Here is a 72,089-nt window from a genome sequence, read left to right on the forward strand (position 1 = left end):
AAGAATAGTTATTATATTAAAATACATTGAGCTAAAGCTCAATTTAGATACATGATTTATATAAGTAAGTTGAAACCAGTGGATATGGTTGGAATGGAGTATGTATCAACAACCATCTAAAAAATTATGACCTTGAAGCTTTTGAACAAAATGCTATAATATCTACAATATTCCACTTGTACATTCTCCAATATTGACCTAACAAAAACCAAAATTTACAAAGCATAAAAAATTTACATTAAAACATGAGGAATTATTCCTTCACTTTGATTTTCGAGTCTCATGATTAACCATTAAGGAAGGGGGACATACCCCTTTTTCGCCTACTACCAAATTTCACCTTGATTTAGTCGTGCACCAAATTAGCCATGTGATTAGCCTTGGAGTTGTTTGATTTGAGAACATGGAGACATTTCTTCTTGGGGATAGAATAATAGAACTGATAAATCTGCTTGAATATATGAATTAAATTTCTATGTGAGGGGAGAGATCCTGAATATAATTGGTGAATTATATTCAAGGAATCACAAAAAACAAACACCCCCTGAATTTCCAAATTCACAAATTGCCTCAAACCCTTATATAAGTCATGGGATTCAACAACATTATTGGAAGTTTGATCTCAACCCCAAGCATACCTATGTTATTATTGGTTCTCAGGGAAAAAAATTACCCCCTCCCCTCCCTTCTATGCCACCTTTGGGTTTCATTTTTTTGCTACATCGAAGTTTATGAAGAAATGTTTATGCTCCAAGAGCCACTGATTAAATTCCTCCTTAGAAAATCTCACCTTCCAGCTCTCATTGAGATGCTTTTTCTCCTCGATGGCCCACTTTAGATTAAAAACACTTTAATCCAATTTGATTCCTCCCCATCGAACTTTTGATCCTCTTCTTTTAATTTTTATCCCATAAAGATTTTCCAAGAAGCCCTATTATTGATCTCGTCGTTCTGATGACAATCACCATTTCATCTTGAAAAATAGATTGATTTGTAGCCAACCAAATTTTCCAACATACATATTTAGGCAGTTATTCCTAGATTCTCTTCATTATTTTTTTTCCCTACAAAAGAGCCATTATAGCATTTTCCCCATTTTCCCAACAATTCTTGCAATGAAGAAGGTCATATTACCCTTGATTTTAGTCGAGATAAGATCGCTCCCCAGACTTCATCTGTAAAAGGGCGTTCCAAGAAGATATGATGATCCGAACTTAAACAAGAACACAACAGAATATAGATATAACCATAAACACAAAGTTGCAGCAGAAATAACACTTCCTTTAATTAATATCAAAGAATTGAAATATGTTTACATACAAAATGGAAATAAATTAGCTCATACGATGGTAGCTTACCTCTAAGAAGAGATGTGGTGGCTACATGCCTCTGAACTGTGTTACAATGAGACATAAAGGCTTATTTCTTATTGAGAAATAATGCAAAACCCTAAACATCCAAAAACCTAACCATGGGAGATGAAACACCAAAACTATGGGTCTTGTTTGGGTAAATTGGTACATCAACTTCTTGGGGTTGTAACTTTGGCATACGATCTCCGTTTGATGAACACAATACCTCGATAGAAAGATTTATCCAAGGAATACAACTTTTAGCCACAAACATGGGCATTGGTCTTTGACCAATGCTTTCATGTTTTCCAAAAAAATGTAGTTTAGGCCCTCAAAATGACTTTGGAAGTTCAGGACCTGAAAAACTACCCAAAATATTAAATTATGCTACAATTAAGGAAACTGAAATTTGAAAGAAATAGTGGTGGGGGTCCAAGTGGAATAGGTGAGTGGCCACCAATATCCACCTAGATCAGATGATCTATATTTTCAGCAACATGTTTGCACAAGGTGCACCAAGAAGATCCAACAATTCCCCTTTTCAATAAATTCTTAGCTCTCAAGATATTCCTATGAGTTAACATCCAACAATAAAAAAATAAATTATTGTGAGACAGTACAAGCTCCAAACAAAGGCCAAAATCTAAGAATAGGGAGGTCTAATATTAGCGAAGAACAAAGGTTGGTAACCAATTTTAATAGAATACAAATCACCTTCCCAATGCCGAGAGTCTTGATTTAACAAGGAGGAAGGAGAACATCCAGCAAGAGGTGATTCAAGAGATTTGTAAATATGAACAAGGTGACCCAAAATGTTACCCAGGCCTAGCTCAACAAATGTTCGTTAGATGAATAGGAGGAGACATCCCACATAGATATTTTATTTTGGGAAATCAACCAATTACGTAGGGGATGGAATAGGAGATTTGAGCCCAAAGGAGAATTTCCCATAATTCCCTTAGTCCAAAAATTTATTGATTTCCTATTTCTTAGAATCAAAGTTAACTTATACCTAATTAAAGGAATAAAGACCAACATTAAAATCCATATCTCGGAGTTGCCTCTATTGTGAGGGATATGATGAATACAAGATTCTCTCTCCCCATTAATATTTTTTTTACGAAGCACATGTTTCCTCCAATCATTATCCCTTGTGATTCACTGCAAAACAAGGTTTCCCCCAAAGACTGTATTCATTAGAAGGGGGTCTCTTATTCCTAACCCCCCATGGCTTTTGGAACTCTGACCACCTTCCAATTCATATGATGAAACTTCTTAGAGTTTTTCTTGTCTCCTTGCCAGAGAAAGTACCTAAGTTTTTGAGCTAGTTGTTGCCTAACTGAAATGGGAGCCAACATAGCTAAGAATTGGAATATAAGAATGTCCATAGATGTCAAATTTATTATCGATAATAAATCTGATATTTTTGGATCTTCCTTTATCAACAAATAACTCCAACCATAGAAGCTTGAAAACTGCAATATAGGAATGACTAAAAGGACATATTGAACTTGTAACCTCCCCATCCCACATTTACCCGCTTTTACAAGCTCTCCAAGTAAACATGAGCCGAGAGTTACTATGACGTGACCCAACATCCAAGTTCCAATTATTGAAGTGGGGTCTACTAATTGGAAACTTACTTAAACCTCTCAAGGACATCATATCACCTATATGTCAAACTAGAACCCCTAGTGCTAAGACGCTAAGATGGAACTTCTTTTTAACCGAGCTCACAGTTCAAACACACATATAAGCCGTTGTGAGTGTGGCTGGAAGTCTCTAATCACACACACATGCCTCCCTCCATGTGGTTGCAACCGAAATTTCCTAGTTTCATGCATGTGACCGTGAAATCAATGTCACATTTTTAGGGCTAGCTTATAAGCCACTGCCCAAAATAGCCTAGAACTTTCCATAATCAAGTCTAAGGTGATGAAAAGTCTATATGATAAGTGATAAGGCTAGATCTTGCTCAAAAGTTTCCAAACACATGAGAACATTTTGTCAAACACATGGTAAACATAGTAACTATAGGTCATGAATGCATATTTGTTTAATGTCTCCTTAACTTCATCAAGAAATCATCAAGAAGGCTCAATGCCCTCTCAAACTAGCTGAAACAACATTAGTTACCCATGCATTCATATAACCATTCAATAGCTTATCAAATCATGAACAAGATCCATAACAAGGGCACATCATTTAACCATGCCTATAGCCACAATGAATTCATGATAAATCAGTCATAAAATCAACACAATAACCAGTACATGTGCTCATTGATCACAATAAGGAAGTAACTCATATTAACATATGCAAATGCCAACCAATTTAGGGACTTCCACGTACCACCTAACCATAGATTGGGCTAAACCAAATCTCTCTTTTACCCCATAACCCTCGTGCCATATTCCAAGCATAAATGTGGGATCTCATTGGATAAATCAAAAGAGAACCAACCAGGGCTTCTAGAGGCCAAACCACCTCAACCCTCAACTGCAATGACTCTTCACCTAAACTGGTCCAGAAATGACTAACAAAAACAAGCTTGGAAACCTCCAACTTTCTTCACCATATCTAGAGGAATTTTCCTGTCTTCACCCATTCGTCAAGAGTTCCAGTAAAAATCCCATCTCCACTCTTGGCCCTTGGGAATTCTCCCAAGACCAACTCACAAGGATCCAAAGTCTACCATCCATCCAAAGTTTAAACCAAAACAAGAAACCCACAACACCATGACTATCCAGGAAATGACAACGTAAGGCTGAAAGCAACTGTCAATCCAGGAAAATCCCATGCCAATGACAACAAAGCAACCAAATAACCAAATGCATGTACCATGCATCCAAATCTCAGGAATGAAATCACACATGCAACCTATTACCCACAATGTCCTCTTGTTGTGGCTAGTTTTCCAACCTTTTCCTTTTTCTCCCTTGCTTTCCTTTGCTTGCTTGTGTCCAAGTACCTCCTCTCTCTTCTTGTAGAGCTCTATTTTTGAAAGTGATCAAAGCTAGAAATAAAAAAAGTTGAACCAAAAGATGTGAACTGTTTCTCTAATGCCTTTTTATTATTGATGTCTAGTCTCTTCCTTTCCTTTTTCCTTTTTTCTTCATTTTTCCTCATTTTCTCTCTAATTTCCCTTGCATGCATATTTGTATCTCTTCATCCCCATTTTTTGCTATTTTCCTTTATTTCTCATATTAAATTGCCATTTATTTCCTTTTTTTCCTTTGCCAATTTCCATAGCCATTAATTAACCACAAGTGATGCCCACTATAATGTTTTTCCCTCCATTCAACTTGGAATACGTGTCCCATGACCTTGGTCTTAATATATTTAGATAGAAAATCAACCCGGGGCTGTTACAAAACTAGAATTAATCTTTTAAATAGATTTAGCTAGTGAGCTCCCCATTGTTCAAATTTGGATTTAAACTTTTCAATACCATGACCCCAAGAAGGATGAGGGAATGCTTTGAGACATATGGGCAAGCCCAAATATCTAAAATTAGTCCACTCATCCCTTCCTTTTAACCAAAAAATTCTTAAGATCCTTCTATGCAATTTTGCTGACATTCAAAGAATACACATGAATTTTACCCTCATTTATTAATCCTCCCAAGACCGAAACAAAATCATCCAAAATAGATTTGAACCACAACAACATAATGCAAGAGGCATCTCCAAGAAGGATCATGTCATCAACAAACTAGATGTGATTTATTCTCTTTATACCTTTTGAGAATATGATTCTAGGGAGGCAGTGACATTTTCATTCAAATTCCAAATTTCTACTTAATGATTCAAGCATGAGAATCTAAAGAATGTGGGAGAGGGGGCACCCTTTCCTAAGGACATTTGAATATTTAAAGAAATTAATCACTTATCCATAAATAAGAGGCAATCCAAGGCCCAAAAATATAATTGTTGATCCAAGATATAAAAACAAAAAAGAGCCCCATTTTTCTTAAAAAAAAGAGGCATGAGTCTCTGAGCAATCATATTTCTAATAATCTTATATGAAAAATTACAAAGAGAAATAGGTTTGAAGTGAGAGAAAGAAGAGGCCCTTACATCTTTAGGAACAAGAGAAAGAAATGACAAATTGAGAGCACCCCACATTTGGTCAGATTTTTGGATGAAGTCCACCATTATGATCATATCATATTTATTTGTGTTCCAAAATTTATGATAAAAGTGTCATGTGAATCCATAAGGACCAGGAGCTTTATCAAGATCGAAGGACCAAACCAAATTCTAAATTTCTTCTTCCATGATAGGGAGAAAACTCTTAGCGTTGTCCGATTTTGAAACTAGCTAAAATGACACATACGATCAAAGGCATTGGCGATATCTAATTTTATGACCATCCCTTTGTCTCCTATGGACTTGCTGAAGTGTATGGATTCCTGTACTAAAATAAACTTGCCCATTAAATACCTTTTACTAATGAACCCTCCTTGATTTTTAGAGCAAATTGGAAAGAAGAGGCATGAGTCTCTAAGCAATAATCTTTCTAATAATATTAAATGAGAAATTACAAACAAAAATAGGTCTGAAATAAGAGAAAGAAGACGTCCTTACATCCCTTAGGAACAAGAGAAAGGAAGGATGAATTGAGAGCACCCCCCATTTGGTTAGAGTTTTGGATGAAATCCACCATTATGATTATATCATATTTAATTGTGTTCCAAAATTTATGATAAAAGTCATGTGAATCCATAAGGACTGGGAGCTTTATCAACATTGAAGGACCAAACCAGCGTCTAAATTTCTTCTTCCGTGATAGGGAGAAAAATCTTAGTGTTGTCTGAGCTGGGAAATAAGACCTAAAAATGTTCCACTAAACCTAGAGGAGCATCTCCGTCTTCTTTATATAATGACTCAAATTGATTAAAAGCAAAATCCTTTATTCTCTGAGTGCAAGCTCCTATGATACATAATATTTATAAAAAACTCTTCTAGATCAATCACATCAATAGTTTTCGGGTCAACTTTTTGAACCAACCAATGTGGTTCATCTTCATGAAACAAAAAAAACACATTTGAATAATACAAATACTCAAAATAAACATAATAAATAAATAAAATATTAAAATAAATGTTAATATGCATATATTTATTAATTAATAAAAGAACCAGAAAAATATAGAAGTGAGTGCTTAGATTCAAAATAAAAAATATAAATTCAAAAAATATTAAATTATAGTTTAGTTAATAAATTAAATATTGTTAAAGTCAAATATAAAATCTTTTTATTAAGTTAGAGTTTAGTTAATAAATTAATTAATATTAAAGTTAAATATTAAATAAAGAATCTAGAATGTAAATGGAATTATATATATATATAATCATTATTATATTAAATTTTTAAATATATTAGTTATTTGTTCAAATTATATAATTTTCCATCCATAATAAACTATTTGTATTTTACATATTTTGATATGATGGAAAAATGCAAGTAAATTATATAAATGAATTATATATATTTTAATATGGTTATTACTCATTGTATATATTTATATTTATATTGAAAGAAAGAATAATTTCATAGAAATGTTTTAACTCTTAATAATTTTATAAGAAAATTTAAATTAAAGAGAGAATCAATAATTAAAGTTAATTAATAAATGAAATTAAAAAGATCTAGAAACCAACTAAAATTACAAAAGGGAAAAGTTGAGAAAATATCAGAAAATGAGGGAAGGGGGGCCGGAGGAAGCAAAACATAACCAATTTAGGAAGAAAGGGTCATAATCTAATTGTTGTTGATTTTCTAGAATGCTCGCCCACTTCTCAATTTCGATGGCTTCCCTGAACTTCCAATGATGGAAGTGATTAATCTTGGCAATGACTAGAGGCTCCTCAATACAGATGTGGTGTTTATTTTTCTCAGCATGCTCAACCAATGACCGGAGGCTCCTCAATACAAATGTGGTGTTTATTTTTCTCAGCATGCTCAACTAAGGCTGAAGAGCAGGGCTGACTATGTTTGATGTCAACTATGTGTTCATGAATTCTTTGATTGATGGAGCAACCCATATTTCCAATGTAGGGAGCCCCACATGAACATGGGATTATGTAAACACCTTTATTGAATTTAGGGTCCATAAGGTCTTTCGCAGATCTAAGGGAGCTCTGAACGATGTTAAGTGGTTTAAAGATGGCTTGGACTTTATTCTTTTTAAGAATGTGGGCAATCTTGTCCATGGGTTCGAGGATGAAGGGAAGATGAACCTTGGAAATAGACTCATCGGGTTTCTTTCTTAACCTTGGTCCTTGAGTTTCCTTTTGGAAAGCTTTGAGACCTTGGCACTTGTTATACCCATTATTTTGAAAAAAAATTAGGAGATGGATTTTCTCTTCTTCCAGATGACTCTCAGAAGAAATTCTAAGAGCGCAAGTAGATAATGTGTTAAGGACACCAAATTTTTGCACCGAATAATGATGGAAACTATCATGAAGATATTGTTTTTTGTGAGTCTTTTTATGAAATACCTGGAGAGGAATTGAGCCATTCCCTTTCTTCAAGATAAGAACATCAAGGAAAGGAAGGCTACCATTGGCCTATGTCTTCATTGTGAACTTGTCACGATCATAAGGCTAGATGATGAAGGTATCATCTACAAAAATCTTCCACAACTTAGGGAAAAATTAAGCAGAAGCCAACACCTTGGTTTCAAAGTCTTCCATGAACATGTTAGCAACAACTAGGGAGAGTGGAGAAGCCATGGCTAATCCACATGTTTGTTAATATAATTCACCCTAGAAGTTGAAAAAAGTAGAGGTTAGGCAGATACCAACCAACTTGGCAGTATCGGGATTGGTAATGCGATTGATAACCTCAATAGCCTCATTAATAGGGAATTTAGTATAAAGGGAGACAATGTCAAAGCTAATAAGAATACCCCCAGAATCAAGCTTAATATCCTTTAACTCATTAACAAAGGAGGTAAGGTCCTCAGCGGAGGAATTTGTAAGGCCAACAATGGGCTTGATCTTCTATGCTAAGAACTTAACAAGAAGATAAGTGAGCCCACCTATTGTGTTGACTATGGGCTGTAGCTCCCCTCCCCATCCTTGTGAATATTTGGGAGCCCATAGATCCCGGGTGTGAGCGGGTTGCTCTCAATGAGTTTCTTCCTCACGAGGATAGGGATATTATTAGATTAATCGCGCAAGCAACATATTTAGAGACTTTTTTAATAGAGTTCCTACTTAACTTTTTGTATCTACCACTATTAAAAATGTTATGAAACTAGCTCACAAAAAGATGGAAAAGATGGATCAATGACTTAGAAATCAGCCTCTTCGAGGGGGCAACCTCCTTTACATTACACAAATGAAAAATTCTTGGATGATACAAATGACAAAACCTCCTTTCTATATATAGGAGTCTAAGGGGTCACAATATAATCAAAGCTGACATAACAATAATAGTATAAGGGCACAAAAATAACAATAGGGGGCTTCTATGGGGCACACTAAGAACAATATGGGGACAATAGGGGCACAACAATAACAATAAGGGCTACAATGACAATAGTAATGGGGGAATCACTAGTATTGTAGGGACCTAACATGCCCCTTTCCTTCAAAAAAGTGTTGTCCTCAAAGCTTGAGTAGTTTTGGATGCTTTTGTATAAAATTATCATCCTCCCATGTGGAATCTTCAGTGGTTAAGTTCTTTCATTTGATGAGATACTCTGAAATTGATCGATTTTGTAGCTGTCGAGTTCTTATTTCTGTGACTGCTTCGGGTTCCAATATGATTTTTCATTCCTCATCAAGTTTTGGAAATATTGTTTGAACTGGGAGCTTGTCACCTATAACCTTATTTAAGCATGAAACATGGAAAACTGGGTGCACTCGGGAAGCTGCAGGAAGCTCCAATTTGTATTCCATAGTACCTATTTTTTTCAACACCTTGTACAAACCATAATACTTTGGTGATAATTTATTATCCTTCTTAGCTTGCTTGAGGGAAATTTGTTTATATGGTTGTAGTCGTACGAATACCCAATCACCTACATAAAAACTTCTTTTGCTTTGATGTTGATCTGCCTGTTGTTTCATTCTATTCTGCGCGAAAGTGAGGTTATCCTTTAAGAGTTGGAGAACTTGTTGTTGATGCTCGATGTGATCTTCCACTGCTTGAACCTTAGAATTTTCTCTTAAATATGATGTGATGGATGGTGGATGATATCCATAAGTGCCATAAATGGGGTCATTTTTGCTGCAGTATGGGAGAAAGTGTTATAATACCATTCAGCCAAAGGCAACCATTTGACCCATTGTGTCTGTTTATCAGATACAAAGCAACAAAGATGTCATTCCAAACATTTGTTTACTATCTCAGTTTTCCCATCATATTGAGGATGATAAGATGAGCTATGAGCTAACTGAGTATTAAGACAAGAAAACAATTATGTCCAAAAATTTCCAGTGAAAATGGGATCTCTGTCGCTTACAATAATATTTGGGGTTCCATAAATGTAGTAGACACTGTACTCACTTTAAATGGATGAGATACTTGGTAAGTCTGTCAACTACTGCCATGATAACACTCTTTCCTTTGGACTTGGGTAAACCTATGATAAAATCCATTGAAACCTCCTCCCAACGTTGGCTTGGAGTGGATAAAGGTTGTAATAGACCTGGGGTCTTACTTGTTTCAACTTTATTTTGTTGGCAAACCAAACATTCCGCCACAAACTTTTGAATATCCGATTTAAGGCCATCCCAAAAAAATTCCTTTTTAACCCTATGGTAAGTTTTTAGAAATCCTAAGTGCCCCCTAAGGGAGAGTTGTGCAATTCCATAAGAATCTTTTGTTTTAGTTGGGAATTCTTACATAGGTATAAGCGATCTTTGTACCATAACGAATCATTTTTCCAGCTAAATGTATCAGATGTACCAGTGCCCACACTTCTTCATCATTATTCTATTCATCCCTAACTTCATTTATCCAATCTGGTTGGATAATAGAAATGGTGCAAAGAAATGCTTCCACATCCTCATCCTTTCTTGAGAGTGCATCTGCCACAACATTTTGCTTCCCTTTTTTGTAGATGATTTCAAAGTCATAACCCAACATCTTTGTGACCCATTTTTGTTGCACTTTTGAAGATAATATTTGTTCTAAAAAGTATTTAAGACTATCAGGATCTGTTTTTACCTTGAAGTGTCTTCCCATTAGGTAGGGTCGCCATTTCTTAAGTGCATGTAGTATTGCCAACATTTCCTTCTTATAAATAGCTTTGTGTAAATACTTTCCTTTGATTGGACGACTTTTGAAAGCAATGGGTCTTTCTACTTGCATTAAAACAACACCAATTCCATTTCCTGAGGCATCACATTCCATAATCAAGGTTTTTGTGAAGTCTGGCATAGCTATGACCAGTGCTTGGCACATTGCCTCTTTAAGATGTTCAAAGGCCTTCGTTGCTTCTGGAGTCCATGAAAATGCATCTTTCTTCAATAATGTTGTTAGAGATGCTGCTATTCTCCCATAATTCTTAACAAATTTGCGATAATACCCTGTCAACCCGAGAAATCCTCGCAGATGCTTTATGGATGTGGGGATTTTCCATTCCTTAATGGTTTTAATTTTGCTAGGGTCTACCTTAACACCTTCATGAGATACAATATGACCCAAATATTCCACCTCTTGTACTCCAAAGAAACATTTGGAGCTTTTTGCACATAATTGTTTCTCCTCCAATAGTTTGAGCACCCTGTCAACATGTTGAACATCATCCTTCCAATACTTGTTGTAGATTAGTATATCACCAAAAAATACCAACACAGATTTTCTAAGGAAGGGTTTGAAAATGGAATTCATCAAACCTTGAAATGTAGAAGGTGCATTGGTAAGGCCAAAAGGCATGACCAAAAATTCATAATGACCCTCATGAGTTCTAAATGTTGTTTTCAGAATGTCTCCAGTCTTCATTTTGATTTGATGATATCCTAAACGAATATCCAACTTGGTGAAGTAGATTGATCCATGCAATTCATCAATGACATGAATTGGAAATTTATCTTTAATAGTGAGCTTGTTGAGTGTTATCAGGAAATCTAGTGTCCACTCGGAGCTGCTAGTCCCACTAAGACTGGTAGCTATCTTAGAAACAAAAAAACTAAAACTACTTTCGCTTTCCTTTATGAGAGGTAGATAAGAGGGGAACAAAGGACACCAACCTCAGTCTTGCGCTTGGTTCCTTGCTTGGTTCCTCTCCCTTCTGACAGATCCTTGCCGCTTTTCCTTCGTCTACCCAACTTCAAAGAGCACTTGTGGAATCAAAGCAACATAATACTATCGAAGAACAAAGATCTACAATCATAAACAATACAGGACCAGATATATATTGACCACACAAATGCATATATCATCAAACATACAAGAATGTGGAGGAAAACTTGAATAACTTTATTAATATCAAGAATAGCAAAGAGGATTACAACCAATTGTTCTGACCCAACGTCATCCTCCCAGCATGAAAGCCCTTCTTCACCTCATGAAAATCTTAGATCACCCAACACTATGATATTCCACCAAGAAACCAACAACACTTCCTTACAAGATACAAAATTCCAGCCTCTGGATCTCTGGGATGAGGGATCCATATATAGATGATTGCAGGGGGGTGAGTCAGCTTCTAGGATTTTGATTAGTTTCCTCTCTCTGATAGTTCTTGATTCCACTTGGAGATTGATGATCTCTTACTCACCCCAGGGTGAATTTAGAGAGGCAAGTGTCACAGGAGAAGTTTCTGGAAGATTCCATGACGATCCACCTTGCAAACTGTCTCTACCATTTGTCTACTCTCGCCCATCGCACCCTACAGAAGGGCTTTTCAGTATGCATCGCACCCTTTTCACTGAGCAGGTGAGATGCATCGCACCCTCTACACTGGGCAGTCTGTATGGTCCAGCTTTGACCAGTTCTGAGCAGTTTTCTGTGGAGAACTTCTGGGAGATGATATAATTAGCTGACCTTGTTCCTTTAGGGTGTGAAGCAACACTTTTAGGGACTTAGGAGCCCTTGGTTTATGGACATGTATGATTGGGGTTGTAGTGCCCAAAAATGTCTATAACAGTTTCCCCCTAAAGCATGAGGTCGTTAATCTTTTGATGTCGGGTGAAATGCTTTATCATGAGGATCCGAAGTTTTTTTGAGCTGGAAGGTGACCTGTAATAAGATACAATACAATACATTATCTTCATAATATTTTTCATGATCTAGCTGAGGCGGGCATTCCCATGCTCAGCTTTATAAATTCATTTTCATGTACATAAGACAGACAACCGTCTGTGTGGTAGACTGATGATTATGATAGAGTCATCATCCTTTGATTCAGATGATCATCTGTGCAGCAATGATGTACATTTGATGTCTTTATTTTCCTGAATATATCGCAGCCCGGATGGATGAAACTAGATCCGGGGTCTTCAAACTCATCCAATCTTCACTCAGAGTACAAGTCGATCCATGTGAAAGATGTTCTGGAGTCGAACATGGAAAGACATCGCCTGATTACCAGCCAATGATGTAAGCTGTTAACAAGTGCGAGAGGAATCACCGATAATGATGATGACCCTCAAGGTACTACAGTACAATTCGCGTGGTGTGAAAAGGGACTTGGCATCGAACACCACGCAAAATCTTTCGGTCGAAGGCCATTGATGTAAACCTGTCGCCGGAAGTGAGAAACTTGCCATTGAGGCATGCAAGCTTCAAAGTACTGAAAGGGTTGTTCCTAAGTTGACTTCTTGGATAATGAGCTGATGTCGACAAGAAGCGACCCGTCGTAGGAGGGCCTTAATGAATCCCACATCTACGACACGGAATGGAGTAAATGATTTCGGAGATGAAAACTATCTGATGATACAGGGTTCAGGGTGGCGGTCATGAAAGAATGGAGTGTGAATGTATTGCAGCGGATGAGACACAGGTGAATTCTCTGAGCGACTTCTCTTGAACATACCGGCGACACTGACATGGATTGGTAGCGTTAACCCCAAATATGGATGGTGTGATGGACCAATGGTGATATGACCGGTGAACGGAATAACCCAACCCGACTCGGATGTGGAGTGAAAGTGTCATGTTCAAGAGCGACTTGCTACCAATAAAGTTTCTTCAAGTTTTCTTCCCAATTTTTCCCCAGTCATTTCTGACCAGTACCTCTTTATTTTTATCAAGCTTGAGGAGGATAACATATGGTTGTTCTATAATTTTCCCTTCAGGCAAACCCGTCACTATGTTTTAACGAGCCTAGCGACAGTGAAACTCGTTCTTGTCTATATGGACAAGTTTGTCGCTATTTGGTTTTAACGAGTTTAATGACAAAGATAACTTGGTCCTTTTCAATTTTAGAGAGTCTGAAAGGGACGTAAAGGAAACTCCAATAATCCTTTTTTGTCATATAATCCCTTAAGTCCAAAAAAGTATAAAATAATACGAAAGGGATGAATTTTCGGTAATTTTAACGAGCCAAACAAAACAAGCGCTCGATCTTTTTGTGTAATAATCCCTCACGTCCAAAAAGATTAAAATCTAGAGGAGGGATAGCACTCCCGGTAGCTTTAACGAGCTGGAGAGGCCAATTGCTCGGCAATCTTTTCATATTTTATGAGTCAGATGAAAAGAGCTTAAAGGAGACTCGTTTTTTGAGGAACGAGTGATAATTTCAGGTAGCAGCTAATTCCAGGTAAGGTTTGGAATTTTCCAATCACGGCAGTGTCACAAGGATGGCTAACAGGATCACTCTTCGCAGCTGTTCCTCAAAAAGGGGTAAACAATCAAATGGAGGTGAATGATCGGCTAAAACAGAGTGGAGGTGATGGTAAGAACACGACCAGGGCTCAAAAGCTGATGATAATGCATTCACAATGGTTATTTACCGGGGATTGGTTCATTTTTTAATGAGCTTAAACTCTGGGGGAACGTTTGCTCATTGCTAAGGTTTAATTTTTAACGAGCTTGAACTTCGCATAAAAACTGCTCGTGCCAGTCGTATAATAAGGATGTCTCATCGATAGGTTCAATTTTTAGGGAGCTTGCACCATTCGAAACTTTGCTCCGGATCCTTTCATTATGCAAGTTAGGAACGACCAATCCTATGAGTTTAAAGGGTTGAGAGACTACAAACTAAGAAAATAAATGGTCGCTCTTTACTTTCAGGAAAAAAGGTTTGCATGCCCCCAGGCATAGCGAAGTAGAGTTTCCAGGTTACCATATGAAAGTTCTCGCATTTGCAAGATTGCTCCATCCGCGTTGCAGACAAAACACTTCCTTGGTGATGTCTACCGAAATAGACAAAGGTGAGTGGCACGATCGCCTCCACTCACATAAATTTGACGAGGGAATCTTATTCCAGTCTAATCCCATTTTCCTAAATGGACAGGTGTGTCAAACTAGTCATATATCCTCCGCGGAAACCTACCCTATACCCAAGGTTTTCCTACCGAAATAGACCAGGGTGCATGCCCCCTGGGTTTCAGTCATGTCCTCCCAAATTACTCGCGCTCTTCAGGCGGACGGACTGGAGATTGATGAGACATTCCTTGCGTTAAAAGACCATTTAGGGATGGCATTTGACTATTAGCTATGTGTGAGCTGGGGAACGAAAGTTGGTCTACGAGCTGGACCACTTGGCCTTCATGCGGAAAACACATTACTCTAAAGAGTGAGGAGACAATGGCCCCCATGCTATAAATATAGTCGCGCCCAAGGAGTAGATTATAATTTAGAAGTCCTTGGACTACCATCACGTTCATATAAACGATTTTCCTTCTCAACGTTATGGGCACATTGGGAAGGATCCCTAATGGTCGACTGGTTCCTTTGTCGAAGCCTGTCAGATTTCTCATCTCAGGCAGAAGCGATGGTGAACCAAGTGCTTCCCAAGAAGTTGAGGAAAGGATACTCATAGAAGCCCCTTCATCTATGATGGTACCGACCATGATCATTTTGTAAGCTTGTACAATGATTCGGAATGGTACATTAGCCGGTAAACGAGGTCTGCCTAGTAGATTCCAATCGAAGGAAACGACTAGGTTGCTTGGAGGTGGGACCGAATAGACAGCCGGATATGACTCTAACGAACTTCCTTCCTGTGGTAAAGGAACAGGTAGATTGCCCCCATATTCATCGGAGTCTGTGTTTACGAAAAGAATTTGAACGGTGTCGTTCTCATTCTCTTCGGTGGTTGTATCATCTGAAGATGGACCTTCCGAAGACAAGACCGGGTTGACTGCCGCCTCAACCTTTTGACTTTCATCTGGTATGGATTCAGCGGGTTTATCTTCAATGATAGATGCTTCGACCGACCACAATGGCGTGTCAGTCAGATTTTCAACTAGCGATGGACTCGGCAAGAGTTTCTTGTATCCAGGAGGAAGCCGTAGCGGTGAAGCAGGACGGTTATCCAAGACTCTTTTAGCTTCGTCTAGGAAGGGACAACGGTGGACGACGTGATTGCCTTCACACAGTTTACAAGGAAATTTACATTTCATTTTCTGTCCAAATGCTTCGCTTTCACTAGTTGATGGTGTACTTTCAACATGATCTTCAGAGGTTGATGACACCGGATTGTGCAAACGAGGAGACCAATCCCTTAAGATCTGAGGGATGCAAGGACAATCTCGATGATAGTGGTCTCCTTTACAAATGACACATGGAGATTTAGGCTTGGACGGTGCAGTGTGCGGATTTTCACTAGACGATGCCCGATTACCCCTTTTCGCCTTTGGCTCCTTCTTCTTCTTCTCTTTCTTCTCCTTCCCCTTCTTCTCCTTCTTAGTTACTTGACTTTTGGCTTTACCAGCTTTATCAAGCGAAGAGGAAGGAGGAGAGGGAGAATCGGACGAAGTAGAAGGTTGGGGGGTAACTTTAGTATCATCCAGTTGCTAACTCGATTGTTCAGGAATCACGGTGTTCTGAACGATGGAGGTCGAGAAGAGCCATATTGGCAAGCCAATCGTCAATCCTGGAAGTGACAATGTGGCCATATGAGGTGCACCAACATCTCCCCAAGAGGAGAAAGGACTAGGATTTCCTCCAAGGGGAAATCCTTAGTTGGTGGACTCCATTTTTCTCAACCTAAGACCAATGCGGGAATGGTGATATTATTCCGATTAAAATAAATTTTAGACGCTTTGACACAACTTTTTTTTTCAATTTTTAAGAGTCAAGAAAAAAAAAAGATGACTCTAGTCGCCTTCGATTTTTAATGAGCTTGGAGTGACAAGTGCTCAGATGGACCTTTTCCTTTAAGGAGTCTGAAAAGGAACGAAAGAGACTACTCTGGAAATCTAGACAGAGGGATTACCAAACCAATCGCAAAACTGTAGAATATTTTTTACGGTACGACAGTCAATCTTCCTGAATGCTGTGTTCAGTGCATTGCGATCGATAGGGCGACAGACACGGCTTCCTATGGATAAAGGATATAGCCTATTGTGGTCTCCCAATATATACTCGATGGTACATGGGAGCATAAGTCCGTACTAGCACTTGTCGTCTCAAAGAGGAGGAATCACCCAACCAACAGTGAAAACGACAGTTACCAGGTTTTACGACGCCGGAATACGTCTCTAGCCTAGACTTCTAGATGTTGTGCATTAGGTTCCAAAGCGTTTTTATGTTCATTGAATTTATTTTACAGTTGATCTTTTTTAAGAAATTTTCCTTTCAGGTTCATTGTGTGATGTAGATATACAATTCCTAAAATGCAATCTAAGATGATAAACAATCGTTTAATCTTCTTTTTGCAATGAAAATCCTAGCTACTAAAGAAAGAGAGATGATATTCTTTCAACATAGAGCAGAGAGCACACACTAGATGCACTGTCCTAAATCAAACCAACAAGCAGTCTAAATGCAAATGCACATGCATGTTTTTTTTTTTTCAGCGTTCTTAATATGTGAATGACAAGAAGAATGCTAAGTACAAATTTGAATTACCTTTTCAAAGCGACAGTACTAACAAATTTCTCTTCAAAAACGAAAGGAAGATAATGATGACACTTTGCTATTTTGAATTGAAAACTGCTTTCGACACTTGAAAAACTACTAATTCAAATCAAATACAAGAGTAACTGTATAATCGACCATCAAGAACAATAGAATTCTTTTCTTTGACTGAAAACGACACTTGCGACACTTTCAAATCAAAAGACGACAACTTGATTATGCTACTCTTTTGTAAAAGAGAACTGTAAATGGCACACAATACATAAAAACATTCACAATTCTTTGTACTATGGAGGTGGAATCATGCAAAGGAAGGGAGTTTCCACAGTGGTATACTGATCAAAGACAGCAAAACTCCTGAATAGAGCTGAAGAGAGTGAAGAAAAACCAAAGTCTGAAGGAAAAATTAGCCTTTTCTGACCATCGAACCTGTTACACAAGGAAACTAGTATGCATCCCACCTACTGCACATGGGAGGTGCGATGCATACAGAATTCCTTGAAGAGAGGGTGCGATGGTACCAGTGCGAGACTTTTACTTGGTCTTTGGTCACAATTTGCAGCTCAGTTCAGGGATTTAGGCCGAGCAAGTGATGTTCAGTAAATATAAATCACAGGGGTTGATCTAATGAGGTTACTAGAGCCACCACTAGGGCAATTAGAAGGTTTGTAAATCGATTGTTCAGTTTATAAACAAAACCCAGAGATAGACTGAAGCAACATTGATCTACTTTGCACTTGAATAGCAAATGCAGTTCGAAGGCTAGCTAGCTTAACTTCAGGCTTCGTCTGTAAGTTTATAAAACAAACAAATATAGACAAGCAAACAATATATTCGCTCCCCAGTGGAGTCGCCATTTTGTTATCGAGAAATCTAGTGTCCACTCGGAGCTGCTAGTCCCACTAAGACTGGTAGCTATCTTAGAAACAAACAAACTAAAACTACTTTCGCTTTCCTTTATGAGAGGTAGATAAGAGGGGAACAAAGGACACCAACCTTAGTCTTGCGCTTGGTTCCTTGCTTGGTTCCTCTCCCTTCTGATAGATCCTTGCCACTTTTCCTTCGTATACCCAGCTTCAATGAGCACCTGTGGAATCAAAGCAGCATAATACTATCGAAGAACAGAGATCTACAATCATAAACAATACAAGACCAGATATATATTGACCACACAAATGCATATATCATCAAACATACAAGAATGTGGAGGAAAACTTGAATATCTTTATTAATATCAAGAATAGCAAAGAGGATTACAACCAATTGTTCTGACCCAGCGTCATCCTCCCAGCATGAAATCCCTTCTTCACCTCATGAAAAGCTTAGATCACCCAACACTATGATATTCCACCAAGAAACCAACAACACTTCCTTACAAGATACAAAATTCCAGCCTCTGGATCTCTGGGATGAGGGATCCATACATAAATTATTGCAGGGGGGTGAGTCAGCTTCTGGGATTTTGATTAGTGTCCTCTATCTGATAGTTCTTGATTCCACTTGGAGATTGATGATCTCTTACTCATCCCTGGGCGAATTCAGAGAGGCAAGTGTCACAGGAGAAGTTTCTGGAAGATTCCATGACGATCCACCTTGCAAACTGTCTCTGCCATTTGTCTACTCTCGCCCATCGCACCCTACATAAGGGCTTTTCAGTATGCATCGCACCCTTTTCACTGAGCAGGTGAGATGCATCGCACCCTCTGCACTGGGCAGTCTGTATGGTCTAGCTTTGACCAGTTCTGAGCAGTTTTCTGTGGAGAACTTCTGGGAGATGATATAATCAACTGACCTTGTTCCTTTAGGGTGTGAAGCAAAACTTTTAGGGACTTAGGAGCCCTTGGTTTATGGACATGTATGATTGGGGTTGTAGTGCCCAAAAATGTCTATAACATTGAGCTCCCTATAATCCAAACACGTGCGCCATGATCCATCCTTCTTGTGAACCAATACTACTGGAGCAATGAAAGAACTTTGACTAGGTTGAATTATACCAACCTCTAGCATTTTTGCAACCATATGTTCAATTTCACTCTTTTGGGTATAGGGTTATCTATAAGGCCTGATGTTTGGAGGAAGACTTCCCGGAATCAAATGAATAGCATGATCATGATCAAAAATAGGTGGGAGGCCTTTGGGAGTCTAAAATACCTTGGAACGATTGTCCAATACTTTTTGGATATCTGGAGAAATAGATGATTTCAATGTGGGAACCTCTAGCGAACATAATTGTTCAATTACACCTCATTGTTATTTCTTTAGAAGCTTTGTCATTTCGTTAGAGCTGATTATCTTTCCCGGTTTCCCTGCGATACCCGTTAATTCAACTTCCTTTCCTTCTGAAGAAAATTTCATGAAAAGTTCTTGAAAATTAAAAGCTATTGTACCCAAGGATTGTAGCCATTGGACTCTTAGTACAACATCAACACTGTTAAGAAATGGCAACAAGAAATTCCAGTTTAATTTGTCCTTGAATTAAATTGTGAATTAAAATATAATTCTTTTCTCATAGCAATTTGAAAATAATTAGTTAAGTTTAATTAACTTAATTAATTTAGGAAATTTGAATTGGAAGTCTTTTAGAAGACATGTATATGTTCTCCCTAACTTATAGGAGTTCAGGATGAGTTATGAATGAGTTGTAATTAGTTAACTCAATTTATTGAGTTAAGTCTAGTTAAATTAGTTCCAATCAGTTTCAGGAACTAAGAGTGAGTAAACGGTCAGTTGGGACACTAGTGACCTAATTAATGCTACTCTAGTTAACTGAAGATTCCACCATCAGAAACTCATGCATGTTGATTATGAGAAAGGCCCAGTTGAGACTAGAGTGCAGAGACAGTGTACTCTTTGTTTTATATTTTTCTGAGTTGCACTGATAGTGCATGCATTCAGGAACTGATCCTTAAGGGATTGCGCTATTTTTAGAGGCTTTATTTCCCTTTAAATACAAGCTATCCTTCATAGGAATTACACATTGGAATAGAGACTTGGAGAACTTGTGAAATGGATAAGCTTTGGCCTTAAGCTTGCTTATGGGTTGGAGATTGAATTTTCTGAGTGTTGGGATTGTTCTAGAGAGAACAAGCATTGTAATTTCATCTCGATTTTCCTGATTAATACAAAATAGATAGTGGGGTTTTGAGCTGTGGATTTCCTTGGATATTTATTGTGTTATGTGCCTTTGATTATCTTCCTCTATTGATTATTGTTTGCTCGATGTTTATGGGCTTTTGCTATAAAGAGTAGAAATAGATTCTTGTCTCTTGTTTTAGTAGATTACATGAGCTTGTGAATCTATAGGTTTTTCTACATGGTATCGGAGCAAGATTGTTTCTTGTGTCGAGAGTTTGCATAGAAGTTCTGAGAATTTTTATGCAAAATTTTTAGAAACAAATTGCATATTTGGATTCCTTGGGAAAAGATACCCAAATTCAAAAAACAAATCGGCCGAATCGGAGTTCGGATGAGGGAGATATCGCTGATTTAAAATCAGCTCTCTAGAGGAGATTTCGAAGTTTTGAGTTTCTAGGTTACAGGTGAAAGTCGAATTTGCATACATACTTCAGGATCGATAGATGGCATTCCATGGGTTGAGGCTTGAGTTTTCCTTGGAAGGAAGCTTGAATTTTATAGCCTCGAGGGACAGGATGGAGGATGTGCTAGAAGATAATGGCTTGAAGGAATTCATTGATCAAGAAGTCCCCAAGCTAGCAGCTACGGATGCATAGAACTTGGCTGAATGGAAGAAGTGTGTGGCGAAGGCAAGGCGGATAATCATTGAGGGAGTTCGAGATCACATTGTCTTGAGTCTCCATGGCAAGGAAACTTCGCATGCTATGTGGAAAACATTTACGGACTTGTATCAGAATAGCAGTGATCAAAGGAAGTTGACACTGAAGGATAAACTTCGTAAAATCAAGATGGAGAAATGTGAGATGATTCCAAAGTACTTAACCAAGTTCACTCAATGTCGGTATGAACTTGGAAGTGTTGGAAGCATGGTTCCTGAGGAGGATATGGTGAGCCTTGCTCTTCTTAGACTCTCAAAGAGTTGGCATAGTTATGAGGACTTTTTCAATGGTAAGGAGAAGCTACCAGATTGGGAACGACTATGGTTGGATTTGATGCAGGATGAGATCAGGAGTAACACCAGGGATGGCTCTAAGCGATTAAGGCAAGGAATGGGAAAGGTGAAATTTCTCGTTCCAAATCAGATTATTATCATGGAGGTAAGAAGAAGGACATGACGAAAGTTAAATGATTTCATTTTCACAAGATGGGTCACTTTGCTACAAATTTTCCATTGAAGAAGTCCAAGGAGAAGTCCTCAGGAGGAGTGGTGGGTGAGGCTTTGGCCTCCCAATTCGAATTGGACTTTTCCCTCATAGCATGCATGGTGTCTTCAATGATGGGAAGTGTCTGGTACTTAGACAAAGAGTTATTCAATGAATTGGAGGAGAAAGATCTCAAGATGCATATCGAGATGGGTAATGACGGCAAGTATAGTGTTACTCAAGTGGGCACTATTACTTTTCAGAGGGAACATGTGGCTCCACTCACCTTGAAGAATGTTATGCATGTACCCGAACTGATGAAGAACTTGGTATCAATTGCCATGCTTGAGGATAGATGCTATGATGTGATCTTTTCGAAAGGAAAGGCATTCCTTCGACACATAGCCACGGGTCAAGTAAAGAATATAGGGATTCGAGTTCAAAATCTCTATAAGATAGAGGTAGAGGATTGTGCTGCTTTGAGTTCAAAAGCAAAAAAAATGTTGAGCCGAGACGTCGGTGAGTCGTGGCACAGGCGATTGGGTCACTTGCATCATGGGGCTTTGAATATATTGCATCAAATCTCTATCGGTATTCCTAAAGGTACGCTTGAGCAAGTTGATACATGCAAGGGTTGTACTTTGGGAAAATACTCCAAGTCTTCCTTTAGAGATAGAGACAGTCGAGCATAGTCTATTCTGGAGAGAGTCCATTCAGATGTGTGTGGACCATTCTCGACAATATCCACTGCCAAACACAGGTATTATGTTATATTTGTAGATGATTATTCTCGTAAATGCTGGATATTTTTCATGCAGAGAAAGGATTAAACATTCACAAAGTTTTGTGAATTCAAAGCATTGGTCGAGAAAGAGTCAGGCAAGAAGGTTAAAGCTCTACGAAGTGATAACAGTGGAGAATATGTCTCCAATGAGTTTAAGAACTTCTGTGCAGTAGAAGGGATTAAACGAGAGTTGACGACACCTCATAACCCTCAACAGAATGGGGTTGCTGAGAGGAAGAACAGGAGCATAGTAGGGGCAGCAAGGGTGATGTTGCATGATCAAGGCCTACCACTACACTTGTGGGCTGAGGCATGCAACACAACGGTTTATGTTCAGAACCGTAGCCCACATCAGATACTTGAGAGTAAAACACCAGAGGAAGCTTATTTTGGTAAGAGGCCAGATGTTGGTCACTTCAGGATTTTTGGGTCATCGGTTTATTTCCATGTGACCAAATATGCATGGAAGAAGCTTGAGCCAACAACAGAGTTGGGGATCTTTGTGGGGTACACTGATACTCCCCACAACTATCGGGTGTACATGAAAACTAGTCGGATGACAGTGGTTCGCAGGGATGTCAAGTTTGATGAGGAGAAGGCCATGCGAGTATCCCTTGAGAGGGAGCTTGAGCTACATGCGGAGGAGGAACTTTTAGTTCCTAAGGTTGAGGAGCCTCAGATTGATGTGGAGCAACCACATGCAGAGGTTCTGGGAGTGGAGACATCCACTCAGGCAGAGTCTTCCAGAGAGGGAAGAAAGCGCACTAGAGAGGCTGACAGATTGTTGGATGATGCATGGGAGAATGTGGGAGCACCCTCTTCTCAGCGCAAACAAGGAGGTCACCAGAGAGGTACATTGGATACATGGCACTTATGGGTGCATGTGTTGTGATAGAGCCATATTCCTTTCAGGAAGAAGTGCAACAACCAGTTTGGGTTGATGCGATGGTGGAGGAGTATGACTCCATAGTTCGAAACAGTGTTTGGGATGTGGTCCCGAGACCAGAGGACAAGTCAGTTGTGAGCTCCCGTTGGCTTTACAAGGTAAAGCAAGCTGCAGATGGTAGTGTTAAGAAGCATAAGGCCATATTTATGGTTCGTGGCTTTTCATAGGTAGAGGGGATTGACTATGATGAGACCTTTGCTCCTGTTGCAAGGTACTCATCTATCAGATCTATTTTGGCACTATCTGCACAGATGGGTTGGAGTATCCATCAGATGGATGTGAAGACTGCCTTCCTTAATGGCATGATTGAGGAAGAGGTGTACATAGAACAGGCCGAAGGTTTTGAAACCTTGGACCATGAGTCGCATGTGTGCCGACTCAAGAGAGCATTGTATGGGCTGAAGCAAGCACCCCGTGCTTGGTACACCAGGATAGATAACTACTTCACTGGGTTGGGCTTCTCGAAGAGTGAAGCAGATGCGAACCTGTATCACATAGTGGTGGAAGGTAAGCTTTTGATAATTGTACTTTATGTAGATGATCTCATACTGACAGGTGATGAGAAGCTCATCAAATCTTGCAAGGAGGATCTTGCAAGAGAGTTTGAGATGAAGGACATGGGGCTCGTGCATTACTTTCTTGGCATGGAGTTATGGCAGGGAGATGGGGTTTTGTTTGTTTCTCAAGGCCAATATGCTAATGAGATACTCAGGAGATTTCGCCTGGAGAGCAGTAAACCCATGGAGACTCCTTTAGCTAGTAACCTAGAGGAAGGAGGATGCTACTTTAGGAGAAGTAGTAGAAGCTACTGTTTACAAGCAGCTTGTGGGTTCATTCATGTACTTGGTGAACACATGACCAAATATGTGTTATGCAGTTAACCAAATTAGTCAAGCGATGGTTAGGCCTACCAAGTTGTATTGGAAGGCGACAAAGCATGTATTGAGATACCTTAGAGGCACTACTCAGTTTGGGTTGTGGTACAAATGGACAAAGGGAGTGAATCTTCAAGGCTTCACCGATGCAGATTGGGAGGGGAGTCCATCTGATAGGAAGAGCACATTAGGAGGGATATTTAATATTGGGTCAATTGCAGTTTCTTTGTCTAACATGAAACAAAGATCAGTTGCACTCAGTTCGGCAGAGGCAGAGTACATGGCTGCAAGTCAAGCAACATGTGAGGCTATCTGGATGAGGAAGATCCTGGTTGGTTTGTTTGGTTAGCAGATGGATCCGACAGTGATTTATTGTGATAATGAGAGTTGTATCAAACTCTCTGAAAATCCACTTTTTCATGATCGGTCCAAGCATATAGATATTCGGTAACATCATATCAGAGATTGTGTATTAAGGTAGATCATTTTGTTAGATTACATTTCCATGGAGGAGCAAGATGCTGACATCATGACAAAGGCATTGCCAAGATGTAAATTCGAGTTTCACAGAGATAGGATCAGGGTAGTGGATAATCCCTTTCTTGTTGAGAGGGAGTGTTGAGAAATGACAACAAGAAATTCTAGTTTAATTTGTCCTTGAATTAAATTGTGAATTAAAATATAATTCTTTTCTTATAGTAAATTGAAAATAATTAATTAAGTTTACTTAATTAATTTAGGAAATTTCAATTAGAAGTCTTTTAGAAGACATGTATATGTTCTCCCTAACTTATAGGAGTTCAAGATGAGTTATGAATGAGTTGTAATTAGTTAACTCAGTTTATTGAGTTAAGTCCACTTAAGTTAGTTCTAATCAGTTTCAGGAACTAATAGTGAGTAAACAGTCAATTGGGACACTAGTGACCTAATTAGTGCTACTCTAGTTAATTGAAGATTCCACCATCAGAAACTCATGCATGTTGATTCTAAGAAAGACCCAGTTGAGACTAGAGTGCAAGGACAATGTACTATTTGTTTTAGATTTTTATGAGTTGCACTGATAGTGCATGCATTCAGGAATTGATCCTTGAGGTATTGCGCTATTTTTAGAGGCTTTATTTCCCTTTAAATACAAGCTATCCTTCATAGGAATTACACATTGGAATACAGACTTGGAGAGCTTGTGAATCGGCTAAGATTTGGCCTTGAGCTTGCTTATGGGTTGGAGATTGAATTTGATGAGTGCTAGGATTGTTCTAGAGAGAACACACATTGTAATTTCATCTTAATTTTCCTGATTAATACAAAACAAATAGTGGGTTTTTGAGTTGTGGCTTTCCCCGGATATTTATTGTGTTATGTGCCTTTGATTCTCTTCCTCTATTGATTATTGTTTGCTCGATGTTTATGGGCTTCCGCTGTAAAGAGTAGAAGTAGATTCTTGTCCTTTTTTTTTAGTAGATTACATGAGCTTGTGAATCTATAGGTTTTTCTATAAGCACCACCCAATTGGAATGGAAATCATTGGGCTATTCAATACATATTCTCCCATGGATAACTTGATATTATGGAAATTTCCAGAGCAGTGTATGGTTCCTCCACTTGCAACCATCACTTGACACTCTGGTGCTGGATATAGGAAGCAATTCAATTCCTTGGCTATCTTACAATGAATAAAATTATGGGTACTGCCTGAATCAATCAACACTATTACCTTTTTCTTCTTGACATGTCCTTCTATCTTGATAGTTTGAGGAGTGGTAATTCCGGCCAATGCATTACAAGATATGGTCGGATTCATTTCTTCTTTATCTAGGGTTTGTTCGTGGTGTATATCCTCTTCTTTTGACATTTCTTGTTCCTTTTATTCCTCCTCTTCACAATGTATGTAAAATAATTTCTTCTCAACATGCTTATGACCTTTAGTGTATTTTCTATCATAACTGTAACAAAGCCCTTTCACTCATTTTTCTTCCAATTTTTGTGGTGTCAATATTGTAGGTTGTGGAAGGCTAGGGGCAACAACACTTCCATATTTATAATTGTGAGTGGTAGGCTTCCTTGTTGCCATAATTTTGCTTTCCATTTTTCTTGCTAACTTGAATGCCTTCTCCAATGAATCAGGTTCCCAAAGGTGAACCTCATGTTGGATGTTATCCTTTAAAGCCCCTATGAACACATCAATTCTATGCTCCTTTGGAATATATTTTACCCTTATATTTAATTTTTGGAAGTCCTCAATGTGCTCCATCATTGAACCCTTTTGTTTGAGATTTATCATTTGGCTAAAAAAAGTGTTGCTTTTTGTATTCTCATAATGTGCTATCATTTCATCCGTAAAAATTGCCCAAGTGACAATTTGTTTATGAGAGCAAAGCCATTGATACCATATAAACTGATTTGGTTCCAAATATAAATTTGCAATGCGTACCTTTTGTGTGTTTTGCACATTATGGAGATCAAAATATTGCTCCATTTGTAGTATCCATGTTACGAGATCCTTGCCATCAAACTTCCTCATATTGATCTTTGGAACATGGTGGGTCTTCGATCCAATGTTAGAGTCTATGAAATCATGATTAACATTTATTTTTTTCTCATCATGAGTTTCCTTTACTACCCTTTTGCCATTAGTAAGCATTTATTGTAGAAACTTTGTCAAATCTGTCTTCAAATCTTCCATGTTGCCTTTAAGTTTTTCTTCTAAAATATCCATCTTGGCTTCCACGCCTTTCTTTAAACCATCCATCTTAGCTTCCACGTAATTCATCTTAGCTTCTACGCCTTTCTTTAAACCATCCATCTTGGCTTCCACGCCTTTTTTTAAACCATCCATCTAAGCTTCCACGCCATCCATATTAGCTTCCATGTCTTTCTTTAAACCATCCATCTTAGCTTCTATTACTTTTTGTGAGAGTGAATTTTGTTGCACTTGGTCTCGTAACTTTGATATATCATGTTGCATTTCTTCCTATTCTTCATGAGTCACGCTAGAGCTTTTAGGTTGCTTACTAGGTGTTTCCATTTTCTTTCTTCAGGGCATAGATTAATGATAATTATGCTTCAATATGCCCTTTGAATTCCTTCAAAATAATTTTTTAAACCAAACTTATGAAAAAAAACTACACACCTTTTTTCACTTTGTAGGAGCTCGATATTGTATCTGATGTATCTCTCAAATTTCGGATCTCCAAGGTCTCAAATTATGAACTATGGTATCCCTCTTACTCCTCTTTCCAACTCCGCAAGTTTTATCGAAATTGAATTCTCCAAGAAATCGTTATGCCCAATCTCCTAAAATGAACTAATTATACACCTTTTCAGTAGAGTGAACTTGTATGAAGTGTCACGTGTCACTGTTTCAACCATCAGACCTGAAATTGATACAAAAAAAGCTACAGTCCATCCTCTTTCTGTAACTTCTTACGAAACTTTAATCTGATACTCAGAGAGAAAGTTATGATGATTTTCCCAAGGTCACCTGTTTGGGATGTAATTCGGGAGCCCGCAAAAACCCTAACTTCCTTGGATCATATCTCCAAAAATATAGCGAGACAAGACCTAAAATTAAGACCCGAGGATCATTGAGAGTTCAACTCAAATGGCCTTTTTTAATCTTCTGAAACGTTGCCGGAAATTTTTTATAGCAAAAATTCCACGATGACCTGTTTTGGAGCAGCGAAACCCTAGAATCCAAAGCTCTGATACCAAATGTTATGAAACCAACTCACAAAAATATAGAAAAGATAGATCAATGACTTAGAAATCAACCTCTTCTAGGGGGAACCTACTTTACATTACACAAATGAACAACTCTTGGATCATACAAATGATAAAACCTCCTTTCTAAGGGGTCACAGTATAATCAAAGCTGACATAACAATAATAATATAAGGGCACAAAAATAACAAGAGGGGGCTTCTATGGATCACGATACTAACAATATGGGGACAATAAGGGAACAAAAATAAAAATAAGGGCTACAATGACAATAGTAATGGGGGAATCACAATATTATAGGGACCTAACAAAAAAGGTAATCCAACTTTTTTTTTTCTTTGGTAGTCAACTTTATCAACGATCACTTTGAAGTCACATGCTCACTATCACTAGCAGAAGCAAGGGAGTTTGAATTAGTGTAGGATGAGAGTGCATCACACTATTCCAACGATCGTGATTGTAGGTCAAATCCAAAGGGAGGTGAGCATTCCAAAGGAAAAGTTAAGGTAAGCCATCCTCACCAAAGATGCACCAAAGATAGCCATTCAAGGAAGAAGGTCAAGAAAGTTTGGAAGAAGAAGAACCATTGCATCCATTTCAAAAAGGGTGGACATCAGAGAGCCAAATGTTGGAAGCTCCATCTAGAGCTACGCCCAAAGAAGGATAAGAAAGCACATGTGAAGGAACCAACCGGTGAAGTAGTTCAACAAGGAAGTCAACTACGGGAAGAAAGCCCATTAGTCGGGTTAGGTAAGAAAGGGGCAACTTTTCTAAGTAGTTTGGCATGACCACCATTGTAAATCACATGTTGCGAAAATGCTTGTAAAAGTGATGAATGTATGACATCACTTGTATATGAAACATAGTGGTATTTTGGCCTTTTAGTTGGATAACAAAAAGTATGGTTTCTGTTGTAAAGCTTGACCATGAGTGTGTTATAAACTCTTGGCAAGTATGGTCTTATTTGGAATCTTGCAAGTGGGACATGTATTGGTAGATATAAATTTGCATATGGATACATTTGTTGGCTTTTGATCACTTTAGGATTTGAAGTACACAGGTGAAGGAGAAGAAAGTGTGACCTTTTCAGAGACATTTTTATGCATATTAGATTGTGGTACTTGTTTATACTTTTGGAGGACCAAAAGTCCTTCAGTGGGGAGGAATGATCCAGGTGGATCCTTAATGGACCAAAACTCAAAGTCCTTAGATCACAACAAAACCAAGACCAAATCAAAGAGCTCATTGCAAGATTTCCAACGATGTAGAGGGTGCCTCAATCCGACTCCGTAGGTGGAAGTTATACCCAGTCAAACTTTTGGTCAAAGTTGGCTAAATGACAGAATTTAGCAGGAAACCAGTTAAATTTGGAACTTCGACAACTTTGGTAGTCCGACCAAATTTGTTTGGCTTCGACTAAAATTGGCGGACTGCCAGATAAAATTAATAGTACCGCAAAAGCTAGCGGAACTGCCAAATATGGCGGCACTCAGCCGAATAGGGCAACAAACAAGTGGCCTAATAGTGTGGGGCCACGTGGCACCCACTTGATGGCCAACTTGGCTCCGACCGACCAAACTTTGCAATAGTATTAACTGTTTTTAACAACAAAATTCGTTGGCAGGATGACAGTTTCAATTTAAATTGAGTTGGTGGGATTTGAACCCGCCAACGGTGATAACCACTTGCCCCCAACACATTATAACCACTTACCTCAAAATTTCTCTAATGATGTGTTGCGGTCAACTGTTAGGGGGTCACAAGAACAAGTTGAAATATATATATATATATATATATATATATATATATATATATATATATATATATATAGATAGATATAGATATAGATATAGATATAGATATAGATATAGATATATATATCTATATCTATATCTATATCTATATCTATATATATAGTATTTGTCAACCGTTGGGTGACGGGTATAACAAATAGACTGACAGTCACATTCAAATCAACGATGGGTTACAACGAAACTGTTATATTAAAACTCGACGGATCATTTAAACAAAGTTGTGGTTATGGTTCGGTAGAACCAACAAAGTTCGACGAAGTAATCGAATGGCAACAATTTACAATTACGGTCAACAGTCAATGACCAATGGTTCAATTGTAACTAATTGTTGTTATATATATTAATAAAACAAACAACAACAGGAGTGGTTGATGGGGTTTTGAACTCGAGCCACCACCAACCAACGATTTTGTTTGAGTTGTGCTAGCCAAAAGCTAATGGACTTTGTAAATTCTGTTAGGCCATAGGTACTTAAACCAACATTTTTCCATTTGACGAGGAAGAGGCCGACAGAGCCATGAGTGCCAAAACTCAGAGCCATGGAACCTTGACAACAGGAACTAGAACCTGATGGAACCCTGAGGTGGAACCTTTCCATATGCATGAATTTCAAAACTAATTCTAGGGAATATTTTACAAGAATATTCCATTTTGATGCTGTGAGGAATCTAAAAGATTCCCTTAGGGGCCAGAATTGCAGGTGGAAAAATGTGGCAAACTTTATACTCATTTTACCTAGAATTTCACAAGGATCACAATGGTGGAATTTCACAAGGATCACAATGGTTTTTGCATATAGGCAATGAAATTCATGGGTCATGGCAAAAACCCACCTTCTTCATTAATTGTTTGGCATGAAGTTTGAGACAACAATGTGCCTTTCATAAGTAGGTCATGTTTACAGTTAAAACTCTAAGGAGGACAAGATGTACCTACTGGTGTTGTGATTGTTGTGTTTGAGCAGTCAAATTTCAAGTCACTCTCAGTATGGAGGTATAATTTTTCCATGTACTTGCCTTTCTTTTGATGAGATGAATGAAGCGACCTCCCCACAATTGAAGAAGGGCCCATAGACGTAGTCCACACTAGACAAACTCTGTTATCAAGCTTTTTGTGTGCATTCGTTTTATGATCTCCTTTATGTTGCTTCTTTTTTAAGTGTTTGCATACATGGTTTTTACGTGCTATTTCATGTAATTTTGAAAACATCACTGAAGAAAATATCTTGGATAATGCCATAAATCATATATTATGAATCATTTGGATTCACCATTGACCTCCATCCTCCTACTCCTTGAGGGGATCTTCATTTTTGGGCCAATTCTTGGCAAAGTGTGCATAATCGTGACATTGCTTACACTTGAAAGGGAGATGATCATAATCCACCTACTAAATGAAAGAATAATTATCTAATGTAAGCTAAATTACTTCTGAAAGGATTTTCTCAAGCTCTATTGATACAAAGATACAAACACATGCATATTAGGTAAACTTGACTAGGGAAAGAGTCAAAATTGACTAGGTCAAGACTAGCGGTTTTGGGCCCATGGTTTTTTTCTTGCCCATGTTTTTGTGCTCATGGAATTGTAATGGAGCCTTTAAAAGGCTGGGAGGAATCGAACTCCAACCCATTAACCTTGGATTAGAATATGATTGTAGTTCCTTTGACTAGATTTATAAAATCATGGGCAAAACCACCATGCACGTAAAAATCACAAACTGTGAAAAACCACTTGTCATAAACCATTGAAAACAGATGCAAAAAACTGCCATAGTTGTGCAAAGAATATAACACATACCTAACAATGCATACATTGAATCTCTTGGTTCTGCTCTATCTATGTATCTTCCGAAGGAATTTTTTATGTTTTTCAAAGTATCCTCATCCCAATAGTGAAGAGGTAAGTGAGGAAGTTTTACACATATTGGAACTATAGATGGAACAACATTCTTAAGATTAAAATATAGTGTCCAATGATCCAAGTAAAGACCCTAAGCACCCATGAAGTATGGAAAGTTCTTGATTATGAAATCCCAATATTCTTTAAGTTCAAATAAAAAGGTGAAAATATCTTTGCCACATAAGGCACACTAAATATGGCCTTTAACAAGGGGTCTCCAGTTTCTTTCCACCCATGACCTTAGAGATCTTAGAGAAGGTCAAACCCCCATAAATTGGCCAACCAAACCTATTTTAGCTATATTGATAGACATTTCCTGAGATTTACGTGGATCCACCCACACTTTCGGAATCACATCCAACTTCTTAACAAATTTCTCATGTAGTTTTCAAAGATAATACCAGTTTTTATAAGCTCATTGAAAGCAATGGCTGCTAGAGATGGTGGCGAGGAGTGAGGAGGAGGCAGGGGGAGGGGAGTGTTGATATCCCTAAATCAATGGCAGTTTCCGAAACCAAGAGCAAGTGTAAAGAAAGTCTAGAATTAGAAATAAAAACCCTACTTGTAGTGTACAATTTTTCATCTTGACAAATGATTAATTAATTCTTTATTGTTGTGATTTCTGGTTTTCCATAGTTTTTTTTCTTTTTTCTTGAATGCACCTATTATTGGAGTTCTAGATTATTGTTATGGCAAGTAAACTGAACCCAGAAAAAGACACCAAAAGGTGACTTGTGGTAAGGATCCTTAAAAAAAAAAGAAAATTTCCAAATTCTAGAATGGATAAGAAACCTTAGAGTTTTCTTTCATGTTAACCAAAAAGTTGCACAAACCTATTATATAACCATAAAAAACACTACAAATATACCGATGTATTATGAAGGAAGAAGATAACCTTGTAAAAAGAATAAACAACTGAACATGATAAAATAACCTAAACCACATTAAGAAAGGAGAAGGAAATAAGTATTTATTATTAAAAAATTAAGAATCCGTTAAAATGAAGGGGAGGAAATACCATATACAATGTTTTTTCTACAAGTATATTTGAAAAACCTTATGTACAAATACTTTTATCCAGTTTATTTAATTCCTTCAATTCTAGTAAATGCACTTCTTGTTGAGTATATGGTGGTAAATTTTGGTAGTTGCAAAGCAGATATGAAGGAGATGCAATTGTTGTATGAATCTCTCCCTTATGAAGTATTTTCGATATATTCTATATTTTATTTTTTGCTTATTAATATATATAAGATTGCGAGCTTTTGCTAAAATTCATGTAGACTTAAAAAACAATGTCTACATCTTCATTGGATTGTGTGACTAGAATATTGGGAAATTTCTCAATCCTTCCTTCAAGAGAGGACTCCAAGTTCAGAGAATCAAACGAACTAAATTTACAAAAACTCTAAATATTTCTTCATTATTGATAGCTTTGAGATCACAATTACCTAACTTTAATACCATAATAATGTATTAATCTACATAGCATGAAATGAGATATTTACTAATAATTTAATTTTAGGTTCACTTTGGAGATAGAACAACAACGTTGAAACAAAATCGAAGTGATAAATTATCTTAATTGTCTCTTTCTATTGTCGCCGACTTAACTTTATTTTCGATGAGCTACTAAATTGACATTCTTTTTTTCTTTTAAACTATCTCTTTTTTCCCCAATTTACCTTTCTTTCGTGACCTCTCGATCATTACATATGCTCTTTATTACTCTTAAGCTCAAAAGTATTTACATATACTTATTATATTGTTTATTTCCTTGTTTTGGTTTAGAATTGAGGAATGTTGGAGGAAATTTCAAAATCTAGGTGTCATGTAACTCAATATACATATGTTTGTGTTTAAATTTGGTGTGTGCATAATAAAGTGGTGGAATGACTATGGCATCAAAGGTTTTATTTAAGATATAGATGGATGATTTTTGGAATCATAAAGCTATTAGGTTGAATATCGACATCTAGTTACAACAATGACAATTTTGATCAAAGACTAAGGAACTTATTGTTACATCAAAGACCACGAACACTCTTATTACTTTGTAACGATAACTGGATGGGAACCCTGATTATTTTGAAGCGAGAGTGATCACTCTTGTGGAAACAACTACACCAAATCGTATGTGCATACTGACACCAAGCATCATGGGCCAATGTGCATACTTGTGTAATGCATATTCAATTGGACAATCACAAGCAGCAATAAACCATTAAAAGGTTAAATACACCATGCATGTGCTATTTCCCAATAACATCCCGAAGGCCGTCACACAATGCAATTCCAAGTTGAATAAGAGCTCGAATTTAAAAACTCACCTCAACTTAATGTGCAAGGATGTTCCAGGTTCTTCTCTTCCAGCGGCTCATTGAAGGATGTTCCAGGTTCTTCTCTTTGTGTATATGTTGTATATGAATATGTTGGCAAACTAATTCCAAGTATTGGCATACCAACATTGAGTAATCCTATTATGATGTGATCCTTAATTATCAGATTTATCCTTATGAGAAGGTAGCTTGACAGAGAACAGAGAGGAGCGCGCGCGCCAGGAAGGGAGCAGCCATTCGCCGAACCATGGCAGCCATTGCCCAATAGCTTCTGTCCAGGTGAACTATCCCCCAACAGCTCTCTGCCTATACACCGAGCGTCTTTTCTAGCCCCCCCTACTCGACGCTCTGCATGCGCTCCGGCTCTGCCACCCCTTGTTTGCTCATTGGCGCCCTACTCTGCCGGTATTACAAGCGTCTTCCGGGAGGTTTTTCTCCCCTGCATGGAACTTGACACTCGCTCCTCTTAGCTTCCTTCGTGCTGGGAACGTGGCATCTTTACGTTCACCTGCGCATGCAAGTCTCTCCCTGGCTTTTCCTATTTATCGAGCTCCTAACATCCTCTACGGGTTTCCTCCTCCAGTCCTGTGGGCTGGAGGCACATCTCTCTGCTCCCTCTGCTCGTTGAGGTGTCTCTGCTCCTCCATGCATGGTCTCGGCTTCCTGCTCCTGGCGTTGCGCGGCTCCAGGTATGTTTTTTGGTCTTTCCTATAATTTTCTGTTTCTGTCTTGTTTAATGGAGTTAATATTTGTGCTTTATTGAGGATTATCGCTTACAGCTCTTAGATGGGACATATTATCTTCGGGATTTCTTGCTTCCGGGGGTGTCTTTGCATTTATAAGGAACTGTTCTGTATAGTCCATTTCTGGCTTCTTTATGATAACTCAATGCTCTTAGGGTCCTCTGGTTTTTCTCAATACAGCTATAATTCTACGTGTCTCTCCCTGGCCGAGATGGGTTATGACTTTTAGAGCTTTCAGCAGTCTCTCCCATTTTTAGTCTCTCTTCAGTTCTATGCGATTGCAGGGTAACTTTTCGTCCTCTGATTTCCTCTATAAGGCAAAAATGCTTTGTGCTCTCATCGACAGAATTAGAGCTTCCTTCTACATTTTCAGTCCGTGTCAGGACATCCGCTTTCGAATTGGGAAATGGTGGTTTGTCTTCCAGTGTTACTGTTGTTGTTTCGACTGTAACAGTCGTCCAGAAGCGAAATAGCCTGCTGTTTCTGCCTTCGTTTCTCCCAGGGGACATCAGTTTTTTCCGGTCATCCTTCCCGGAATCCTAATTCAAATCTTTTTCCGACGCTGCCTAGCTCATCATCCTGCAATCCCCTGCAATCTTCTTAATTGTCCCATTAATGATCCCTCCTCCTTTTTTGCCTTACGTGACTTTTCGGCGGCAGTATATCGTCTCTTTTCTCCCCTACATGCATTTCTAGAGTCTTCTCTCTTCAGAGATTGTCCTCCATTCCTATCAGAGCTTCTGGTGATCATCCTCATCCTGTCCTTTCTATCTGTCCTTGTCACGCTGAACTTTTTATTATCCAGGTTATATTCTCAAAAGGCTTCTTTCCTAGGGATCTTCCAAGGTACGGGGGATCCTTTTTTGGATTTCTCTTCTGATTGTTCGGGACTCCTCCTCTGACCAAGATGGCAGAGGATAGTGACTCCCCTGCCACGAAAGCACTTTTTGCCGCGGCCATAGAGGCTGAGTCAGCTCGGAATAAAGCTAGTCAGGATTCAAGGTGGCACAACACGCTGTCGGACTTTCTGCCTCCGGGGCTGCGGGACCCTCCCCTCCTTGGGAACGTTGCTTCCCATTATCAACACAAGGGGCGCCACAAGCACAAAGCCCCTGTCAAGACGGTCCCTCCCCCAAAGGCGGTCTCTATTTCTGGTCCCTCCCTCGTTGAGCGCATCGAAAGTCTCCAAAAGTATGCACTGGTGGGGAAATGGTACTTCCCAGAGTTGGATGACGCACAGATGCGGAGCTGGGTCACAAAATCTTGGTCCCCCATCATTGGATACACCCCGATTATCTCCCGTCTCATGAAGGACTGGCTTTCTTTTCATTTTCAGAAGGAGGCCGATTTGGAGCTGGTCTTGAACAAACCGTGGGTCTCGGGCAGAAGCTTCCTTGCTCTGTCAAAATGGTACCTGGGGTTTGATCCCCTCAAAAACACCCCCTCTCACAGTATGATTTGGGTAAAACTACCCAACCTCCCTCTTCATCTATGGACGCCGGAGATTCTTGCCACTATCGGTGGCGCCATTGGTAAGTTTATTTATGTCGACCCTTGGGTCAGAGGCGAAAAGGACAAAAGAATCGCTTGGATTCTTATTGAAAGACCATACAAGGGCGGTTATCCTGACCAAATAGAAATTTTATGGGAAGGCTCAGCGATATGTCAAAGGCTCGACTTCTGGGGCATCCCGTTCCGCTGTTCCTCCTGTCATCGAACGGGACATCTCTTTAGAGATTGCAGATTCCGCCGCCACAGGTTACACTCCATCTCTTCGAAAAAGATGCCGAAAGAGGATTCTGACTCCCGATCTGAAAAGGCCTCCCCCCGGGAGGAAAATTTCTCATTCAAATCCACAGAGTTTCGGAGCTCACAGGATGACTCACAATTCAGGCCTGAGTCTCCCAATTTTGCAGGTTTTAAAAGCTCCCCAGGTTTGGCGGCCTACAAAGAAGCAGCTCCTTCGTCCCCTCCCCCCAAGAATAGGTCACTCTTCTATAGCCCTCCCGTCCCTGCTCAGTTTGAAGAGGAAGCGGTTCCTCCCCCTCCGGCCATGAATGCATCTGACTTTCTTGTGGGATCACACCCAATTCTCATATCCTCCTCCTCGCCTTCTCCTATTAGATCGCCATCTGCCCCCCACAAAGGGAAAGAAGTACAGACGACCCCAACCCCAAACAACTCTCCAACGGATTCCCCGATCAATAAATGTGACAGTGATATTGAACAGCTTCTAAATTGCCACCCCTCGATTCTGGAACCCCTAACCATTCACAAGCCGTCCTTCCCCTCCATCAGCCCTAACTCTGCAAAGAACATCACTGTCAGGAAGAAACAAAGAGGGGGGAGCCGGCACTTCAGAGGCCGGACCATTGCCACCGATTTGGGAATCACAAACCTCCCGCTGATAGATGTTCCTATTTTCGAGTCTTCCTCTCCACAGCCCCTTAGAGCAAATTTGGCTGGTCAGCCTTCTAAATGACCTTCCTCATTTCCTACAATATCAGGGGCCTTGGAGCTGGCCCAAAATTTTTGGCTCTAAGGGATACCCTTCTTTCTGCTCGGGCCCACATTATCTTTATCCAGGAAACTATGCACCCCAGTTCGGTGTCTTTGGCTTTTTTCAGAAAAATGTTTCCACAATGGCATATGGCTGCCACCAATGCAGATGGGCTGTCAGGAGGCTTGGTCACATTGTGGGATCCACACATGATCAAAGCAAAAGCATTCAAGTGTTCTGCTGGCATTCTCATCACGGCTTCAATCAGAGGACGTCCAAACACTCTCAATATGTTGAATATATATGCGCCCTACAGTCACAGAATCTCATTCTGGGACTCTTTGTTTAATTCTCACATTTTAGACATTAATTCCTTGCTTATTGCAGGTGACTTAAATCTCACTCTCTCATCGGAAGAATGCTGGGGTCAATGTCGACCTGTTGACAGATTGGCTGATAGGATGAGAACTGAGTTTTTAAAACGGGACCTAGTCGATATCATCCCAGAAAATATGTCTCCTACATGGGAAAATGGCCGGCTGGGCTCTGCCTACATTGGAAAGAGAATTGATCGCTTTCTTCTACACTCCAGTTTAATCCGGCAATGGGGAATGCCGTCCGCAAATACGGGAGGGGCCTTCACATCTGACCACAAGCCTATCCTCCTCGACTGGGGACTTACAGATCGACGAATGGGATACTCCTTCAAGTTCAATTCTATTCATTTACAGGACGCATCTTTCAATGACTTCATAAAGTCCAGCTGGAAGGATATCAATCAGGCCGAGGATGCTTTTCTTCTCACCTTTCGCGACAAAATTCAGCTGCTCAAGGATAAAACAAAAGTATGGCAGATTGAAAAAAAGCGCAGAGACTCACAGGACCTGCTCGACATCAACCTTCAACTAAGCCGGCTTGCATCATCCATTCAGCAAAATGGCAGGTCTCTAGATATGGCCTCCCTCATTTGCACCCTCGAAAGAAAGAAAAGACAACTTCTATTAAAAGAGGAAGCTACTTGGAGGTTAAAAAGTCGCGCTACATGGCTCAAGGAGGGGGACAGGAATACCAGATTTTTCCACAATTTTGCAAATGGCCGCAGATCTAAGAACGCCATATGGAAAATCCAGAAGGATGACGGAGAATGTATCTTCTCCCACCAGGAAATTTCAGCAGAAGCAACTAGATTCTTCAAGGAGCAATACCAGAGGCAACACAGTGATATAACTGATTCGCTATGGGCAGTGGACCCTCTGCCGATCATGTTCGACGATGCTGCCAACGACGACTTCTACAAGCCTGTTACGGAGGAGGAGCTATCTGAAACCATCAGGGGCTTTAAAAAAGATAAGAGCCCCGGTCCTGATGGTTTGCCGGTGGAATTCTTTTCCCACTTTTACGATCTATTTAAAATCGATCTGCTGGGTATGGTCGACGCCTCTCGCCTCTCCGGAAGTATTAATAGTGCTCTCTCGGCCACTTTCATTGCATTGATCCCAAAACAAGCAAAGTCCACATCCTTTGGTGAATACAGGCCGATTGCTTTGTGCAACTCGCTATACAAGATCATTTCTAAAATAATTGCTGAAAGATTGAAGAAAGTTCTCAACTCCTTCATTACAAAGGAACAACATGCATTTCTAAAGGACAGACTCATTATGGACGCAGTCGCCATGGCTCAGGAATGCCTCTACTCCATATACTCGAAGAACATTGACGCTGCAGCACTTAAAATTGATCTAAAAAAGGCTTTTGATTGCGTGGACTGGAGCTTCCTCAGAATTCTCCTTGCCAAAATTGGATTGAGGCCCTTGGCTATCAGCTGGATCATGTCATGCGTCGAAAGTGTCCACTTCTCAGTGATTATAAATGGGATCCCATCCTCTTTCTTTCAAGCAGAGAGAGGGCTCCGACAGGGATGCCCTCTCTCTCCCCTCCTTTTTATTTTGGTGATGAATTGTCTTAGCGCACACATCAACCTTGCTGTAGCGGACGGTAGATGCAAGCCTGTTAAGATCTGCAGAGACGTCCTCCTCTCCCACAACCTCTTCGTCGATGACATTTTAATTTTTGCAATTCTGTGTAAATCTTCTTGGATCTGCCTCTATATGCTTTTTAAGAGGTTTCAAGGCGCTACTGGACTCAAGATCAACTGCGGGAAATCTGTTTTATACCACAACGACACAAACCCGACATTGGCTCTCTGGATCGCTGAACGTTTTCAGATCAATCTTCGTCAGATAAAGGAAGGTTTCTCTTATCTGGGGTTCCGATTAAAAGCCACGAGATATAGATGCCAGGACTGGGCCTGGTTGGTCGACCGTTTCTATAACAAGATCTCATCATGGGAATTGCGCTTTCTGTCCCTTGCTGGTCGATATATCTTGGTCCGGGCGGTTCTCTCCCAACTTGCGGTATATTGGTGCCACCTCTTTCTCCTCCCTGCTTCTGTTATCAAGAAAATGAAATCCATAGCTTCAAATTTTCTGTGGGGTGGACGATCCTTCCACTCAAAGCTTCACCTTGTCAGGATGGATACCATTACTCGACCAAAAGAAAAGGGCGGCTGGGGACTTCTAAATATGTATCTTTTTGGAGAAGCGCTCATCTGCAAATCTCTGCACAGGGGCATTTTTGGGAACAGTCCGTGGAGTACCTTGATCAACAAAAAGTACCTGAAAGGAAGGAATCTGGCGTTCTGGCACAGAAGGTCCTCTCTCGGAATCAGGAGTGGATCCCCTATCTGGCACAGCTTCAAAAAGATCCAACCCTTCTTCCTCTCAAACTTAAAATGGACTCTTTCTACTGGCTCGTCTGTCTTCATTGGTATCGACCCTACCCTTCACAACCTTGAGTCTATGATCCCTCCGTCTTTACTCTCCTTTTTTCACTCTAGGGGCCTCTTTACCTGGAACCATCTCATTCACTCTTGGTCCTCTCTTGAGCCTAACTGGAAATCTGACCTTCAGCTAGCCATTCCCCCCCCCCTCCGTCCATTATGGCTCTCCTTCATATCCAGATTCACTCACCGCGGGGTTCTCCAAATTGGCACCAAGGATGAACTAATCTGGTCCACCAGCAACTCAATTCACCCCATCACTGTCCGGAACCTTTACTCTGTTTTTACTGCTGCTTTACCTTCTCTTCCTTCTGTCTTTCCTATCATTCTTTGGAGAGCCCCCTGCCCTCTCAAATCCATTCTCTTTTCATGGCTCCTCTTCTCCAACAAGAATCTCACCTGGGACGTTCTACAAAAGAAAGGATGGTTTGGGCCCGGTAGATGTCATCTTTGTCACGTGGCATTGGAATCGAACTTCCATATGTTCTTACAGTGCACAGCATCCACAGCTCTCTGGTATGAACTCTCCTGCATCTTCGGTTTTCCTCACAAGTTGTTTTCTTCTGTACAGGAAGCTTTCTCCTGGTGGGGCGCCCAATGCCCAATCTGGCAGGCTCTTTTCATTACAACTTGTTGGAATATCTGGAAGTGGCGGAACCGGCGCATCTTTCAGGACTGCCCCCTTCCACTTTTCTCCATTCTTCCTATTATTCGGGGGTCTTTGCCTGATCCGTCCTAAGCTGGGCTCTTTTGGCGTCTACTATACTGCTACATTTCACATATAGACTTTTTTATATATATCTGTTGATTTTGAATCTTCTCTATTTATCTGCCTCATCCTGGGCAGATCTTCCAGCACTATCGGACTTTTTTGGGGCACTATCTACCTCTGCATGCACCTTTGGTTTCAACAGTTTTGGATGACAATATATGCTTCTATATCTTCACGATTGTTATATTATGGCTTTGCACAAATGCTTTGGTACCTGGCTGAGGCTTTCAGCCTCCATTGTATATCTGGAACAATATATCATCTTGCCTGTGGCATCTCGCCCAATGTATCCACGATCTTTATATCATCTTAATATAATACATTCAGCTTTTTCCCTCTGAAAAAAAAACTTGAATAGCCGCACACAATTTTCATATTAATCACAAGTTTGGAATATGCAATTACTTTTTGTAATTATTGTAACTAGAATTACGAAACTGCATTTTTTTTTCCTACTCATTCCACTAAGAGGAGTCATTATGTTATTCAAGATTAAACGAAGACTCCTGTGATTTATACATATGTATGTGCTCTGCAACATAATATAGTTATCAACATATCGCTTTGTAACAAGTGTTTGTTCTCAATATATAATTCGTAATATAAACTTTGTGAATTCCTTTTAGCTCTACGATTATGATTTGATGTGCTTGTTGTGGATGAGTTCAAGATTAAATTCAACCCTGTCCTAAAAGTCTAACAACGTGAAGGCACATGTCGACCTTGGGAGGGGCCCACTCAAGGTGTGGCACTGTGCCAGTTGATTTCGTTTCTATTATGTAAGTAGGTTAATAGTTTGGTTATGTTTGCAGTGGTTTGATGTGTTTAAATGCTTTTACATTCAACTGATTTCAATTTAGTTTATCATAATTCCTAGAATAACAATTAACATAGAAGATATCATGTGGTTTTATGTTTTTTTTTTGAATTTATAGTTTAGTGATTATTTTAGATTGGGTTGATTGGGGCACGAGACCTGTAGTTAACCACTGTGTTGTCGTCTTGTTCTAAATAAGATGCTTTAAAATTAGATGTTGTAGAATTTATAGGTTTTGAGTTGACCTAGTGATACGGAGATGGACACCCTCGAACGAGATTTAGGTTGATGATGTGCTATTTGATTTTGTAGTGGGCTATCCTTGAGCCAATTCTCCCATCCAAGACTACATCCCCATGTGTTTCCTTGTTCAATAAGTTTAGGTCAATAAGAACAATGTGAGGAGCTTGAGATTTAGGTTGATGATGTGCTATTTGATTTTGTAGTGGGCTATCCTTGAGCCAATTCTCCCATCCAAGACTACATCCCCATGTGTTTCCTTGTTCAATAAGTTTAGGTCAATAAGAACAATGTGAGGAGCTTGCGTCTTGTGTATACTGCACAAAGTGCCTCACAAGTTTACCAATCCCGGTTTGACAAAATAATTGCACCGTATTGTCTAAATCCCTATTGAAATAAGGAATATATAAACTAACCATCACTTTTCTATAAGTAAATACTTTATTTTTGTATCTCTAAATAACATTTGTTTTCGTTGTCTCTTTTTTATGGTTGTTGTCTTCCTTTTCTATAAATAAATACTTTCTTTTTGTATTTTCTAATAACATTTGTTTGCTTTCACGGAACTTCGATACATTAATAAATTTCACAAACACATAATACAAAGAATTAACTTTCTAATTGTATGCAAAAATCTTAGTAAGATTTCTAAATACTAACAATCCAAATGATTTTATTAGTATTGTAAGCTCCCACATACAACTATGGATATAATATAGTGAAAAGTTGAAAATTGAGTGGCTTTACCTCGATGGTCATGACTCATTGTTCTAACTGCTTCTCTTTTCTGTAGGGTGTACCAACTCCTGTTTTTTGTAGGATGTTCCACCTACTTTTGTTCTTTTATTTTTTTTTCAAATTTGCAAGATGTTCGTGTGTAAATTGAATTTTGTAAGATGTTGAAGTAAATGTTGGAAGATGTTCTTTGTAGGATGTTCAAGTAACTAAATGAATTTTTATAAGTGAAGCCCTCATTCTTATTATCCATTGAAATTGTGTGTAAATTGAATTTTGTAAGATGTTCAAGTAAATGTTGGAAGATGTTCTTTGTAGGATGTTCAAGTAACTAAATGAATTTTTATAAGTGAAGCCCTCATTCTTATTATCCATTGAAATTAGATGTTGCAACTCTGATAACTATTGAAATTAAATGTTATAGTTGTGATAATGCACGACTAAACATAAATTCAAAAGTAAATACATAATCATATCTTTCCTTCATTTCTCTAAAAGCCTTTGCAGTCATTATTTTTATTAATTAAATCCAAATCCACTTTGCATCTCTATGAGATTTATTATGAGCAAGGTGTGTGAATGATTGAATTCACATAAACATGTGGAAAAAATCATATCAAATCCAAATACATTAATTCACAAATTATGTCATGGATACTTATAGATTTTAAAAACGTTTGGAAAAAATCATATCAAATCCAAATACATTAATTCACAAAATATGTCATGGATACTTAGCAATTTTAAAAATTGTTTTTATTTTTTATTTTTAAATTAAATATTTAACTCTAACAATTAAAATTAAAAAAGATAAAATTGATATTTCAAGTTTTTTAAGTAATATAAAATTCCACAAGCACAACCACCCTATGATGTTTGATCCCAAGTTACTTCGCTAAGAAGGCCCATCCTCAACCAATTATGCTAGTAGGATTTGACATATGCATTTTAATATTAAATAAATAAATACAATAATTTTAATATGCATATTAAAATAAAAAATTAAATAGTATAAACAATTATTTAAAATAAATAATAAATAAAGAAATAATATTAAAGTAAAAAGTAATTTTTTATTTTTATTTTTTATAAGTTTCTTTAGATGTAAGGAAATAGGCTAAGAACTCAAAATCCTCCAGATCCATCATCAAGAGATTTAGTTTTCTTTTAAAAGTAAGGAAATATGTAAGGATTAATAATTAAAAATCCTCAATATTGGCCATTAAGATACAAGTCTTTTCCATTATAGATCACTAAAAAATTATTCAAGTGGACCAATTTTCCTTGAATAAAGGTGTTGTGTGAATCTACAATCACTCATAATAGTGAATAATGATTGTAATAAATACATCTAGCAAAAACTAAAACCTAAAACTTTCCTAATTTTAGGAAAGTTTTAGGTTGTAGTTTTTGCTAGATGTATTCATCACAATCATTAACAACTACGACCTAAAATTATTTATGGAATAATTTTCCATAAATAATAATATTTGTGATTATGCACTCACAAATAGCAATAATTGATAAATGATTGCAGTGCTGGATGAATGCCTATATAATAAGGTGTAAAAACCTACACATTACCAACCACCGAATAACATAATTTTCTATAAATAATGATAATGAATATGAATTGCTTAGCGACGAATAATGAATATGTCCACTGCTACTGCTGCTAATTTCGCTGTGAAACTATGATAAATTATTCCACTAAAAAACACCCCCAAAAAAATCTAAAAGAACATGTCATGAATTCGACTTTGTTATATAACAACATGCTGTTATTTAAATGAAACACGAAGTCCAAAGTCCGTGTCTCTGAGTAGTGGAGATCCGATCCGAAATAGAACACACCAAGTCACTGACACTAATTAAACACTGGCTTCACTCGAATGTGTTTCTCGCAACAGTTTATAAATATCTTTAGAAAGATGACGAGCCATCCATGGATAGTCCGTTTGCAATTCTTGGAAGGTTATATCGTACAAGTCATCGTTGAGCTCACGGACAATAAGATTCAGAGCGGCCTCTCTTGTTGTTTCCAGATCATATAAATAAGCCATTTTCAAAATTTCAATACAGCCGTTCTTGCTCACAATCTCACTGGAAATGAATTTGTCCAATTTCATGAGCAGCAACTTCACTTGGTAGAAATGGGCGAGCTTTACAAGCTCTCTGTATTTCGCATGCATTTCTTCAGAGTTCAATTGCGCAGTGTATAGAAATTTCAGAAATGTTTTGAGACTTTCTCCACCAACTTCCTGAATCACCACTTCCCTATTTTCTTTTTCCTTGAGATCTACTTCTTCAAGCATTTTTCGGAAAACCTCTGACCTATTCACCTGTACAAAAATTAAACCATACTGATGAATTTATATCATCATTACTGTAATCCAAGACAATATCAACAACTCACCAAAATCAAACAGTGTGCGAACAATTGTGATCCATCGGAATTACAAAAGAGGGTAACATAATCTCCAGTTTCTGATGGTGGTGATGTTAATTCCCCTGGAACAAAACTCCATTTTCTTAGAAATGCAACCTCTTCTTCCATGTCATATTTCTTTGAATCATAATGGCGGTCATCCTTTGAGTATGGGATTTCAGAACATAAAATTCCGTCACAGCACCTGCAACTCCCCGCCATTGCCCTTAAGCTCGGGATGATTTCGAAGAAAATTTGTGAGCTCGGCTTCCTTAGGATGGCACAGTTGGTCTACCTTCGGAACTTTTTAAAAAGACAGTATATAGCCATCGACGAAATTAAGGTGGGATTTGTTTTTTTGTTTTGTTAAATTGAAGGTGGGTTTGGAATCGAAGGAGTTTCCATTATGAAATTTATTTTGGGATGTTTGGATTTTTTTTTTTAATGATTGGTGAGTGTTTTGGTAGGGAAATTAATATATAGTTTGAGTAGGTTTAATATATAATTTGAGTGGATCTAATGGTTAAGAGCATGTCTTTTTTTTGAAAGTCATAGATTCAAAACCAGAGAGGTGTAGAGTATATATGCCTTCATAGACTTAGCAATTAAATTTGGAAAAAAAATATGGAAGTGGGTTTTGATTATAGTTATTAGGTGTATGATAGGGATTTAACCTTTATAGAATTTTTAAGATATTTTATTAATATACACAAATCAAAGGCTATTTACAAATTAAGAATTTCCATGATAAAATATGAATAAATCTCTATGACTAATTTTTTTTATTTTATCTCTATATAACAACAACAATAATTTAATTATTTTTTATGATATTTTTAATTTTAGCAATTTAAAATGTATAATAAAATAAGTGTTTTAATGTTTATTATAGATTAATGTATATCAACATTTATTAACTATTTAATTTATATAACTATATTAATAATAATACATAAAATACCATTTCTAATAAACACAAATAATAATATCTTCTAATTACTCATTCATTTTATATATAAAAAAATATTTCTTTTTAATTTATGAAAAATAATTACTAATTCATCTTATATATAAAAAATATATTTCTTAAACGATACAATTAAAATAAATTTACACTCTCATATATATACTCCATATCTATTATATCTCGAATACAAAGTTTATGAGACTGGATGGCCATATTACAAGAGTTAATTTCGAATTTTGTTGAGATTGGTCTATAATTGCTACCAAACCAAGTTTATGTCGAAAGCCTTTAGGTGAAGTTTTATTTTATTAATATTAATAAATTTTAGTTATTATATCATATTCATTTGATGGTTTATAAGTAAGGTTGATAGTAATAAATATTTTGACTTATTAAATTATATAATAATTAAAATAAAATAATTATAATTATAATTAAATTAATTTAGAATATTTATTGAGCATTAATTTTAGATAGATCTATCAAGTTTCTAGAAAAATCAAATTTAGAGTACAATTTTTTTCAAAATGAAAATTTTTGATGCAAAATTAAAAATGAATATAAACTAATTTATTATATAATTATAATTTAATGTAATCATAAAAATTCAATTACTATAAAAATTTGGTAAACAGTAAAATACTCACTTTATCTCACATATTATATATATATATATATATATAACAAAAATATGAAAAGTCACTCTATTTTAACATAAACATCATATTATATATATAATTTTAGTTTAATTTATAACATTTTTTAATTAATTAAAAATAAAAAAATATAACTAACTTTAAAATAAATCTTAATTTTTTTTATCTAAATTCTATTCAAAATATAGTAAATGAAATCCCTATCATCCATTTATTAATCAATTATTAATAATTAAATTAAATCTTACGCATCCTATTCCAAAAAAACCATATCTATACATATAATTAATGTAAAAATAAAATAATATTTTTTAAATATTTAATAAAAAATATTAAAATAATTTAAAACTAATTAAATTAAATCTTACACATCCTATTCCAAAAAAAACCACATCTACACATCTATACATATAATTAATGTAAAAGTGAAATAGTATTTTTTAAAAAATATTTAATAAAAAAATATTAAAATTATTTAAAACTAATTATATTAATATTTTTTATGGTTAAATTTTAAAAATTAATTTATGTGTTATTAAATGATATAAAATTAAATATATTTCCTTTCAATCGATTGCTACTGCTGAACTCTATAAAGGTCATCCCAGAAGGACACCATAGTTACGCAAAATAAAGAAAATAAGTTCGCTTTCATTCTAAGCATTCACCTTACGCTGCACCAAACCTGGGAGCCCAATGATGATGAGTTCAACCGATAATTTTTTCGTCCGATCTGTGTTTCTGGAATCAATGGTTGCGAAGCGTACAAGGCAGTCACAGCCACATACCATCTGCATACCAAACTTGAAGCCACGACAGTTCAGGCTAACATCCTCATCTCTCGCCCATCTAGGCAGAACATATCTATCACGTTTCAAGCAGCTTGAACTTGAATTCAGTTTGTTGGAACCTTTTCAGTAGCAACGTGGAGTTCAATCCATCGATGGACAATTGCTTCAAAATTTGCAAGGATGGATCTGTTTGCTCTAACTGATGGGCCCTCCGAGGACGGCTATGGCGACCCCTCAACGTCCGGACACCTTATACAGTAGGTAGGATGTGGAGTATAGACCAACTACCAGGGTTGCATTGGCAGCGGTACGAACTGACTAATGGGAGCTCATAGGCTTTAAGTCTTTGAGATCTTGGAACTTCTTCGTACTTCACAGGTTGGAGCACTGTGTCATGGCTTCCAACGGGACTATGAACTCTCAAGTTTGTCAAGTTTGCGGGGATAATGTTGGGGTTGATGCAAACGGTGAACCCTTCGTTGCCTGCCATGACTGTGGCTTTCCTGTTTGTCGTCCCTGCCAGCAGTACGAGAGAGACGAAGCAAGTCAGTGCTGCCTGCATTGCAAAGCTCCGTATCGGCGCTACGAAGGTAAGGGATTGGTTTCGTCAAGAATTTGTGCTTTTCCTTTGGTAGAATGTATGCTGCAATTTTTTTTTTGTAATATAATTTGTTGCTCTCATTCTAAATTCTAATGGCATGAAATACAGGCGGCCCAGCTGATGAGGTTGAAGAGAACGGAGATCCCAACTTTGAAAAAGTAGAAGCAACTGATTATGTAAGTATTTCCCTGTCCATTTCTACAATTTCTATGGATCTTGCAAGTTATTTTTAAGGTTGTTTCATAAAAATGAATTTGAGAAATGTGATAGTTTAAAAAAATAAATTTTTGTTTTTTTCTAAATTATATTTGCTATTAATTCCAATTAAAATTTTAAAAAATATAATTATAAGTTTTTGACTATGGACTATCAAAATGCTAAACCAATTTAAAAAAAAAAAAAAAAACGAATTTAAACAAAAGAAAACTTACTAAAAGTCTTGAGACCAGATTTCAGCTATAAAATTGGTTTTAACTATTAAAATGACTTTTATTCTGAAAATATTACAATCAGGTTGAAATTTTAAGCACCCAGTTCTTTTCAATGTAATTATGGTTTTTCAAATGAGGATTGACCTAAACGATTTTAATTTAAGGTCTCTGGAAATGCTTGCAGGAAGGGGAAGGCTATCGTGTTGATTCATTTAATGGTAAATGATTTTGCCATATCTTGTGAAATTGTGTTTGTCTTTGTATAGAGAGTCAACATTCATTTTAAATTTGAATGCATGAAAATAACAAAGTAAGATTATGTAGTCCAAATTATGATTTGCTAACTATTCCACAACGTATGCAGATAGTGAGATTAATAATGCTGAAACAAAGGATGGCAACAGCAAGGGCGTGGCGTGGAAGGAAAGAGTTGAGAGCTGGAAGTCCAAAAAAACTAAGAAAAAAACTGCCGCCAGCAAAACAGTTAATCCCAGCGTGGAAGGAATCCCAGAGCAGACAAGGGATCCAGAGGTGGAGGAAGCAATGTACGTAGAAAAATTGTGTTATATTCATTAATTTTCTTTAGAATTCTATTTTTAATTGAATGAGATCTAGAGGGATAAAAACCTGAGCTGAGGCCAAGTTTAATCCTTCGTCTTTTTAGGATGGCTGAGGCCGGGCAGCCGCTATCGTGTATAATACCCATTCCACGCACCAAACTCCAGCCGTATAGGATGGTTGTTATTATGCGGCTGATCGTTCTAGGATTATTCTTCAGCTACCGAGTACAGAATCCTGTGGAGAGCGCATTTGGCCTGTGGATGACCTCAGTTATTTGTGAGATCTGGTTCGCTTTATCCTGGATTCTTGATCAGTTTCCCAAGTGGAATCCGATCAATCGCGAAACATTCACAGACAGATTGTCTTTAAGGTGTGATATATGCAATCCCCATTTAACAAATTTATTGGAAATACTCAGTTGACATCATTTTCGGATTATATCAGAAAATTAATCCCTAATGAGATGTTAACTTTGCTTTAATTGTACTGGATTGGAATTAAGGTACGAGAGACCGGGCGAGCCCTGTGAGCTTGCGGCCGTGGACTTCTTTGTGAGTACCGTGGACCCACTGAAAGAGCCTCCTTTAGTTACGGCCAACACCGTTCTGTCCATTCTGGCTGTGGATTACCCTGTGGAGAAAGTTTCTTGCTATGTCTCTGACGATGGTGCGGCCATGCTCACGTTCGAGACCATGTCGGAGACAGCTGAGTTCGCTAGGAAGTGGGTTCCCTTCTGCAAGAACTTTAACATCGAGCCTCGAGCTCCTGAATTCTACTTCTCTCTGAAAGTCGATTACTTGAAAGACAAGGTGCAGCCTAACTTTGTCAAGGAGCGCCGAGCAATGAAAGTAAGTAGAGCCATGAATTCAACCGGGGCGTTCAAAGTGCTATATGTAGTGGATTAGATGGAATGATTTTCTTATGACTGGATTTGAATTAATGGTGAGAATATGTGCAGAGAGAGTACGAGGAATACAAAGTTAGGATCAATGCGCTTGTCGCCAAAGCTCAGAAGACACCGGACGAAGGATGGATCATGCAGGATGGAACAGCTTGGCCTGGGAACAACACTCGTGATCACCCCGGGATGATTCAGGCGAGTTCAAGTTCTTATTGTTTTCCTCTCATAAATTTTCTGTACTTTGTTTTCTATAATTGTCTGCTTGGCCTGGGAACACACTCGGGATGATTCAGGCGAGTTCAAGTTCTTATTGTTTTCCTCTCATAAATTTTCTGTACTTTCTTTTCTATAATTGTCTGGTTGATTGGTGGGGCTTTGCTTTTTCACATTTTGGTTTAATAACTATTTATTTTCTATAATTGTCTGGAAGATTGGTGGGGCTTTGCTTTTTCACATTTTGGTTTTATGATGTACAAGTACAGGCGAGCGTGCGAATGTTTAATCGTGTAAAATGTAAAATGAGGGTTGCATTTAATATTTTTGTTTCTTAGATTAAAATTCAATAATATAATTCTAAATAAGATTGCGAAAAGAGATTGTAAAAATTATAGTATATAATTATATAAAATATTTTTTTTTAAATGCGTAAATAAACTTTACATTGTGAAAATTTCCTGAAATATTTAGATTAAGATTTAAACAGCTACTGAAGTCAGATTCTAGCAAATCTTTAGGAAAAAATAAAAGAAAGAAAGATAAATAAATAAATAAATAAAACAAACCAAAAATGAAAAAATAAAAGAGTTTTAGGCTATTGGTGGAGGGATCCTTAGTGGAGGGACTTTTCCGTGCACTCAATTATTTATTTATATTTTTAACATTATTTTTTTTGCTTTGAAAATCATGGAAATTTTGACAAGATTTTAATAAAATCTCTCAAAGATTTTGATAAAATCTCCCAAAATTTTTTGTAAATCTAAATTACAGCGATCAAACTTCAAAGTTTTGGGTATCCCATAATTTTTTGATAGCACTGAATCTATTTCTACCATAAAAAATATGATTCAAACACTATTAGTGCAAATTTCTTCCCTGATTCCAACTATTTTTGACTATTCCTCCACTTTAATAAACATTTTTAATCAAATTTTAAAAAAATAAAAATAAAAATTAATACAAAATTATCTTTACGCAGCTTTCCCGCTCCCTTTCGCATCACATACCCTTCCTCTGTGCTTCAACTTCTTACATTGCATTTACAACAATTCGGTGAGTTGAGTCCTTCACCTGGTTTTGCAAATTAATTTTATTTAATATTTATTTGGTAAGAAATTTTAAAATTCTAAATTTTAATAGTTATAATAGTTCTGAATTTTGTTCACATAATTTTATTTAATAAAATTGTTTTTACAAGTGTAAAAAAATGTTTTTATTTTTCAGGTCTTTTTTCTTGTTTTGGAGTATTGGTCAGGAGGTTCAATTAGCCTATAAAATAATTTTATAAAAAAAATCTAGTTTTTTAAATTTATATTAATATTAAATAAAAAATTTAAATCTATAAAATTTTAAAGAAATTATGTTCACTTTTAAAATTACAAATACATTATGTATCGAATCATTTAATAACTTCTTATTTTATTTGTAATATTTAAAAAGGAAAAATAAAAGGTCAAATTTTTTTTAGATGGAATTATAGATTTTGAATCCCGGAAATTTTTATTAAATGGGATTTTAGGTTTAAAAATAAAAACGACACAAAATAAAATAAAATAGAGAGATATTTTAGCCTTTTGCCAATGATGTCTTCTCATATTTTTGTTCTCCATCGTGCAGGTATTCTTAGGGCACACAGGAGCGCATGACGTAGAAGGAAACGAACTGCCCCGGCTTGTCTATGTCTCTCGTGAGAAACGGCCCGGGTATCAGCACCATAAGAAGGCCGGTGCCATGAATGCATTGGTATAAATGCCTTTTTTTCCTTACAGTCCCGTGAATTTTGCCATTTTCAAAGAAAAATCACTTTACGGATACTTGGGGTGTTTTTTTTTGATCGACGGCATCGGTTGCAGGTTCGAGTCTCTGCCGTACTGACGAACGCCCCATACCTGCTGAACTTGGATTGTGATCACTACGTCAATAACAGCAAGGCCGTTCGCGAAGCAATGTGCTTTATGATGGATCCTGAGGTTGGAAGGAACGTGTGCTACGTGCAGTTCCCACAGAGGTTCGATGGTATCGATCGCAGCGATCGATATGCCAATCGAAACACTGTGTTCTTCGATGTAAGGGACAATTCATAAATACCTCAATTTTTCTTGCGGAATTCATATAATCTCACATGGATTTTCACAGCTCTGCGAAAATTTTGATGTTTTTTTGTCGTTTTGGAATTTTTACAGATCAACATGAAGGGATTGGATGGCATCCAAGGGCCAGTGTATGTGGGTACTGGATGTTGTTTTAACAGACAAGCCCTCTATGGCTACGGCCCTCCAGCTGTGGTCAGACCTAAGGCGAGCCGCGGTTGCTTGCCATCACTGTGCTGTTGCTGCTGTTGTTGTCCAAAGTCCAAGACTATCGATCCTAAGAAATCCGCTCCACAGGAAGATTTAAATGCTGCAATCTTCAATCTGCAAGAAATGCAAAGTAAGTGATGCAAAAAATGACACTTTGGTCTCATATTCAGTTTTGTGTCAACAGACAGTGAATCTTATACAGCTCATAAAGTTTAATTCAGGGACTGAATCTGGAAATTATGATTTTGTCCATAATTTCACCTAGATTTTGGGGGTTGAAAAGCCCGAAACTCATTTAGTCCATTATTTTTTTTTAACAAACCAGTTTTGTATTATATAATTTTGTGTGTGGTTTTCGGAAAATACATTAAGCATTCCACATCTGATTCATAAATATTTCTTAATTGTTTTCTCTTTTACATTACAAATATATGGTTTTCTGGAAGGTGATATACTTTATCAATAAAAGAGGGGTTTTGTAAGTGAAGATCTTACAAAATTACCTTAGCAAAATACTAGATTTACAATATAAAAGGTTAATTTACAACACATAATAACAAATATAAAATGTTAATTTACAACACAAAATAGATTTTATTGGCCATTAGAGAATTATAGTTAGCCCGATTACCATTAATCACTTATATTTTTTTGTTTATCTAATGAAATCTCTATTACCATTAATCACTTATATTTTTTTGTTTATCTAATGAAATCTCTTAAGACATGAAAATATATTTTTGGATACGACATCTTCTTCCACTTTTTTTATTTTTTCATGATATTTTCCATAAATTTTTCCTTTAGAAAAAGCTTTTCATGATGCAAGATTAGAAGAGAATTTCCCCGGCTTGTACTTTTTAGTTAACAAAAATCTATAATAGAGACTATATATTTCTACTATTTGACCTATAACCTAAGAAATATAATTATTACCTAAAAAATATTATTATTAACACCTGGGATTAACTTCTTAATTATTGATTTGATGTTAGATTACAGAAGCTTTATTGCCCTCTTTTCTTAAAATTCTCTAATTTTTTATCAAACTCCATCTACATATGGCTGGGCAAGGTCAAAACAGTATTTTAAAATTTAACGGTAATGATTTGCTCTTGGAACAGGTTACGATGATTACGAGAGGCAGCTCTTAGTCTCTCAGAGAAGCTTTGAGAAATCGTTTGGCCAGTCCTCGGTGTTCATTGCATCAACTCTCATGGACAACGGTGGTGTTCCAGAGTCGACCAATCCAGCTTCACTCATCAAAGAAGCTATACATGTGATCAGCTGTGGCTACGAAGAGAAAACCGAATGGGGGAAAGAGGCATGTCAATCAAGCTTCAAATTACACTACAATTTAGCCATGGAAGCAATCTGCTATTGAATTTATACAAACCCTTTAACTCCTGGATTACACTCATGATTCTTCTCTGTGTACATGTTTGCAGGTCGGATGGATCTATGGTTCTGTGACAGAAGACATTCTAACAGGTTTCAAGATGCACTGCCGAGGGTGGCGCTCCATTTACTGCATGCCCAAGAGACCAGCATTCAAGGGGTCTGCTCCTATCAATCTATCAGATCGTCTGCACCAAGTTCTTCGTTGGGCATTGGGTTCCATTGAAATCTTATTCAGCAGGCACTGCCCGTTGTGGTATGGATTTGGAGCAGGCCGTCTCAAGTGGCTGGAAAGACTGGCTTACACTAACACCATCGTCTATCCCCTCACGTCTCTTCCTCTGATTGCCTACTGTACTCTTCCTGCCATATGTCTTCTCACGGGAGAATTCATTATTCCTACGGTATACATGCTCTCCAACTCAGGCTGATTCATACTATGTTCACATTTTTGGGGGCTCTTAATTATCACGGTTCAAGGTTCAATATCTGTGCAGTGAAACCATAATTTTAGGAGTTCTGTTAAATTTTAAGTAAATCCAAATATCATAATTTTGGATTCATGAAAACTCTGTTTCTGCTGAACTTAAAAGAAGATTGCAGTGTTCAGAATATTTGGGAAAATCTGACAGATAAACTCTGTTTCTGCTGAACTTCTTAAAAAAGATTCTAGAGTTCAGAATATTTGGGAAAATCTGATCGATAAAAGTGAAATCAAGTTCTGCTAGTTAAATTTTATTTACACAATCTAGATAAATATAGTCATATATTTCTTCAGTTCTCAATAATTATCTAATGACCATTTTGAATTGCAAATTCCAGGAATATTTAGAAATCAGATACAAACAGAAGTGAACTTAAAACAATAAACTTAATTGCTTTCAAACAAATGCTGAAAGATTTGAAAAATCTGCAATCCAGTTAAAGTCAACTGTATTAGAAGAACAGTCCAAATTGAATACTAGACTTCTCATTTCTAACCTTGTGTGGTGTTGTTACAGCTGAGTAATCTTGCAAGCATCTATTTCATGCTCCTCTTCATCTCCATTATCGTGACGGGCGTTCTGGAACTGAGATGGAGTGGAGTGAGCATCGAAGAATGGTGGAGGAACGAACAGTTCTGGGTGATTGGAGGAGTCTCTGCTCATTTTTTTGCAGTTTTTCAAGGTCTTCTCAAGGTATTGGCGGGCATCGACACCAACTTTACTGTCACTGCAAAGGCTTCAGACGACAATGAGTTCGGAGAGCTGTACGCATTCAAATGGACGACCCTGCTCATTCCCCCCACGACGCTGTTGGTGATCAACCTTGTTGGAATTGTGGCCGGTTTCTCTGATGCCCTTAACAATGGGTACCAGTCATGGGGACCTCTGTTTGGGAAGTTGTTTTTCTCAGTATGGGTGATTCTCCATTTGTATCCCTTCCTCAAAGGTCTCATGGGTCGGCAAAACCGCACGCCTACCATCGTTGTATTGTGGTCTATCCTGCTGGCGTCTATTTTCTCTCTGCTGTGGGTTAAAATCGATCCATTCTTGGGCCCAGCCGAAACTCCGACTCTTCATAAATGCATGGCAATTGACTGCTAACTTCAAGGTCGCTAATTGCAGTATATAACTTGTTTGAATCGAAGTTTTATGAAGATAGTTCCAGGGAAGAGTGTGCAGATCATACATTGTTCTCTGTACTCGTGCAATTTGATGTTTTTAACGGCTGTAATTGCCTATATTTTGTTTCATTCTGCACTACGGATATCATGGGCAACTGGATCCAAAGTGGTCAAGTATAGATTTGCCGATTATTTCAGGTCCGGTGGGCCGTGGTGTCGCGGTAGAGCCGTGAGAGTTCATGGATTGTAATCAAATAAATGATATAAATTTAATTTCTTTAATTTTATTTTATTTTATATTATTTTAACCAATTAAATGTTTATATATATATAAAGTCAGAGATTTAAAGTTGCTGAAATTTACTTTTTATAAAAGATATGACTTTGCTATGAATGTGGGGGATAATGGAAAAGTGAAAAACACGGTTATTTTTTATTAATTTTATATTATTGTATTTTATATATAGTTTTTATTGCTGAAAAAAATAAAATGAGATAAAATTACATTGGAGACTCTATTGTAGTTCGAGAGTTAGAGTGAAGGTAAATACAATAACATTTATACTTATGTAGCCATTACAACAATATTTTTTATCATCATATTACTCACAATAAATTAAACCTAGGTGAGGAGATAACAACCATTCTACACCATCAAAAATAACTTTAATTGACTTATATGACTTAATATCTATTTTGTTATTATTGTTGATAAAATAAAATGAAATAAAATTACATCGGAGATCATATCTTAGTAGCCATTACAACGATATTCATACCCATGTAGCCATTACAACAATATTTGTAGTCATCATATCACTCACAATAGATTGAACCTAGGTGAGCAGATAATAACCATTCTACACACCAACAAAAATAACTCCAATTGACTTATATGACCTAATATCTCTTTTATTTAATTAGATATTTAATTCACATCAAGATTGATAGTTGGGGAGCATTAAATGAATGGTTTCAATCAAAGTATTCAAAATTGGTCCACTTATCAAACTAGTTTTCAAATTGAAACAAAATGGTTAGATCTTTAAAACAATACATGAAATAATTAATTTTTAATGAAAAAAAATATTTTTAAGATTTAAAACCATGTTTCCAAACCAACAAAGACAAAATATACAAAGTTTGTTCATCTATATACCATAGAAAGGCGAATATATCAAAATGACACATAGTGCAATACATATTAGTGAGAAAATGCATAATTAGTGAGGCCATCAACAAGAGCTACATCATCTGCAACCTCAATAGTAGCACTTTGCACGACTAGTGCCTTCCATTGGTTGTTTTCCATTGTTTGATTCAGCTACTAGTTCTCGTTCTAATGGCACTACCAGATCTACATTAGGATCAAAGCCCCCTAACTCCATGTTATCAATATCAAAATCAACATCAAACTTAGTTGGTTGAACCTCCTCCACCCATTTTGATGTTGGATCAATATCCTCCAACACAATGGGATCTAGATCAGGTCTTCTGTTCATCAATTGGTTTTGATTTAGTCAAAGCTTGTATTACATGAAGACAAGATCATTTAGTCATTTTTGTTCCAAACAATTTCTCTTCTTCGTGTGTATGCACTAAAAAATAAACCAATTGCTCACAACTAGAAGCACTACAAAAAGCACTACAAGTCTATAACTACAAACTTTTGCAATTGAGGACATTGGCTGCCAAATAACTGTCACCAATGTGCTATAAAGAAAAAGACATTAGTTAGATCATTTCATTACTTCATTGTAGAACAATTTAGATTCTAATTTTGGGTTAAAAAACAATTATTTAAGGTTTGAATTGTAAACAATTGAATTTTAAAAGAAAAACAGTTTGGAATTGCCTACCTGGTTGATCCACATCTCTTGCCATCTTTGCCAAGTTTTTGTCAAAAATAAATGTTGCCATATTGAAAAGAGTAAATTGTTTATGTCTTTCAAACTGATTGGAATGGTTAGGAACCATGTACTCCAAGCAACTGCCATATTAAAAAAAATAAATTATTTATATTTTTCAAACTAATTAGAATGATTATAAACCATATACTCCAAGCAATTATACAACCCATCTCTAACCTCCCCAATATGCACATCTCCTAAGCAAACTTTATAATACTTACTTTGGATTTATAAAATACTCAATTACAACTATAAAATTGAGCATTTCATCTATTATCAATAACCTCCAAATAAATCAATATTTAATTACTTTATCCTTATAAACTTCCATATCTGATCCTTTCCCCATCCATAACCTCATAATTTGAATAAAACACCCTTAATCATTCTTGTTTGTGTACTTCATACCATAATTCATGCCATGTATCATTCTTGTTTGTGAATTGTAGAGCCTAACTCGCAATTTGGTTTTATACCCATATGTTATGAACGATATCACCATCGTGTCCTTAAAATAAAATTGTTAGAAAATCTTGTTCTCGTAAGTTTTGAAGGTTAATTTTTAAACTTTACTTTTTATAGAACTTTTAAGATTATGGATTTTAATTTTCAAGAATTTTATATTTCAATTTCCTTAACAAAGCGTATCTTCGACCATTTACTATGATGCTGTTTGTCGTGAAATATACATACGAGAATCATTCGTAGTGTCTCTTAAACTGACATAATTGAATTTAGGGCACTTCATAGTTTCTTCATATTGTTTTTATAGTTTTAAGTTTTATTGGTTCTTCTTAATGTTTTATAGTTTTATTTAAATTATGTGTATTTATATTTTTTTACTAGGTTTTAGAATATATATATATATTTTTCTATATAATACTACCTAAACACCCATGGGGGATTTGAACCGGTAACCTATCGCAAGGAATGCTTTAACAATGCACCCATTCACCGTCCATCCAAAGCCCCGTGGACACTGAGTTTTAGAATATTGCTTATAGATATTATTTTAAATTATTTAATTTTAATAAAAATATTATTTTTTTAATATTTAAATTTATTTTATTGTATGATATACTCATAATTAGAAAATATCTCCGACTAATTTTTTAATAACCATTAATATTTAATCTTATATATTTTAAGAAAATATTAATAAAAATAACGTATTGAATAAATAACATTAAATAACAATAATAATAGTAGTTTCATTTGCAATCTCAATTATTAATATTTGGAAAGAATAACATGTTAACTAAGAAGGTGATATTTTGGAAATAATAACATTTTAATTAAGAAATTGAGTAGCATATTATGCTCAATCTTAAATAGAATAACATTTTAACTAAGGCAATTAACAGTATACTATATTCTAGAAATTCATTTAAATTTAACATAATAAGACTTATTTTAGCATTTGAATTTGCTTTGTTGTATGATGTTCCAACTAGTGGAAATGTATTTGATCCTTGCTTAGAGTGGACCAAAATTATATTTCTAACCAATTTCCTAGATCCAAGAAATCTTTTAGTTTCCTATTCCTTTTGCTTATACTCTAAGAACACCAATGCACAATACGTTCTAAGAATATTATATTAAGAAAATATTTTTTCCAAGATTTTTCTTATCAAATATTTTTTTCCAAAATTTCTATTACTCAACTTCTCCACCTCCTCTACTACTTCCTCCTATCTATTTTTCAAATTTCCATACTCATTTCCCAAGGTCTCCTCAACCACTCTCATTAATATACATTAAACTACCTTCTAAATTTATGGGAAATTGTTGAATAAATAAAATATTGGATGAACTACTTAAAATAACAAAAAAATAGAATGTAAGGTCTTGCTTCTTATCCTAGTTGTAAATGAAATTTAATAATTGTTTCAAAAATTTATGTCAACCCATCATACCATTTAATTCATCATATCAACCAATAATCAAAGCCAAAGAAGACAACCAATGCTACTAGATATTTATGTATGAAACATAATTTTCATAATCATTAAACAATTAATTAAGTAGCTAAAAACCTAGTTTAGTAATTAATACATTAAGTAATTGTACCAGGGTACATGCACATTGCATGTATGTGTAGCTAGCTTAAGCATATCTTGTGCATGTACTAATAAATACATTATTCAATAAGCCACAAGATATGTGTACTATATCTTCCTAACTCAAGATATAACCCAGGTGAAAGCATAAATTATATTGGTTTAACTTCTTCGATAGGCAACTAGTAGTCACCATTACACATCTATAGTACAATGACTTAACATGATCCTCCCACAACTCCAATTTTGGAGGATACACTCTGGATAATACCTCCAAACTTCTTAATAAGACTATGGTCAACACCCTACATCAAATTGTATATGTGGGTTTTCTAGTCATATCATTGACCAACCAGTATTAGCAAGCTATGTGTCCTATCAAAGTCAGCTATGTGTCCTATCAAAATCACACTTACCATAGATCATAGTACTATTTGAAATCATAAACTAAATCATAAGTAAAACTTATTGTATATACAATATATTCCTCATATCTACAACATAGAGGTTACTTCAACATTATAGTTGTTTGACTATTACATAGTTTTCCAACATGTAGGTTAAGATTACCTCCACATTAGCTCATGCCCATGCACTTTTATCATAATTATATAGTAGTATACAAAAATCAAAGATTGAGATTTATCTCTAAAGTAGTTATGCTCTTTTTTCCCCTTTTAATTAAATTGATTAATTATATGAACAAGTGACATTTAGAGTGAGTTATGGGTTTTTGGGCAAGCGGTATTGATAAGCCATGGTATTGGCCCATTGTGGTATTCTTAACCATGAAGATTTTTAATCTATAAATAAGCTTTGTTACAATACTTCATATGTTAATCTCAACCTTTGCTTTATGTATGATACTAAGAATATTCTATAATATTCAGTGGAGGTTAAATCCCTACTATCCACGTAGTAATTATTATAATTAAATTAAAATTATATAATCATTATTCCAAAATCACATACTTATAGGCATAATTAATAATAATCATAATAATAATAATAATAATTTAAAATAATGTTTTAATTTAATTAATTTTATCATTTTTTAAATTTTAACTACGTGAGGCATATCATGAAGTAAGTATCTTGATCCTTATCATGGATTGATATCTATATATATTACCCAACCATTTAATTTATATAACTACATCAATATATAAAATAATCTATAATATATATTGGCATTCAATTATGAAGAATATGCACATATTAAATATTCATTTAAGACCCCTGAACAATATTAAAAATAAGATGTTATCTCCACTCACCCTTTCAAAAAAAATTTAATCTCAAATTATGGTTACTTATAATATTTATTGTCTTTATTTACATTTCTAAACTTCAAATTGATGTTTCTATTTTAACTTCAATATCTTTAAATTGATGTCTCTATTTTATCTTCAATACTTTTAACTTTGTTCTCACAATTTTATAACTTTGTATCTTTCCATAATATCAAAAATAAGATATTACATAAACCCACCGTTTAAAAAAAAAAACACCTTAATTTCAAATTATGATCCTTCAAAATATTATTTTTCTTTATTTACATTTTATTTTTGTTTTTAAAAATAACATATTACATGCAACCACCTTTTCCAAAAAAACCCTTAATTTTAAATTAAGTTATTCTTAATATTCTTTTATTTATACATATTTAAATTTTATTTTTATCTCAACTTTAAATTGATATCTCTATTTCATCTGCAATATCCTCTAATGTTGTTGCCACAAATTTATAATTTTTTACCACTTGCATAATAGAAAAACTTTATAATATTATCATGTTATTGCATTATCTTAGTTAAAAACAATATATTTAAAAGTTAAATTCCAAACCATTTATAAACTAAAATTATATATATATATAAATAAAATGGTAAATCTCATTTTTTTTTCCTTTAAATAAAATTTCAAGATAAGATAAAATAAAATAAAATGTCCTTTTCATCTCATGACATTCAAGATGTCAAACATTATTTTAAAGGTCTTCAACTTTTACCAAATGTCATTATGTACCGGAGATTTTGGCTTATTCATGGCTACGCCACACCATGGAAGATATGGAGACTTTGGCTTATTCATGGCTGGATAGTTCAAACACAACGAGATCGAAACGAAGTTCAACCCGCCCACCACATAGGAGGTCCTCTTATAGTTTTATAGCAATCATAGTATCGTATAGAGCTTATGGCATTGTGCGCATAGTAATGATCGTGATTGTAGTATTATTTTAATGTTAATGAGATAAATTCCAAATTTAGAATTTAGGGATAAAAATTATAATTAAATGTATTTTAATTGTGATTTATTTTAATTTTTTTATAATATTAAAATATTTAATTTATAATTTATAATAAATTATATAGTTAAAAAATATATTAATAAGTAAAATAGTGAGTAATACATCATTCGGCCTGGAGTATGCCGTAAAACTGCTTCTGCTTGGCTAAGAGCTCGTCTTCCTCGGACGTAAGGAAACAGGTTAACGGCCCAAGACCCAGAGACATTTGGCAGGAGTGAAAGCCTGCTCCCTTACGGACCACCAGCCGGTTATTACAGGTGGCGTGGTTTTCCTTGATAACGGTGATGAGTCAAATCGACATTCGCGGATAGCAGCCAGAGATGGTTGTCCTCACTGTTGGTTTGACACCTGAGTTTGATAGGTTTTGCCACCTTCGGAAAAAAAAGTGAGTAATACATCATTGTGAGTTATTTTTTCTGAAAAATCATAATTAACTACAATTTTAAGTAAAAAGATAATTATAAACTTATAAACATGTTGTTAAACATTTATTATTTATTAAAATCATCGAGGATTTAAATAGCACTCTATTTGATATATTGCTGATGACTTTATAAAAATGTTATTAATCATTTATTATTTATAAAAATCACTTAGGATTTAAATAGCGCTCTATTTGATAGGTTATTTATGAAAGTCGTCCAATATTAATGAAATATTGTAATAGGGTATGGCAATTTGTCAACTTCTTTATTGAAGTCGTCATGGTTTATTAATAGGCTCTAAATATATTTTATTTATTAAAATTAAATTATTATTATTATTTTTATTTTTTTTATTTAAGTTTGATATATTACTTTTTATTAAAAAAAATTTATTAAAATTGTAAAAATATTTATAATTATAATATTTTATTTTATAAGTTAAAAATAATATTATATTAATCTAATAAAATAAGATATATAACAATAATACTATATTAATAAAACAAAAGAAGATATATAATATTTACATTTCTAAAATATATTAGGTTTTTATTTTATATAATAATTCCACTGTTTTATTGATGGGATACTATTATTTATGTTTTATGTTTTTTTGTTTTTAGGTTGAGCTTAAAGATCAATCCACATTGTGATGCGTCATTGTTCCTAGTGCATCATTGTTTATTGGATGAAATAATGATTTATCACTAGGATTGTGCGTCATTGTTCCTAGTGCATCATTGTCTATTGGATGAAAGAATGATTTATCACTAGGATTGTGTGTCATTGTCTATTGGATAGGATTGTGCGCCATTGATGCGTCATTGTTCCTAGTGCATCATTGTCTATTGGATGAAAGGATTTATCAATAGGATTGTGTGTCATTGTCTATTGGATGAAAGAATGATTGACTATAGTGAGATGCTATTGCCTAGATTGTGACAAGTCGGTCGACTTTGGATGCCCCTTAGGATAGTTTAATTCCCCCAAAATTGACTTCCATCCCCATGGGGTTTGAACCCGACACTTGGTGAGGACTAAACTCCACTCAAACCAACTGATCTACACCTCTTGGGTATAACATTGTTTATGTTATTAAAAGGTTGAGAAGACACCTCTAGATGAATAGATTGCAAATCACTCATTATTTATAAATGTTGAGAAGACACGTTTTGCTAAAGAGATTGTAAATCTCTCATTATTTTAATTTAGCATATATATTGACTTTAAAAAGGAAAAAATCAATTAAATCTCCAATATTTTTTTTTTTTTTTAACTTTTTTTGGATGAAGTAAATGCTTTGTATTATTTGAAATTTTGAAAACAAAGGGATACATTCCGATCTTCTAAATTCTGGTCTGCTTAGTTGTTGGGGAGACCTCACCACACATATAACTTTAGTTTCTTAAAAAATACAAAGGATATAATATTATTTATTATAGCTACTACCAAACTGTCTATACTAATCACTGGGGCCTCTGAGGCCATATTTGAACTGAAGATTACAAAAAATAAGTATTAAAAAGAGTTCTAAAACAAAGAGATGGGAAGACAATCAAGTAGATTTATTTGAATCAATGACTTAAACAGGAATGGGCTCCTTGTTACAGTCAGTGGAGAAAACATGATTTAGGAGGGATGCCCATATGTCTCTCAATATAGCCTGAGCTATGACCCATAGTTTCCATTCACCTATACATTTGATCTATGGAAAGAAGAGTGTCCTCCCTGTTTTCATTTCAATCCACTAGTACCCTACTAAGAAGGAATTTGAGATGCCAGTAAATACCCACCATGTACATGTATTGATCATAACGCCCTTTCATTAGATAAATTTTGAGGTCTAAATTGGGCCTCCTAAGGAATATTCTAAAATAATAGTGGAAATAATAAAATAATATTAGATTACCTCATCAAATTTTGGAGGGAAAAAAGAAAAGAAAACTAAAATTTCAACGTATCTCCCTATGATTTTACTGAAATTTTGAGCGAGAGCACTCATTGGATGCATAATTTAATTTTGCATCCAAGGAGTACCCATGTTCCATACTTTCGATGGACCCTACAACATGGAAAATGTTAAATACATGAAAAACATGATTGCAATCACGTTTTTCATGTATTTCACATTTTCCATGTAGTAGGGTCCATCGAAAGTATGCAATATGGGTACTCCTTTTATGAAAAATCAAATTATATATCAAACAAGCGCTCTCACTTGAAATTTGAGTAGAATTATACGAAGATAAGTTGGAAAATTAGTTTATTTTATTTTATTATCTTTTTACCTTTTTACTCCAAAAATGGTGAATCATCTCCCATGGTTGACATCATCATATTGAATTCTTTTGGTTCTAATAAAGTTGATTTTTGTACATTTTTGTTTTGAGGCCAATTTTTTACCTCAAAATTGTGGTTTTCTATGCATCTAGAACCTAATCAACGACTTATGCAAGCACTTCTATGTCCATTAGGGTGTGCTATTCTTCAACCAATTTTCTCTCTACTTAAGAAATTTCCTCTTAGACTCGTTTTGGAGTGAGCTCTCTAAATCAGGAAGTTGAACTTTCTACTCCCAATTGAGCTTGAGTGTGCCCCCTTTCTTGATAAAGGCTACTCCTTAGTGCACTCGGGTCCTTTATTGTGGCATGATTTTCTCCCTCCGAGTGAGGTGGGTTCAATACCAAACTAAATCCCCCCTAGCTAGAAATAAAGTGCCAAGGGAGTATTGTGCTTGTAAGTGTCATTCCGGAAAAATTGCGCAAAGGTCACTGAGAGGCTGGGTTGGACAGTCCGGAACAATAGTGACATTCTGCGGGATCTGGCTCAGCTAGGAGGCAGAACTGCACAATTTCTTTTAGGAGGTAGTGCAGGCAGCATGGACGACACTAGCAATGAAAACTGCACAGATTTTCAAGGGAGGCTGGGAGCAAGCTGTGGGAGCTTGCTGGCCAAAACTACGCAGAACTGAGAGGCAGACATGTAGGAAATGTCTACACAATTTCTGGGCTGAGCGGGGTGTCGGGAAACTAGTGGATAGTCCAAGAAAACTACGCAATATTCAGGAGGAGCAATAGGTCAGCTAACAGGGGCACTGATTGATAGAACTACGCAATTTCCAGAGACAGTGCAGTGACAGGCAGTGGGTGCCTGTCCTCATGTCTGCTCAATTTCTTGAGTTAGTGGAGGTGGGCATGTTGACAAATTCTGCGCAATTTTTTGAAGGAGTGAAGCTCGGGGTCACTGCCCAGTCAAACTCTCCGGTTGACCAGCGGGAGGCTTGATGGATTGGCTTGCGGGCATTGTAGATTGATATGGCTCCTTGGGCAACTCATCCAGTGTTATGGGTGACAGTCAACCAGGTCAATTCCAAGACTGTGCAGTGCAGACTGCCTGGGAGGAAGCCTCAAGCTCTGCGCAATTTTGGGTAGCAGTGCTTGGTCACTAAGGGCTAAGACTACGTAGTGTAGCTCAGCGAAGGTCCGACTGATGGAGGGTGGCCTGGTCGACAGATCTTTCGCAAAAATGACTAAGTGTGTGAGTAAGTTGACTTGTGTATACATGACCTTGCGAACAAACACTCAACATGACTTGACGACAAGACACCTCGAACCAACAAGACAACATATGCTTAATGTGATTGACCAAAGGGTGTGAGCGATAAGTGGGACACTTGAGATAGATCGTTGAACGACCGTGACGACAGTTATGCGACATTGCATATAACTTTGTGTGTGAGTGCGACATATTCTTACATAGCGAATACAACTTGTATACATGAAGAAAGACCTTCAACATAGCCAGAACATGACTGCAAGCGTGACATTGCAACCAACATTCTAAAAGACGACTGATGAACGGTCAAGTAAAGAGGGTGTCAAGACTTGATACGAGCTCATGGGATGAGCCGAAGTGTTTGCAGACATCAAGGAAAACACCAAGGAAGGCTTCAAAATTGGTTGCAGTCCAAAATTTTGGAGGATGTTGCAACCGCTACAACACTTGATAGTTGAATATCAGCTTCTCTGTTTCAATACATTGACAACACAGGGCCTTGGTCCATCAGGGAGTATTGAATCGTTGTATGGGTTACTTCGGCTTCCCCACTTACCCCATGGACAACCATGGTTAATCTTTTGCCAATTTAGTCAAACACAATAACAAGTTTCAACTTGATCACAATGTTTCAAAATCAGGAAGGGTAGTTTGGCCCACGAGCTTAAAATTTTCAGAGTATAAGTTTTCATCTCTGGTGTTGCTCTGCTACCAGAAGGCTTGGATAGTACCCTGACAGAGTCACATAGGAACACATGCATTTCTCCACTGCCAGTGAGCCTGGTCAGTACCCCAGTGGAGTTGCATGCTTCACCTCTATGAGCAGGAAGCCTTTCTCTTCTTTCGCCTTTATATTTTTGAAAAGAGGATTGTGCATAGGCACTTATTTATTTTTGGGGTGAAAGAGGGATCCCGACTTATTGAGAGAAGAAGAGGTTGTTCCTTCAGAGAAGCATGTAAGACCTCTGATTTAGGTTTGCTCAATTATATTTTCCCCTTCTGCGTTTCTACTAGTAGGATGATCTTGAACACACAAAGCAGAAGATTGAGTACAGGCATGGGGTTTCCCAGTGTGGACACAGGTTCATGGTTGGACCAGAGCTTCCCTTGCAGACGATTCGTATTTTCCGTCAAGACTTCGTCGACCGAAGGTTATGACCAAGCACAAAGAAGACAAACACAAGACTAGCCAAGTGTTGCAGTGTCATAAGACTCTTTGGATCTCAACCACATACTCATTCAAAAGCCATAACTCAGTAGAGGGAAACCCTTATTGACGAAACCAAAAATAGCATGAAACTAAGCAAACAAAACAAAACAGAGAAAAAATAGTAAAGCAAGGCAAAAAGACAAAAATAAATAAATAGACTAAGTACATGGTGCGAGGCACGACCCTGACTTACTGAAAGTAGTGTTTTAGATCTTGGTCGTTGACATGAAGGTTGTTAATCCTCCCGTCAAGTGATTGCAGACAGTACATGTGTGGGTCAATATTTTCCTTAATAATATACAGACTAATCCACAGGAACTGGAACTTCGTATGTTTGCCTTTGTCTTCATGGGGTTTATCTGATTTCAAGACTAGGTCACCCACATTGAAGTTAGTGTTCCTTGTAGACTTCTTGTCGAATCATCTCTTGATATGATTCTGGTGGAGAGTGATTTTTTCTTTTGTATTCATCCTTTCTTCCTGCAACTTGTGAAGTGTATCCATCCTATGTTGAACTAGCAAACAAAGCTTTCCTTGGGATTCTTGGGACAATTGGAGCGTAGGCAAGTAGATGTTTGGCAGAAGGATGGCTTATTTCCCATAAACCAAGAAGTATGGCGAAGTGTTCAAAGAGGGTTCGGGTGTTACGCGGTCAGCCCATAAAGAATTTGTCAAAGCAGAGTGTCAGTTACATTGTTCAAAGTAAATGGTCTTCTTAATAATGAAGATAAGGTTTTTATTTGTAGGCGAGGCCATTTCTGTGTGGGTAGTAGTTAGATGAGTGTTTAAGCACAATAACATATTGAAATGCAAAATCATAAAGCTTTAAAGATGAAAAGTAAGTTTCATTGTAAAAAAAAAGTGATACCGGAACACCAAATCGTGAGATAATGTTTTGTTGGAGGAAGCTAATGACTTCCTCGTCATTCACTTGCTTAAGTGGAATTACTTCTGTCCACCGCGTGAAGTAATTTGTAGCTGTCAAGTGTAGCGGTGATGCTTCGACAACTGTGGGAATATTTCACCAATAATGTCCAGGCCCCACTGTTTGAACGGTTCAATCACTGCAACAGGGTGCAATGAGGTTGTTGACCTTCGTGTTCTGTTAGTGTATCACTAACATACCGGGCACTTGTAGGCGTAAGCGTGTGCATCCTTGAACAATGTGGGTTAGTAGAAACCCGCTTACATAACTTTGTGCGCAATGATATTTCCTACAAAGTGGCCCCCGACTAGTCCGTCATGCAGATCATACAACACCTCTGAATCATGTGCCTCGAGGCACATGAGCAAAATTTCATTACTGTGCTTTCTGTAAAGCACTCCGTCCACCAACTGATAAGGTAAAGCTTTGAGGTGAAGTGCCCTCTTCTGTCTCATGGAGAAGTGAGAGGGTATGGTGCCATGCTCAAGGTATTAGTGCACATCTTCGTACCAAGAGTTTCCGCATGAAGTGGGTGGTGCTCGCTTTACATTGTACATCACGATTTCTTGCTCCCAACCATTGAGCTCTTCTTCTTCCTCCTGTGCATGGAATGCTTCAGTGGTGAGTCTGTAGAGTTCATGACTCTTGACAGTGTGAACTGACTTGATGTCAAGATCATACTCTTGCAAGCTTGTCATTCAGTGTGCACGTCTTTCACATAGCTCTTGTTGTATAAGCAGTGATCAGACTATTGGGTGTGGCACAAAGACTGTGGAATGGTTCTTCAACAAATAGGGTTTGAATAATTTCACCACCTTGTATACTATGTATGCTTGTTTGTTAATGGTGGGGTAGTTGAGTTCGGGTCCCTACATGCTTGCACTCATGAAGGAGATCCGACGTTTGTCGTTCAACTCATCCTTCTGAGTGAGTACTGCAACAAGCGAGTTTTCAGAGGCGAAGGTGTATAGCAAGAAATATTTGTTAAAATTTGGGCTGTAAAGTGCAGGTGCATCTGCAATAGCCTGCTTGATATGGGTGTATGCATTCTTTTCCTTCTTACCCCAACTATAGACTACATTCCTCTTGATCATGTCTTGCATAGGCTTCACTATATCCGCATAATCCGAGATGAACTTCCGAAGGAAGTTTATCTTTCCCAAGAAGGACTGCATGGCTTTTTTGTTGGTTGGGTGAGGAATTTGTGTAATCGTCCGAACTCGGTCCGGATCAACCTTGATCCCATTTCTGGCAATGATTTGCCCAAGGAGATTCCCCTCAGTCACTGCAAATACACTCTTTTTGGGATTCAAGGAAATCCCGTATTTTTGGCATCGCTCGAATATATTCTTCAAATGGCGTATGTGGCCTAACCTTTTTCTGGAAAATACACTCATGTCATCAAGGTACACCACTATGCTCTGTTCGATAAGTCCACGAAAGGTGATTTCCATGGCGTGCTGAAAGGTTACACTTGCATTCACGAGCCCAAATGGAATTCTTCTGCAGGAGAGCGTAACCCACTTGGTACAAAAGGTAGTTTTAGTCTATCAGATTATGCTACCAGAACTTGGTTATATCATAAAAAACCATCGAGCAAGGAAAACATTTCTTCCCCAGATACTATATGTAAAATATGCTCCATTGACGGCACGGGGTAGTTGTCTTTGTCCGAGATGCAGTTCAAGTTTCAGAAATCAATGCATAAGCGGATCTCCCCGGACTTCTTATGTATAGGAACTAAGTTAGAAACCCACGTGGAATGAAGAACTCTGAAAATGATTCGTGCTTCCAACAACTTAGTTCTTTCTGTATGAGGGGTTCAAGTGATGGATGTACTTTTCTCAGCTTTTGCTAAAATGGCTTGACCCCTTCTTTGATTAGAATCACATGTTGGATTATTCGCGTGTCGTATGTTTTCAGATCATCGTATGTCCACACGGACACATCCCAATATTGCTTGAATAAGGGGACAAATGCTTACCGCTCATGCTGTGTGCAACATGTACCGAGATTGACGAACTTTGGATCTTGTTCCATCCCCAAGTTAATTTGTTCGTACATCATGGTGGAACTTAATGGTTTTTCAAGTCATATATATTTTTGATAGATACCACACCCTTGGGGATGAGGTTTCCTTTCTTGTCATTAGCTGCAGCTTGCAGAGACTGCTCGTGCTCATCTTCATCAAACGTTGTGTCCTTGAAGACATCAATGTTGGCCATGAAGTATAGTATCTGTTGATCATCGTAAAAAAACGCATAGATTAGTTATGTTATTGGGGATAGAAGGTTTATACAAAATTTCAATAGTAAACCTATTCCTAAGCGACGACATCCTAGCAGCTGTGTTTGCCAAGGCATCGACAGCTGCATTACTCATTCTGGGCACAACAATGATATTGAATGCTTGGAAGTTAGAGATTAGTTTCCATACCTCTTGCTGGTAACTTTTTAGATGAGTTAACAAACAGTGTATGGTGTTACGTACCTGTCGTACCACGATTTTTGAATCACCTACCACTTTGAGTGCAACAACATTGAGGCTTATGGCTTTGTGCAAGCCCAATATGAGTGCTTCATATTCAATAGTGTTGTTCATGCACTCTAACTCCAAGTGGCTTGAGATCAAGTGTTTCCTATGCTTTAGGTCTATCAAGATACACCCGGCTCCGGAGTCATCATGTGCTTTTGATTCATCAAACTACATGGTCCACAACTTGTCTGTACACCGACCGCTTGACGCGCTAGTACTACTGCTACTAGTGTTACAATGTACTATACATGTTTCATTTCCATCGGTTGGGCAAGGAAGGAGACCCAACTGTGTGTCTGGTGGGGTTGGATCTGGTTGTGCGAGATAACACCCCAACTGTGTTTCCAAGAGGCAGTCTCCAAACATGAGTTCCGTGAAAGCCAATAATTCGTTCTCGCCATTAATGGGAGTGGCATTGTGTTACATGTATCTCTCGGATAACACCTGGATCTGATTTCTTTTTCCTTGGTACGGAAGCCATAAGCATGACTGGTCTGTAGCAAAGTACCCATTCAACTTGTTGGACCAGTCTCTGTTAAGCAGTAAGCGATACACTTCCGGTATGTCCACAATGACAATGTTGATGCACTAGTGAACTCGACTGTCATGAGATAATCAAATGATCACATCTTGAAGTTCACCAATGGTTGGTATGCATGTTTGATCTAGTTGGATGATTTGCACAGATGTATTGCTCCATTACGCATTGATCTGCTTGGCAATGGAGAGTGGCATGACGTTGGTCGATGCGCTAGAATCAACCAAATACTTGTGAACATTGCAGTTAAAAATTTCAAATGAAAGCAAGAATGGAGGGAAAACAGAGTTTGCTTCTTCCATCCAGAGTGTGTTGAGCACAGTTGTGAGTGAATTGGGAGATGTGCTCACTCCATTGCTAGTAGAGGTTGTGCTGTTTGCGGATGTTTGCCCCAATGCATGCAACATAATATCCTACTAACCTTGGATCTTATCTAACTCAAACAAAGATATGTTTGCATGAGTTTTCTTCATATATTCCACAATATTGTAATCAAGAGTAGGTAAACTCATCGAGATGTCCGGAGTTAGACTCATGTTTGTACTGTCTGGCATAGTCTTTTGAATTTTACTTCTCATGGACGTACTCTTGTTTGCAGTTGTCTTCCCGGGCTTGCTTTGTGCTTTCTTCTTTGGGACAACTGGTGGATCAACCTTCCTCAATAGTTCAATCTTTTCTTGCATCTCCCCAATCGTAGGGGGAGCCCCTTGACTTCTGAGATTGTATCGACCACTTTGCTTTGGGGGTTGCTTCTCGGTGTTCGTTTTCTATGTTGCTTGCGAGCATTGATACATGTTGATCACCTACCTAGTGCTGGGTGCCTCATCAGATGCAGCATATTCTTCATCATCTTCATCTTCCGGCTGACATTGCGCATTGTTTACCGCATTTGTCATATGGTTGCATACCGAGTCCGCAACTTGTTTCCATTTCGGACAAGTTTCTTTCGGGTGACAGTCTTGATGGAATGATAAAAACTTGGAGTTAAAGCACAGTTTCGTCTAGAACACTAAGTTGGAGCTCTACGCAGTTTTAGTCACGAAGCGGTTGCTGCCTGATGACATGCTCCCCTTCTGTTGTCTGGGAGGCCGACTGCTCGCAAATGTCTCGATTGTTT

At 37.0% G+C, this 72,089-nt stretch overlaps 2 protein-coding genes across 3 annotated transcripts; one reads left to right on the top strand and one right to left on the bottom strand.

Moving 5' to 3' along the window:
* Positions 1-44,479: 44,479 nt before the first annotated feature.
* LOC149160856 (BTB/POZ domain-containing protein At3g56230-like) lies at positions 44,480-45,447 on the bottom strand. Of its 2 annotated transcripts, none has more exons than XM_089436807.1 (2): positions 45,061-45,447; positions 44,480-45,007 (listed from the first exon to the last, which is right to left on the bottom strand). In XM_089436807.1, exons 1-2 carry the CDS (start codon positions 45,292-45,294, stop codon positions 44,516-44,518), a joined length of 726 nt encoding a protein of 241 aa, XP_089292933.1. In that variant the 5' UTR covers positions 45,295-45,447; the 3' UTR covers positions 44,480-44,515. The 2 variants fall into 2 exon arrangements, with proteins under 2 accessions (XP_089292933.1, XP_089292934.1); XM_089436808.1 differs by having other exon boundaries at positions 44,480-44,986; positions 45,061-45,445.
* A 2,335-nt stretch (positions 45,448-47,782) lies between these two features.
* On the top strand, positions 47,783-55,797 carry IRX1 (cellulose synthase family protein). The gene is made up of 13 exons (XM_089436806.1): positions 47,783-48,076; positions 48,196-48,263; positions 48,703-48,736; positions 48,883-49,063; positions 49,183-49,449; positions 49,582-49,927; positions 50,038-50,175; positions 51,814-51,939; positions 52,050-52,262; positions 52,380-52,626; positions 53,621-53,820; positions 53,945-54,298; positions 54,896-55,797. Exons 1-13 carry the CDS (start codon positions 47,881-47,883, stop codon positions 55,478-55,480), a joined length of 2,955 nt encoding a protein of 984 aa, XP_089292932.1. The 5' UTR covers positions 47,783-47,880; the 3' UTR covers positions 55,481-55,797.
* The last annotated feature ends 16,292 nt before the right edge of the window (positions 55,798-72,089 follow it).

The sequence above is a fragment of the Pinus tabuliformis genome, chromosome 5_2 (assembly GCF_031772625.1).
Source record: "Pinus tabuliformis cultivar Carrire ecotype Pingquan chromosome 5_2, CPIR1, whole genome shotgun sequence".
Classification (NCBI taxonomy): domain Eukaryota; kingdom Viridiplantae; phylum Streptophyta; class Pinopsida; order Pinales; family Pinaceae; genus Pinus; species Pinus tabuliformis.

Coding starts and splice junctions, on each gene's coding strand:
- IRX1 (XM_089436806.1), top strand. CDS start 47,881: ATGGCTTCCAACGGGACTATGAACTCTCAAGTTTGTCAAGTTTGCGGG. Junction 48,077..48,195: donor TCCGTATCGGCGCTACGAAG/GTAAGGGATTGG, acceptor CATGAAATACAG/GCGGCCCAGCTGATGAGGTT. Junction 49,928..50,037: donor AGGAGCGCCGAGCAATGAAA/GTAAGTAGAGCC, acceptor GAATATGTGCAG/AGAGAGTACGAGGAATACAA.
- LOC149160856 (XM_089436807.1), bottom strand. CDS start 45,294: ATGGCGGGGAGTTGCAGGTGCTGTGACGGAATTTTATGTTCTGAAATC. Junction 45,008..45,060: donor TCGCACACTGTTTGATTTTG/GTGAGTTGTTGA, acceptor TAAATTCATCAG/TATGGTTTAATTTTTGTACA.